The sequence below is a fragment of the Scyliorhinus torazame genome, chromosome 6, assembly GCF_047496885.1.
Source record: "Scyliorhinus torazame isolate Kashiwa2021f chromosome 6, sScyTor2.1, whole genome shotgun sequence".
Lineage (NCBI taxonomy): Eukaryota > Metazoa > Chordata > Chondrichthyes > Carcharhiniformes > Scyliorhinidae > Scyliorhinus > Scyliorhinus torazame.
The window spans coordinates 266657900-266729796 of record NC_092712.1 but is presented as its reverse complement, the minus strand read 5'-3'; the positions used below and the strand labels follow the sequence as shown (position 1 = coordinate 266729796).

The 71897-nt window shown below is 48.6% G+C and overlaps 1 protein-coding gene across 2 annotated transcripts; it reads right to left on the bottom strand.

Annotated features, from left to right (window-relative positions):
- Nucleotides 1-24378: 24378 nt before the first annotated feature.
- LOC140425416 (stathmin domain-containing protein 1-like) lies at nt 24379-62239 on the bottom strand. Of its 2 annotated transcripts, XM_072509671.1 has the most exons (6): nt 62066-62219; nt 57764-57867; nt 51072-51234; nt 42347-42504; nt 39525-39665; nt 24379-24884 (listed from the first exon to the last, which is right to left on the bottom strand). In XM_072509671.1, exons 2-6 carry the CDS (start codon nt 57782-57784, stop codon nt 24552-24554), a joined length of 816 nt encoding a protein of 271 aa, XP_072365772.1. In that variant the 5' UTR covers nt 57785-57867; nt 62066-62219; the 3' UTR covers nt 24379-24551. The 2 variants fall into 2 exon arrangements, with proteins under 2 accessions (XP_072365772.1, XP_072365771.1); XM_072509670.1 differs by lacking the exon at nt 57764-57867 and having other exon boundaries at nt 62066-62239.
- Between the last annotated feature and the right edge of the window lie 9658 nt (nt 62240-71897).

Sequence of the window (71897 nt, the reverse complement as noted above, 5' to 3'; positions counted from 1 at the left end):
TCACAGCTGTGCTGAAGGAGGGCACTACGGAGGACTCGAGCAGTGAGGCGATATCGGCAGAGCTCAGAAATAGGGAGGGTGCGGTAACAATGTTGGGGCTGTACTACAGACCTCCCAACAGCGAGCGTGAGATAGAGGTATAAATATGTAAACAGATTATGGAAAGATGTCGGAGCAACAGTGTGGTGGTGATAGGAGATTTTAATTTTCCCAACATTGACTGGGATACACTTAGTATTAGAGATCTAGATGGAGCAGAATTTGTAAGGAGCATCCAGGAGGGCTTTCTAGAGCAGGATGTAAATAGTTCAACCCGGGAAGGGGCCATACTGGACCTGGTGTTGGGGAATGAGCCCGGCCAGGTGGTTGAAGTTTCAGTCGGGGATTACTTTGGGAATAGTGATCACAATTCCGTAAGTTTTAGAATACTCATGGACAAAGACGAGAGTGGTCCTAAAGGAAGAGTGCTAAATTGGGGGAAGGCCAACTATACCAAAATTCGGCAGGAGCTGGGGAATGTGGATTGGGAGCAGCTGTTTGAAGGTAAATCCACATTTGATATGTGGGAGGCTTTTAAAGAGAGGTTGATTAGAGTGCAGGACAGACATGTCCCTGTGAAAATGAGGGATTGAAATGGCAAGATTAGGGAACCGTGGATGACAGGTGAAATTATGAGACAAGCTAAGAGGGAAAAGGAAGCATACATAAGGTCTAGGTGACTGAAGACAGACGAAGCTTTGGAGAATATCGGGAATGTAGGACCAATCTGAAACGAGGAATCTGAAACAATCTGAATAGCAAACAGGGTTAAGGAAAATCCCAAAGCCTTTTATTCATATATAAGGAGCAAGAGGGTAACCAGAGAAAGGGTTGGCCCACTCAAGGACAAAGGAGGAAAATTATGCGTGGAGTCAGAGAAAATGGGTGAGATTCTTAACGAGTACTTTGCATTGGTATTCACCGAGGAGAGGGACATGATGGATGTTGAGGTTAGGGATAAATGTTTGATTACTCTAGGTCAAGTTGGCATAAGGAGGGAGGATGTGTTGGGTATTCTAAAAGGCATTAAGGTGGACAAGTCCCCAGGTCCGGATGGGATCTATGCCAGGTTGCTGAGGGAAGCGAGGGTCGAAATAGCTGGGGCCTTAACAGATATCTTTGCAGCATCCTTGAACATGGGTGAGGTACCGGAGGAATGGAGAATTGCTAATGTTGTCCCCTTGTTTAAGAAGGGTAGCAGGGATAATCCAGGTAATTATAAACCGGTGAGCCTGACGCCAGTGGTAGGGAAGCTGCTGGAGAAGATACTGAGGGATAGGATCTATTCCCATTTGGAAGAAAATGGGCTTATCAGTGATAGGCAACATGGTTTTGTGCAGGGAAGGTCATGTCTTACCAACTTAATAGGATTCTTTGAGGAAGTGACAAAATTGATTGATGAGAGAAGGCTGTAGATGTCATATACACGGACTTCAGTAAGGCATTTGATAAGGTTCCCCATGGTAGGCTGATGGAGAAAGTGAAGTCTCATGGGGTCCAAGGTGTATTAGCTAGATGGATAAAGAACTGGCTGGGCAACAGGAGACAGAGAGTAGTAGTGGAAGGGAGTTTCTCAAAATGGAGAACAGTGACCAGTGGTGTTCCACAGGGATCTGTGCTGGGACCACTGTTGTTTGTGATATACATAAATGATCTGGAGGAAGGTATAGGTGGTCTGATTCGCAAGTTTGCAGATGACACTAAGATTGGTGGAGTAGCAGATAGTGAAGGGGTCTATCAGAGAATACAGCAGAAAAGAGATGGATTGGAGAGTTGGGCGGAGAAATGGCGGATGGAGTTCAATCCGGGCAAATGCGAGATGATGCATTTTGGAAGATCTAATTCAAGAGCGAACTATACGGTAAATGAAAAAGCCCTGGGGAAAATTGATGTACAGAGAGATCTGGATGTTCAGGTCCATTTCACCCTGAAGGTGGCTGTGCAGGTCATTAGAGTGGTCAAGAAGGCATATGGCATACTTTCCTTCATCGGAAGGGGTATTGAGCATCGGAAGGGGTATTGAGTACAAGAGTTGGCAGGTCATGTTACAGTTGTATAAGACTTTGGTTCGGCCTCATTTGGAAGACTGCATACAGTTCTGGTCGCCACATTACCAAAAGGATGTGGATGCTTTGGAGAAGGTGCAGAGGAGGTTCACCAGGATGTTGCCTGGTATGGAGGGCGCTAGCTATGAAGAAAGGTTGAGTCGATTAGGATTATTTTCATTAGAATGATGGAGGTTGAGGGGGGACCTCAATGAGGTCTACAAAATCATGAGAGGTATAGACAGGGTGGATAGCAAGAAGCTTTTTCCCAGAGTGGGGGTCTCAATTACTCGGGGTCACGAGTTCAAGGTGAGAGGGGAAAAGTTTAAGGGAGATATGCGTGTAAAGTTCTTTACGCAGAGGGTGGTGGGTGCCTGGAACGCATTGCCGGCGGAGTTGGTAGAGGCGGGCACGATAGCGTCATTTAAGATGTATCTAGACAGATACATGAATGGGCAGGGAGCAGAGGGATACAGATCCTTAGAAAATAGGTGACAGTTTTAGATAGAGGATCTGGATCGGCGCAGGCTTGTTGGGCCAAAGGGCCTGTTCCTGTGCTGTAATTTTTCTTTGTTCTTTGTTCTTTCTTAACCCTCCATTAACATAAAACATGACAGACCTAATCGCACCAATCTGTCCGCACCAATCACCAGTGCATATACTGGCATGTCGGTGGGCAATAGTGCGTCGGCTTAGACGGTAGTGCACATCACACTCACATGAGCAGATTGTGGAGGGACAGAGTGCTCAGGGCTCCAGCAGTCGGAGGACTGCTGGACAGCAGGACAATGCTGAGCCTGAGGCAGATGATGAGCCTCTGGATTAATCCATTAGGTGGCAGATGCTGTATTGCCCAGCGATGGTGCTCGAGGAGATCTGGCGGAGATCCCCGAGGGTCAGCCTGCTATGTGGAGCATGAGCGCTGTATTGACCCTGAGCACACAACCCCATCCATTGAAAGAGTGGTGACTCTTATGGAGAGGCAGCTCCAGGAGCAGAATCAAGGGTCTCTGGGATTACGCTCAGACCTGCAAGGCTTCACACAGGCAATAGCCTCAGGAGATCATTGCCAGTGTGGGAGATGGATGCAGCACCCCAGTCTCCCTGCTAGGGGTCCATCCATTAATGCTGAGCAGGGAGGTACAGGCATACGTCACACTGGTGGATGAACTGTCTGTCATCTCTGTGGCATCTCTCACAATGCCCTGGACAAGGATGGCCGCTCCTCTGCCTCTCTGCCAGTCACTGTGCCACAGAGTCCGTGATGACTGAGGAGTGCCCAGCCATGTCGCTGAGTGCATCATCTCAGATAGAGCCTGCTCAGGCCCAGCCAGCCAGAGAATGAGTGCCAAGGTTATCATGGCCAGCACGACAGCAGAGGGAGCAATATTGCCTTCTCGCAGGTGTCTTTTTTGTTCAATATCACGTGTAATTTTTTGACTTCCTAAATGTCAAAAAAATAAATGACTACTTTGCTCACAAAGACAAGTTGGATTTCTGCCTCAGTGCCTAGTGAAAGGCAGTTGGGGCAGCAATGTTTTTACAATGACAGTGAGGCAACATTGGGTTCATGGCACGATTTTGTGTGAAATGTTTCTGAAGAAGGCGGTGTCCTTGTTCTCGGACAGAAGGCCAGGCTTGGTAGCCGAGCTGAAAGAACGCTGAATCACGGATTCTCTGATATCTCAACCTGCCTGAAGGTTGGAGGCAACGAAAATGAGCAATATGCGCTCTGGCAGATATTGCAGGGCACACCCAGCAGAGATAGAAACATAGAAGCAGGAGGCCATTCAAACACCCGGAGTGGTCCAGGTATTGGAACCTCATTTTCAGCAGGCATTTTGTCCTCTCTGCCCTGCCCTTGTGGAGGCACGACAGAAATTGTATCTTCCCTCTACCTCTGTCCTTGGGTGCCTGAGTGGCATCATCAGCCAACTTTTCAAGGGATACCCTTGTCACCCAGGAAACAATCCTCGAGGAGAGGTGGAGCCACAAACAGCCTTGGCACTTGTGAGTACCTCAGTATGTAGGCTTTGTGGGAGCTGCCAGGGAACCTCGCACAAATTTGCAGAATCTGAGTCTTGTGTTTGCACACGATTTGAACATTCATGGAGTGATACCCTTTCCTATCGAAAAACGTGCCCGGCTGGTGCCTTGATGGCCACATGGGTGCAATCAAGGGTACCCTGGGTGTGGTGGAGCCCTGCAATAGCTGCAAAGTCTCTGGCCCGCTCAGCCTGGCTAGCTTGGTCCTTCTTGAAATGGATGTATGTGCTTACCCCCCTGAACAGAGCATCAGTCACCAGCTTGATGCAGCTATGCACAGCTAACTAGCAGAGTCTGCAAAGGTCACCCACTGACTCCTGGAAAGAATCTGAGGCATAAAGGGTTATGGTGACCTTGGGCTCCGTGGACATTGGGTGTCCACCCACACAGTTGGAGGCTATCACCGACCCAATCATCTGGCAAATGGGCGTGATGGTTTCCCTGGAACACTGAAGTCTCCTGTGGCACTGGACTTCACTCATGTTGAAGTAGTTGGATCGCTGCCTGTACACCTTTGAAGCTGGATAGTGATGTATTCTGAAGGCTGTTCTCCTCGCCCTCCCTGCTGGTCCTGAACACCCAGTGCCTGTGCCTCTCCTCTGAGATGATGCCTACAACCATCTTGGCTGTCTTCTCGTAAGTAGACCAAAACTGCACACAATATTCCAGGTGTGGTTTCTCCAAGGCCCTGTATAATTGCAGTAAGACACCCTTGCTACTGTGCTCATATCCTTTTGCTTTGAAGGCCAACATACTATTTGCCTTCTTTGCTACTTCTGCACCTGTTTACTTTCAGTGACTGGTGGACGAGGACACCCAGGTCTTGTTGCACATTCTCCTCTTTCAATCTATAGCCATTCAGATAATAATCTGCCTTACTGTTTTTGCTACCAAGGTGGATGACCTCACATTTATCCACATTATACTGCATCAGCCAAGCATTTGCACACTCGCTCAACTTATCCAAATCACTCGAGCATCTCTGACCCAGCTTTGTGTCATCTGCAAATTTGGAGATACATGTAGTTCTCTAATCTAAATCATTAACATATATTGTGAATGGATGGGGTTCTACCACTGATCTCTGGGGTACCCCACTAGTTACTGCCTGCCATTTAGAAAAAGATCCATTTATTCCTACTCTTTGTTTCCAGTCTGCCAACTAGTTTTCTATCCATCTCAATACGCTACCCCCAATTCCACCCACTTTAACTTTACACGCATGTCTTATGTCGAAAGTCTTCTGAAACTCCAAATAAACCACATCCACAGGCTCCCCCTTATCAACTCTACTCGTTTCATCCTCAAAAATTCCATTTGTCAAGCATAATTTCCTGTTTTTAAATTCATGCTGACTCTGGGCTGGATTCACCCCCCCATGATGGCGGCAATGCAGATCACGATTGGGCAGAGAATTGAGCGCCTGGCCGAAATCGAGGTTCGTGCCAATCACTGAATCGACTGCTTGCTCGGGCCACCCGCTGGCGATGGGATCGGGGTTCTCGCTCGCGCTCCAGCGGGAGTATGCTAATGGATGCAAATGGGGCCTGAAGACCCATTTTCATCCACTTAGCGGGCCTGGCACCAGAGTCTCTGGGCCCTTGCGATTCGGCGGCCCTCCGGACCGGGAATCATATGGGCGCGGATCACTACTGGTACGTACCAGCGTCCTGACATGGTGGACCTCGCTGTGGGTAACCCCTTAAGGGAGTTGCCCCCAAAGTACACCTGAGGGCCATCCTCCCTCCCAAAATGCATGACTTGCCGACCATATCCCCACAGTTCCCCCATCCTAGAGACCCCTCTAAAATGGGAGACACCCCCAGATACCCCCTAGATAGGGAGACCCCACAGAGACCCCCTAATTATAGAGACCATCCCCAGAGATGCCCTGGATAGGGGAACCCCTCCCCCCAGACCCCCTGAATAAAGCTCCCATCTCATACAGACCCCCTGGATAGGAGGACCTCCCTGAGACACCCTGAATAGGGGGGTGCTCCTGAGACCTCCTAACTAAAGGGACACCCCACCAGAGATCCTCGTGGGTTTCCTCTGGGTGCTCCGGTTGTCTCCCACAGTCCAAGATGCGCAGGTTAGGTGGATTGGCCATGCTAAATTGCTCTTTGTATCCAAAACGATTAGGTGTGATTACTGAGTTATGGGGATTGTGGGCTTAGGTAGGGTGCACTTTCCAAGGGCTCATGCAGATTTGATGGGCCGAATGGCCTTCTGCACTGTAAATTCTATGATTGAACTAAAAGACACCCCCCCCCCCCCCACAGAGACCACCTGAATATGGGGACAACCTACAAAGACACCCTGAATAAGGTGAACCACCGACAGAGATCCCCAAACTAAAGGGACACCCCACAGAGACCCCCTAACTAAAGGAACCCACCCCAGAGACCCCCTAACTAAAGGGACACCCCACAGAGACCCCCTAACTAAAGGGACCGCCCCCATGGAGACCCCCTAACTAAAGAGACCGCTCCCAAGGAGACCCCCTAACTAAAGGGACCCCCCGCAGAGACCCCCTAACTAAAGGGACCCCCCCACAGAGACCCCCTAACTAAAGGGACCGCCCCCATGGAGACCCCCTAACTAAAGAGACCGCTCCCAAGGAGACCCCCTAACTAAAGGGACCCCCCGCAGAGACCCCCTAACTAAAGGGACCCCCCCACAGAGACGCCCTAACTAAAGGGATCACCCCCATGGAGACCCCCTAACTAAAGGGATCGCCCCCATGGAGACCCCCTAACTAAAGGGACACCCCACAGAGACTCCCTAACTAAAGGGACACCCCACAGAGACCCCCTAACTAAAGGACACCCCTGCCACAGACCTCCCAGAAGAGAGCCCTGTCTGGAAGCTAGAGAGCAATCCAGGCAGAGCAGTAAAAAAAAACACTACTGCTTTTACACTCACCTGGGCAATACACCTGCTGGCTCAGGCCACCTGTCCATTCCTGGAAAGAGAAAAGCATGGATCTGTGTTTAAACTGTGCTTGGGGGCTGTGTTTAAACTCCTCAGATCACAGCCCACTAAGAGAAATAAATGAATGGCTTGCTGCTAAAGTCTCTCAAACAGAGAATCGCAGCCTCTGTCCGTTCTGACAGTTTCCCAAGTGCTCTGCTATTGAATCTTTTATCATGGACTCTAGCATTTTCCTCACTATGACATCAGGCTGACTGGTCTACAATGTTCTCTTTTCTCTCTACCTCCCTTTTTAAATAGTGGGGCTACATTAGCTACCCTCCAATCTGTACCACCTGTTCCAGGGTTTATGGAATCTTGGAAGATGACCGCCAATTTTGCTCACTTCCAGGTTGGGCACGTGCTCCCTCCTCACCCCGCCGAGCAATGTTCCGGCCATAGGAAAGTTACATAATACTATTTGTTTCTGTTGAAAGTTTGACCTATAGAATAAATGTCTCTCAGAATCCCTACAGTGCAGGAGGAGGCCATTATAACGATTCACTCCACCCTATACCCGTAATTTATCTCTACATCGCTGGGCACGTAGGGACAATTTAGAATGGCCAATCCACCTAACCTGCTCATCTTTGGACTGTGGGAGGAAACCAGAGCACCCGGAGGAAACCCACGTGGACACGGGAAGAACATGCAAACTCCACACGGACAATGACCAAGGCTGGAATTGAACCCGAGTCTCTGGTGCTGTGAGGCAGCAGTGCTAACCACTGTGCCACCGTGCCGCTCTATGTAAGAGCTTTGAAGGGATCCCCTCCTGATCTTGGTCCAAATGCTTCCTTTACTGAACTGCTTTAGGAAAGCTTGTAATACATTTGTCATGATTTGAAACCAAGCATGATTCATAAAACTTGGGGCCTGAACTAGGGCTGAACAAAGCCTAAGACTGAGGGAGAGTTTGCCAACAGTGGAAATTAGCCATTTGCCCAGTGCCCTGGGAAGGATACGGTGTCCAAACTCCATAATTGTTTCTTTAATTTTTTTTTTCACACAAACTTTATGGTATGAATGGGAAGGGATCTGCATGCCTGTTGTCATGTGATACTTCCTTCATCCCACCATTCCATCTGTACCTTCAGCTCTCTAAGGCCTAAACTCCTTTAAACCTCTCCACTTCCCTCTCCTTTATAAGACATTGTTTGAAATCTACTTATTCAACCAAGCATTTGATCTCTGTTTTAAAGTCGCCATCTTTGACTTGGTGTCCAATGTTGTTCACAAATGCTGTTGCGAAATGTCCTAGGACGTTTTACCAGTAAGGCAATAAATAAATGTAAGGTGTTGGTGTTTGGACATGGGACCACCTATCGAGCCTGAGCCATGGAGACACTGTGGGGATCCTGGAGTCTTGGCACGGATAAATGAGAAAAGGAGAGCTGAAATCTGGGAGCATTGATATTTGATCCTGGGATCACTTCAGAACCTTAGATTAGGGAGCAGGTGGCTGGGTTACTGCTGGGATCTGGAATCACTAAGATGGGTCAAGGCCTCTGAGCATTGGGGCGGGGGGGTGGTAGCTGGGTATGCTCAGAAGGAAGTTAGAGTCTGGGAACAGTCGGGGGAGGGGGGTTGAGTTTGGTGGCAGAGGAATGGGCCCTGGAAACATTCTATAGGATCATAGGACTTTGGTGCACGAGTAGACCATTCAGCCCTTTGAATTTGCACTGCCATTCAATGAGGTCATGCCTGATTTGGATATGGTCTCAACTCCATGCCGTCTGCCACACATCCCATCGTTATAGGAACATAGGTTTCAACAGTTTTGGGGGAAAGCTTGTGTATTGGTTCAAAGCAGGTGACGCAGAGGACCCACAATGGGTTGTAGGGATGTCAGAATGAACATCAAATCATTGGTAGCTGGAGTAGAATATCGTAAGGGGGAATTTAGAAGAAGGAAGATTCTAAAATGAATGAAATTTATCTTCCAGTGAGAAAAAAGGGGAAGCGGATAACTGGAAACAAATGAGAGGGCAGAAGGGATAGTTCATAACTTTGATCTGAAAGGTTGCTGCAAGCTGTAAGTCTTTAGGTCATACCTACTGTTTATAATGTCAGTGCAGAGAGTGCCAAAGCTTTGAAATAAAGCTCTTAATGTTTTATGAGGTGCCAAAGTCCATTTTTGGTTCACTTTACCCTGCACAAATAGATGTGGCCCCAGTTCTACTTTATCATCAATGTCATAAAAAGAACCACACAGGAGGAAAGAAATGAATCACTGTTCTGACGGAAGCCCAGAAACTCCACAAGAATCAAGAACTGCCAGTCATGCCCAAACTAATTGAGATCTGTAGAAGTATTGCGCCATCACTAATCAGTGGCTGGCATCTAGTGGGAGGTCAAAATAACTTCAATGTTTGTGTCACTGTTGATGTATTTGATTGAGCTAAAATGCTGCAATATTTATTTAGTGATGGAGTAACTGTAATTCTACTTAGTGGGATCTTACAATCCACTCATCACTGTGGTCAGCATTTAAAATCCCATCCCGGGAGTGGGCTGGCTGGTGTAAAGTTGGGTGGGATTTGGTGCAAGAGGCACCATGCCCATTATCTACCTGCCTCTGCTAATATTTTGCCAGCAGTGGAGTAGGTGGCCCGCTTGCTCTTGGGCCAATTGAGGCCCTTATGGTAAACCCTGAAAACCTGATTGCAGACTTGTGGTTGGGGATTTCTCCTGTTTTGGTACCCCGTGCCCAACCAAGGACACTCCAAAAGGGCTGCCCCGGTTCGAACCCCCTCCAACCTCCTGATCGCAGTCCCCCACCTCGCTGGGACCTGCCTGACTGACCCCAGCTCCACTTACCATCCAGTCCAGGCTCCTCCAGGGATCCACGTAGCAGATTCCCACGGTCCCAGCACTGGCCACCTCTCGCTGAGTCACTGCTGGGACTGGGGAGCTGCCGGCCCTCTAATTGGGATGTTGCACACATGGAGATAGGAATTATGGCATCAGACAATTGACTGCTTGGCAAACATAAAATCCAGGCGTGGCTACCCCAGCTAACAGAGGTGGGCTCACCCCTGACTCTTTAGCCAGTATGTGAGGCTAATCACTCCTTGTAAGAGCGGCACGGTAGCACAGTGGTTAGCACTGTTGCGTCACAGCGCCAGGGACCCGGGTTCGATTCCCGGCTTGGGCCACTGTCTGTGCGGAGTCTGCACATTCTCCCTGTGTCTGGGTGGGTTTCCTCCGGGTGCTCCGGTTTCCTCCCACTAGTCCCGAAAGACGTGCTGTTGGGTAATTTGAACAGGCGCCGGAATGTGGCGACCAGGGGCTTTTCACAGTAACTTCATTGCAGTGTTAATGTAAGCCTACTTGTGACAATAAAGATTATTACTAAAATCTAGCTCCTGTATTACAAAGTTATCCGTCCATTTTTTAAAGAAGTCTTGATTTCCTGTTCACTTTTGGTAGGTTAAGGGTACCAAGGGATTCAGAACTACTGTGGGTAAATGGAGTTAAGGTGTAGATCAGTCGTGATCTAAATGACTGGTGGAGTAAACGCAAGGGGCTAAATGACCCTCTCCTCTTCCTGTGTTTCTATTTCTTTTTTTTTAATAAACATTTTATTGAGGTATTTTTGGTATAGTAACAAGAACAAAATAAACAATATACATGAAACCATAAACATAGTGCAAAAGCCTCTCGTACAGATCCCACCCTTATTAACCCCCTACCCTAATCTAAACTACTCCCCCCCCCCATCTGCTGACGATTAATTTCCCACAAAGAAGTCGACGAACGGTTGCCACTGTTATTGAAAATATGGAAAGATGTGTCATTTGAAACATGGAAGTCTGGCAATATCTGGGGCGAAATTCTCCCCCAACGGCGCGATGTCTGCCGACTGGCGCCAAAGACGGCGCCAATCAGACGGGCATCGCGCCGGCCCAAAGGTGCGGAATGCTCCGCATCTTTGGCGGCCTAGCCCCAACATTGAGGGGCTAGGCCGACGCCGGAGGGATTTCCGCCCCGCCAGCTGGCGGGAATGGCGTTTGTTTCCCTGCCAGCTGGCGCGGAAATGCGGCGCATGCGCGGGAGCGTCAGCGGCCGCTGAGTTTCCCGGCGCATGCGCGGGAGCGTCAGCGGCCACCGTGGGGGCACCCCCTGGCGTCAGATCGCCCCGCGCCCCCCCCCTGGACCCCAGAGCCCGCCCACGCCGCCTGGTCCCGCCGGTAAATACCAGGTTTGATTTACGTCGGCGGGACAGGCAATTCCTGGGCGGGACTTCGGCCCACCCGGGCCGGAGAATCCAGCGGGGAGTCCCGCCAACCGGCGTGGCCCGATTCCCGCCCCCGCCCAATCTCCGGTACCGGAGACTTCGGCGGGGGCGGGAGCGGGATTCACGGCGGCCAACGGCCATTCTCCGATCCGGCGGGGGGTCGGAGAATGACACCCCTGGTCTGAGAGAAACATGAGATGATACAGGAAAAAAATCCCACAAAGGGTTAACAGCAGCTGCCAGGGAAGGATTGTAAAATGCAGAGATCCTTGGTCAAGCAGACTTAGCAAACAAGACAAACAGGATTTTGAATGAAGCCAAAAACAATGGCTCACACCTTCATTGAAAGTAACTATCTGAGTAAGCATCTGGAAAAGCATGGATGAGGTTCAGTTGAATTTGGTGATAATTCTAGGTGTGAAAATTTGCTAATACCAGGTTAATTTAAGAAAACTGGAGACTATCAGTCTACGAGAAACATAATTCAAAGCCAAAATCAAAGTCAAAATTATGAGCTGCGGACACAATTGGAAAATAAAACTATAGAAATGATAGGAATTAAAAGTAACACCTCTTGAAGTCAAAGCATTTTGAACATCACAAAGGAAACAATGCAATCAGATCTATGAGATGAAGTCATGTCAAAATGAATACTTAGTTGGATTAGAATGTTTAGATCAAAGATACTTTTTACAATCAAAGTGAAATAAGTTACTTTACAATAAAGTCATAAAAACTAGATAACTGTTAGAAAAATATATAAACCTAGAGACCAGAGAAGGAACTACGAGAACCAGAACTCAGAGGGAGAGAGAGAGAAGCAGAGAAGGAACAAGAGAAGCAAGCAGAGTCAGCTTACAGTCTGCTCGGCCATAGGAAAGAGACAGGGCAAAGCAGCCGAGCTAAAATAGCTAATATATCTAGAATTTAAAGAGGAGCCAGAGTCAGCTCAGAGATAGCCAGCAGAGTCAGCTCTCACAGCTCTGTACATGGGAAAGATAGGACACAGCAACCAAGCTCATCAGCGAATACATCTAAAGAAGACCAGATTTTTAAAAGATTGATTGTCAAGGTGGGCCTGAAGGTCCCTTCAACCAACCAGAAGGATCCAGAAGCAAGATCTTTTTCCTTTCTGTAGAGAAAGCAATTGCAGCTTTTAAAAGAAAAAATATGATAAAATAACTTAATTTAACCTGAAATAGTGGTTATTCCAAAGTCTACTTTACTTACTTAGCAATGCGGGACCCAGGATCGATGCTACTAAGTGGTAAATAGATGAAATCTTCGGTGAAGGTATGGGTTATACTGGGGGATAACTTGAAAACATAGTTTGACCTGAATAGCACCCACTGAAGCCTGTATCAGAGTCGGGGAGTGAGAATCCCTGATCACCATTGTTGCTAACTTTGCCTTAGTTCAATTGCTCTGTTTTATTACCTTTGCTCTTGAGTTGCCAGGTATCTTTATGATACTGCCACGTGGTTCAAGTCCGAGTAATGATCAATAATCCAATACACCGATTAGTAAGGTTTAAATCAAAGCACATTTATTATACACAGTAATCGCTACTCATGCATAAATTCTATGTCTAAGCTACTTCTATAACTAACAGGCCTATACTTAACTTGGAACTGGCCCACCACGTCAGGGAAACAAATGGCCTTTCGTTCGGGTTCTGAGTCTGCGGGATTCGAAGTTGGTACAGATTGGTAGCTAGGAGCGCCTATCTCGTAGCGAGCGTTGAATTAAACTTACGATTCGATCTTCACTGCTCCGGTCACAGTCAATGTTGGTTCGTTGTTGCTGGGTGACCCTGGCAGGACGAAGAGCTCGAAGAGGTGGAGAGGAAGAGAAGAGAGCGATTTGAACTTGGGGCTCAATTCTTATAGTCCCCAGGGGCTTCCCGCCTTTAGGGGCAGCCCCTGTACCTGGTCCCAAGTGATTGGACTTTGTCCCAATCACTTGGTTCGATTTTCTCCAATGCTGGAGCGGTTCCCTGATCGATGGGCGGTCTTGAGGTGCTCGTTCACTTCCTTTTGTGTAGGCTCCTGCTGGCGCCGAAGAGTCTGGTTTTGCTTTGTGTGTCTAAATGTTGCTTATTGTTCTCGGGGATTGCTCATTAGTATGCAGATGGCTGTTGTTTTGTCATGCTGATGGTTGCTGGTATTGATAGTGTCTGGCCTTTCCAGAGGTAAATACACAGCCAACCTGCAGCTGCTCATTTTTGTCTTGTTGGCTGACTTTCCCATCAGCCTTTGCCGTTCGCCATTTTGAATCGGGAGATGGCCATTTTAAGTGGCTACATTCCCTCCTTGTGATCCTACTGCGAAGCATGAAGGATCACATAACTATGTTGCTTTCCATTCCCTGACCTGGGTGGGGGGGGGGCACTTCCTTCATGGCCTCTGCACTGACCATAGCTATGCAAAACATTTTTAACTGACAATTCTAAGGGCGCTATGTCAAACAGGGACATGCATTACAAAACAATAAACTGGGAACCTCTAACTATTCTTAATACACGACACTCACTTAAACATTTAATTATTCTAACTCCCTCAACCGTACAACAAAATCATAGCAGTTTATACACAGTTTTCCTGGCTTGGCAGTCAAGCTCAGGATCATACAATTTGCTCATGAACAGTTCTTTACATTTCTTTATTTACGATAAAACGCAAGTGAATGCTCTTTATTATAGATCGCGAGGGTCGGGGGTCTGGTGGAATCCGAAAAAAGGGGATCTGATCCTATATACCGGGGTTCGAGCGCGGTAGGCTCTCCTTCTCCATTTTCTTAGACGCATAGTCTGCACGATGCAGCAGAGTATCGCTAATACCAGTAAGATTTCTATTACATAGGACAGGGAGTCCCAGGTTATAAACCTGGCACACCAAGATGATGTGGTGTCGCTGGTGACTGGGCTCTGGGTACTGTGGGGAAGTGAAACATTAACGGCTTGGGGGGCTTGAAGTCATTGGGTTCGCGTTCATTCGCAACCAAATGTCCATAAAGATGATGATCCATGTGAAGGAAGTCCTCATGGCTCTTCTCTTTCCTTTTCCTTTCTTCTCTTCTCCGGTCCTGGAGCTTCTGGAGTTCTGTGGAAACAAGCATAGTGTTTGTAACTATCTTTGTTTAACATCTCGTACGGTAGTCTGTCTGTCCTTTAGTGCCAGTTACTCCCTTTATAATTGGTCACTATGTGTCACTCATTTTTTTCCCCCAAAAACCGAATTTTAGGACAAGACACACTTCCCAATAATGAACCAGTGCGAGCCGTCTCGCAGACTGTGCAATTTACCATCCAAATGTTTCAGGATGTAAATAGCATGTGGTTGGCAACCTAAGGGTTACCTGAAACAAAACAAAACTTTCTGAACTAAAATTTCCAAAATGAGGTGCGTATGGGCCGCGACGGGTAAGAGTTGGATGGAGTCCCCGGGTAGGACGGCTACCAATGCCGTGTCTCTCCTATCCGAGCGTAGTTGACCAGAGAGGGGGTTCCCAGGCAGGGCGGGTCCCAAGCCGTTTCTCCACTGCCTGGGCAACCGACAAGAATGGGCAAGAAATGTAGTCATCGTGGTGGGGCTGCCGTAGTGGTTCTTTCCTTGAACCAGAAGAGCAGTTACGAACGGGCGTCTGGTACCTGAACAAGTCTCTGCAGACAAGCTAGTTCCGCTGAACCAGTGTCTGGCAATAATGAGTCTCTGTGGGCAAGTCCACAGAGGTTTCGGCCGAAAAGGCGTGGGGCCGTGAAAACATTTTGGTTTGACAAACAACATTTAACAAACTTACAAACAACATAAAACATTCGGCAGGTTCCATCAGAAGGGACGCCGTTTCTCCCAAGCGGTTCTTTTCAAAACATCATCTGGACACCTCAGTTCTCGGTTGCGAACAGGGTCGCAAAGGGGTTCTCGGTTTGGGAATCAGACCCAAGGTCGTCATCTTCACCCGGGTGCCAAACTCTTGAGTGTATCAGGGCTGAAAGGGCTGCATGGTGTGAGGTGGGGTCGCTCTCGTCGTTGCGAGTTATCTCGGTGCCAATAGTTGGTGTCTAGCTGTGTGGGAACAGAATCGGGGTCGTCAGTGTAGTTCGGTGGTCGGTGGTGGGGTTTATTTAGGAAAGTGATCATGAAGGGAACACTTGGATCGAAGTCGGAATCGCTGGGTGTGGGTCCTGTTGCATGAGGATAGTAGGGAGGCGTGCTGTGGCTATCGTCCGAGTCACAGTCGCTGTCTCTGCTGCTGCATCTGTGGGCGTTCCGGGGCGGAGTGTATATTTTGTGGGTGGAGTCGAGGTCGAGTCCGTGGCTGGGCTGGACGAGTTGGGGGATGGTAGGTCCGTGGCTGTGGGCGGGGCGTGGTGTGCTGCGTCGAGCATGACGTGGTGTGCGTGGTTAGACTGTGTTCCATATGCCTTCAGCTGGTTGATATGGAACCACGCAGTCTTACCATTGGGGTACTTTATTTTATATACGGAAGGGCTTACTTTGTCCGCAATGGAGTACGGACCCGAGTATTTTGGTGACAGGAATGTGCTGGGGTTGTATATGGAGAGCATAACTTGCTGTCCTATGCTGTACTCAGTCGCATGCACTGTCTTGTTGAAACAAGCCTTGCTCTGTTTCTTCCTTGTGCCCAATTTTACTGCGGCTGCTAGTTGAGCCGTTTTAACATTTTCCACTAATTGCTCCACTGCTTTCTCGTGTGTGAGGGCCGTCACTTCGGGGCTGGTCAAGTCTAAACCTAATAAATATTCTGTGCCTTTCATAGGGCGTCCGGTCATGAGGGCGTGTGGGGTGTAACCTGTGGAAGTAGAAATTGTATTACGCAAAAACATCAGCGCAAAAGGGAGGACTGTGTCCCAAGTGGTGTTGTCCTGCTGGACCATTTTTCTGAGGGTGGATTTTAGGGTCCGATTCATGTGCTCCACGATACCACTCGACTGTGGGTGGTATGCTATGTGGAATTTTTGGGTGATGCCAAATATTGTGAGGATGTTCTGCATGACACGTCCCGTAAAATGGGAACCTTGGTCGGATTCAATGCTGCGGGGGAGTCCACATCTTGTAAAGATGTGGTGGGTCAAAATCTTGGCTGTGGTTTTTGCAGTGTTTGTGCGGGCTGGGAATGCTTCCACCCATTTTGTAAATGTGTCAATTACCACAAGTACATATTTATAGCCATTCCTGCAAGGGGTCAATGGTCCTATAAAATCGATCTGGAGGTTAGTCCAGGGGCCATTAACGGGTCGGGTGTGGCTGAGATGAGTCTTTTTGGCATATCTGTCCGGATTATTCTGGGCACAGATAAGACAATTCTTGATGTAATGCTTTACATCTTCCTTTAAATTCGGCCACCAACAAAGCTGCTTGAGGTGGGCTGTAGTGGGATCGATTCCCTGATGTCCATGACCGTCATGGAATAAACAAATCAGTTGTTTCCTGTCCTGTTCAGGAACAACATAAAGGGTGTCTTTTAACACCACACCGTCATGTGTGGTCAGAGCATTTTTGAACCTCTCATAGGATGCTGGATATTTTCCGTTTACAATCTCCCTGAGATTGCTGTCCTGCTTCTGGGCCTCCATTAGATCCTCGATCTTTGTCTGCGAGACCTGAACTGCACTCACTGGTGCGCTTTCGGGGGGTGTCCAAAAATGTCCATGTCTGGAACCTGCTTTAGCCAGTGCGTTGGCTTTTACATTTCCAGGGGGGGAGGAACGATGGTGGCTGCGGACTTGGATTATCCCAAAAGTCCTGTTCTGGGCTCTTTCTAAAATATGACGGAGCAATGAGGCTGAGGGGAGGGGTTTTCCGTCTGCGGAAACAAATCCTCTTGCTTTCCACAGGGGCAGAAATTCCGTGAGGCTGTTGCAGACATTAAGGCTATCCGAGTATATGTCTGCGGGGCTGGGGAAGGAATCTGGGTGTTCCACTATCTACGTGATGGCTGCAAGTTCTGCTGCCTGCGTGCCTAAGTGGCCTGGAAGTTTTAACGATATTTCCTCAAGGGCACGTCCCTGCGCGTCCTCGACATAAATGCCGCAACCTGTTATGCGCTTCCCATCCAAGACTGTGGAAGATCCATCCACATAGATCTTTATGGGCTCACACGTGACCGTGTGCGGGGGGCTCTGGGTTGAACTACCTATCTGTCTGGGGGGTGTCTTAGCGATAAAGGGGCCTGTGTTGTGGTGTGGAGAGATAATCTCACATTCACGGGGGGTTCCGGGGTACTGTAAGTTGTCGGCTAAAAAGGTGTGCGCCTTTGTCCTTTTTCCAGCGATGTCCCGTCCCTGCAAGAGAAGGGTCCATCTCGCTGCTCTGATCTGGCTTACTGCACCGTCCTTGAGTCGTCCGTCCAGTAAAAGTTGGGTGGGGGTTTGTTCGGTGATAATTGTGATGGGGTTCAGTCCGGTAATATATGAAAAATACTGCACTGCCCAAAATACTGCGAGCAGGTGCCTCTCACAGGCTGAAAATCCCTGCTCCACAGCATCTAAAATTCTGGAGGCATAAGCTACGGGCCTTAACTAGTCGTGCCATTCCTGGAGGAGCACAGCTGAAAAGGTGTGGTCTGTGGTCGCTACCTCTGTGGCGTAAGGGGAAAGCGGGTCTGGAACTTGTAGTGCGGGGGCTGCTATGAGTGCTTGTTTCAAAGAGTCCACAGCATCCGTATGCTGCGGAAGCCATTCCCAGGGGTCTCCTTTCTTTAGGAGGTCTGAGAGGGGCGCTGCCTTGCTGGCGAAACCGTCAATGTGGTTTCGGCAGTAGCCAACCGGTCCTATAAACGACCGGAGGGCTGAAACGTTCTGGGGAAGGGGCAATTTAGCAATCGAGTCAATCCTTTTATGCTCGATCTCGCGTTTACCATGTGTGATAATTGTTCCCAAATATATCACCTTATCTTCCAAAATCTGGGCCTTTTTGGGGTTGACTTTACAACCGATTGAGTGTAAGAGTTCCAGGAGTTCGGACAGAAGCTCAATGTGCTCTTCCTTGGTGTCTGTCTGCAGTAGTAGGTCGTCTACGTACTGAACCAGACATTCGGGGCGAGAGAATTTGGCTAAACCATTTGCCAGCTGTCGGTGGAAAATGGAGGGGGAGTTGTGGAAGCCTTGTGGCAGGCATGTCCACGTGTACTGCTGTGCTTTAAACGTGAAGGCAAATTTGTACTGGCACGCCTTTGCCAATGGAATGGACCAGAATCCATTACTGATATCCAAAACCGTAAAGTATCGGGAATTGAGTCCCTGCTTGAGCATGGTCTCGGGACTTGTTGCTACTGTGGGGGCTGCTGCGGGGGTGATTTTGTTGAGTTCCCGGTAATCGATGGTCAGTCGCCATGATCCATCGGGCTTTCTCACTGGCCAAATCGGGGCATTATTAGTGGAGGCTACTGATCTAAGTACGCCCTGCTGTAATAAGCTTTCTATTACCCTGGTGATTTCTCCCTCTGCCTCTTGGGGAAATCCATACTGTTTTTGGGATCTAGGGGTTATTTTTATGGAGCCAGTCATCCGTCCACAGTCGTGCTTGTGGGTTGCGAATGCTGCCCTGTTCTTTTGCAGAACTGCCCTAACCTGCTTGTCCGTACTAAGCGTGGTCGGGTTGAACCAAAATTCGCCTACTGCGCTAATTTTGTTCGCGTCCTCTCCTATATTGAGCGTTGCGGGGGCTCTTGCGGATTTTGCCATCTTCCAGACACACTGGTTGACTGGATCGAATGAAAGATTATGGGAATTCATGAAATCGATTCCCAGAATGTGTTCTGCTGTGTGGGGCAGGTCAACTAAAACTACGGGGTGCTTGGTGGTGATGTTACCGATTTGAATTGGTACAGGGGCTGTGATGCGTCCCTGCTGTGAGTGACCTGTAAAGCCGCTGAGGGTGATAGTGGCTGTAGTGGGCCACGTGTCTTTTTGAAACAGGGTGGAGGGATTTATTGTGGTGCGGGACCCTCCTGTGTCCCAGAGAAATTCGATGGGCTGTCCCCGAATTTTCGCTGCAACTACCGGTCGTCCGGACCTATCCCAAAGGGTGTCGCAGACCCAACTGGGGGAGCCCGTACACCGTCAGTCTGTTCCGGTCAAGTCCGTCTGATCTGAACGGGCGCTAATGCTATGAATGGGCTCTGTCTTTTTCTTACTCAGAGTGCCCGTCTGCTGGGTTCTCTGGCTTTTTAGGCGCATTGCACTCTCTTGCGAAGTGTCCCAACTGTCCGCAGTTGTAACACTCCTGTGACTTGGATGGGGGACTGTTCTTTCCCTCATTCACCCATGCGGGGTTCTGGTGTGTTGTCTTTACTGCCTGCATATCTGTGGCGGCCTGCTTTTCCTCGCTATCCTTAACTGCGGGTTTACTTTGAACAGATTGCTCCCAAGCGCGGGACAATCTTTTCACTACCCACTTCACGTTATGGGCCTCCTTTGAGGGATCATAACTCGCGCAGGCTTTCTGTCTTGTTTCCGTGGCATGGGAGATAAGGGTGCGGGTCCATTTGGCCATGTTGTCTGGGGACAAATGGGCACGGTCTAAGTCTCCAAAGACTGCTGCAAAGTGGATCCACAGGCGTCCAGCAAACGCTGTGGGGTGCTCGGATTTCTTTTGCCTACATTTGTTGAGGCCATCTACGGGGTCACCCCGGTTATACCCGATCGCATCCAGGATCGCGGTATGCATTTCTGCAAGGGTGCCTCCTCCTACATTCTGTGGGTCGGGAAGGGCTGCTGCTACTGAAGGATCTAAACTTAAAACCGTGAGCTTTACATGCTCTCGCTCATCCAGGCCGTGCATGGTCGCCTGATGTTTGACTGTGGCAAAGAAATGGTGGGGGTCTGAGGTGGGGAGGAACGGTGTGATCTTGTCGCACGCGTCCCGTAATTGGGTCACTGTTAAGGGGGTGGAGTATAGAAATTCCACATCGTCCGATGTGGCTGTGCGGTGGGTGGTTACTGGGTTCATTGGAGCTTGAACTATCTGCTGTGTGGGGGTTTGGGGCGCTTTCCTCTTTTGTGGTTTTCCCTGCGCGCATGTTCCCTGAACATATCTCTGCGCTGCTTTGTTCAATTCTTCCCAATCAGGGCCGTCTTCCTTATCTAATTTTTCTCCAAAGGTTTCCTGGAAACCTTTCTGAACTGAAAGCAGCGATTGCAGCTCTGCAATCTGCTTCCGGCACTTTGCGTGATCTAATGTGCTTTGTCTTTGTTCTGTGGTGGCAGCATGGAGTGCTCTTAATGCTGCCTTGAGGTCACTACACTGTCTCTGTAATGCCTCTACCTGCTCTTCCGTTTCTTCACGTACCAGGACTGCACGTTGCGTGTCCTGATAGGCCTTTTCGTATTGAGACTGGAAGCTGCCTAAGTGTGCCAGACAAGACTAGTGAGCCCTTTTGGCATCATCCACTTCTCCATCTTTTGCCGCCAACTTCCTTCTCAATTCCAAATTCTCCTTTTCTATCTCGCTTACATCAACCTTACTCATTCGATGTATGCCCTCAACTTCTTTCCGGAGCATCCTAACGACCTCCTCTGTGCCTCGCAATTGTGCCAATCAGGACACGATTGCCATCGGCTTGCGAGCGTTCCCTAAGCTCTTTTTGTGGACCTTGCTCAGGTTCTCCCACCAAGTATGTCCTATACTCCCGGGACCTGATTCCTCGTTGTCACAGAATTCATCCCAAAGGGGCCATCCTTTCCCTTTGAGATATTTCCTGATCTCTTCCTCCCAAATGGGACATTGTCCCACTCTACTGCTGCTGGTCGCTGCGACCGCAAATTCCTCAGGGTTCATTAGGCGCTGCATTGCCTGCATTGCCATCTTTCCTATCCGAATGCTGCTCTTCAAATTTGGGACAGGGGTTTTAATCCGAATGCTGCTCTTTAAATTTGGAACAGGGGAGCTAAGGCGGTGCTGTAAATACGGGTACGGCTTTCGCCACGTTCCGATATACAAACTTCCGACAGTTTTGACGCAACAAAAATCTCTCAGTTTTACCTTATAGTCCTGTTAGTTACGCATCCATACACACACTTCCGAATTATGACTATTGATCAGAACTGCTTGAACACTTGTGGTTTTCTGTTTCCAATTGGATCTCTAATTCAAATTCTTGGGTTCTCCCGGAGTGGTTTTCCACTTCTAGATCGGGTCCCGTCAGGATGTCGCCAAATATTGTTGCTAACTTTTGCCTTAGTTTAATTGCTCTGTTCTATCACCTTTGCTCTTGAGTCGCCAGGTATCTTTCTGATACCGCCATGTATCTACTTCCTACAACTAACAGGCCTATACTTAACTTGGAACTGGCCCACCAGGTCAGGGAAACAAATGGCCTTTCGTTCGGGTTCTGAGTCTGTGGGATTCGAAGTTGGTACAGCTTGGTTGCTAGGAGCGCCTATCTCGTAGCGAGCGTTGAATTAAACTTACGATTCGATCTTCACTGCTCCGGTCACGGTCAATGTTAGTTCGTTGTTGCTGGGTGACCCGGGCAGGACGAAGAGCTCAAAGAGGTGGAGAGGAAGAGAAGAGTGCGATTTGAATTTGGGGCTCAATTCTTATAGTCTGCAGGGGCTTCCCGCCTTTCGGGGCGGCCCCTGTACCTGGTCCCAAGTGATTGGACTCTGTCCCAATCACTTGGTTCGATTTTCTCCAATGCTGGAGCGGTTCCCTGATCGATGGGCGGTCTTGAGGTGCTCGTTCACCTCCTTTTGTGTAGGCTCCTGCTGGCGCCGAAGAGTCTGGGTTGGCTTTGTGTCTAAAATGTTGCACATTGTTCCCGGGGATTGCTTATTAGTATGCAGGTGGCTGGTGTTTTGTTGTGCTGATGGTTACTGGTATCGATCTTGTCTGGCCTTCCCAGAGGTGAATACACAGTTTACCTGTGAGCTGCTTGTTTTAGTCCTGTTGGCTGATTTTCCCATCAGCCTTTGCCGTTCGCCATTTTGAATCGGGAGTTGGCCATTTTAAGTGGCTACACCATTTCTCGGCCCTTTTTGTTATAGAGGGACTTCTAAGAATAGTGGTGAGTTTTCAAAAACACCAACTCCGGGTGAACCCTAACAGTGACCCTCTCAAGGCGAACTTGATTTTCTCCAAACAGAGAAAGCTAGCCATGCCCGATAGCCAGGTCTCCGACTTCGGGGGCTTTGAGTCCATCCATGCTAATAGTATCCGTCTCCGGGCTACCAGGGAAGCAAAGGCCAGAATGTCTGCCTGTTTCTCCTCCTGGATTCCTGGGTCTTCTGACACCCTGGACAATCGCCACCTCTGGACTCAGCGCCACCCTTGTATTTAACACCGTGGACATGACATCCGCAAATCCCTGCCAAAATCCCCTAAGCTTTGGACATGTCCAAAACATGCGTACATGGTTCACCGGTCCTCCCGCACATTTTGCGCACCTGTCCTCCACCCCAAAGACCCTACTCAACGCGTCTGCCCATAGACTATCCTCTATCTCACCTCCCAGCTCCTCCTCCCACTTGCGCTTCAGCTCCTCGGTCTGCGTCTCCTCCGACCCCATAAACTCCCTATAAATGTCCGAGATGCTCCCTTCTCCTACCCACCCTCTGGAAACTACCCTGTCCTGAATCCCCCTTCGCGGTAAGAGCGGGAAGGTTGACACCTGTTTACGAAGGAAGTCCCACACCTGCAGATACCTGAATTGGTTTCCCCTCGCCAACCCAAACTTTTCCTCCAACGCCCTCATACTCGGAAAGCTTCCCTCTATGAACATATCCCCCCATCATCTCAATCCCCGCTCTCCGCCATAACCGGAACCCCCCGTCCATACTCCCTGGGGCAAACCGGTGATTATCACAGACTGGGGCCCAGACCGATGCTCCCATTGCTCCCACATGCCGCCTCCACTGGCCCCAAACTCTCAGGGCCGCCACCACCACTGGACTGGTGGAGTACCGTGCCGGCAGGAACGGCAGAGGCGAAGTTACCAATGCCCCCAAACTGGTGCCCTTACATGAAGCCGCCTCCATACACACCCATGCCGACACCTCCCCCACCACCCACTTCCTGATCATGGCTATATTAGCCACCCAGCAATAGTTGCTAAAATCTGGCAGCGCCAGTCCGCCCTCTCCCCGACTCCGCTCAAACATTAACTTCCTTACTCGCGCGGTCTTGCCCGCCCAGACGAAGCCATGATCACTCTGTTGACCCGCTTAAAAAAGGACTGTGGAATAAAGATGGGGAGACACTGAAATACAAATAGTAATCGCGGGAGGTCCGTCATCTTCACCGTTTGCACCCTCCCAGCCAGAGACAACGGAAGCACGTCCCATCTCCGAAAAACGTCCTTCATTTGGTCCACCAGCCGGGCTAGATTCAATTTATGCAGCCGATCCCATTCATGTGCTACTTGGATGCCTAGGTACCTAAATCTTCCCTTTACTAACCTAAACGGCAGCTCTCCCAGTCACCTCTCCTGGACCACAAACATCTCACTCTTTCCCATATTAAGCTTATACCCTGAAAACCGGCCAAATTCCCCCAGAGTCCTCATGATTTCTACTATCCCCTCTATTGGGCCTGAAACGTACAGAAGCAGGTCATCCGCATAGAGCGAAACCCTGTGCTCCACCGCCCCCCCGCCCGCCCCCCCCCCCCCCCCCCCCAGTCAACTGAAAGGTAATTTTTGTCTTCCAATTAATTTTCTTGAGCCCTCACACACTGCACCATTCCTGGATTATAGGATTGGAAATTAATCTGCTTTCAGGTATTACCCTGATACGAGATCTCAAGAGGTACATGAAAACAGTGTATTTACTGTCCCTTTGAAATCTCCTCAACTATCCTTTTTCATTTTTGGTTAACTTCTCTATCCTCTGTAAGGCACTTCTGAGATCTTTGAAATTAGGATGTGGCAAATCATGGCTGCAAACTCACACTCCACTGCTCTATGCAGCAAAGTGTTGGACCATTTCCACTGCCCATCTGATTATTCTCTGCCTTAGCTAACATTTTACAAGTGAAACTCCTCTTTTTTGAAAAAGATTTTCTGAAAGAAGCAACATCATTATGGACAACCTTTATTGACACAGAATAATTCTCTTCACAATGGCGTGGTAGACTTTGGCAATTCTTAGTTTAAGACAATGCAACATAGGTGTTAAGAGGAAATTTTTCACTAAGACATTACAAGCAAGTCGTTAGGCAATTAATTGATGTACGATGTGCAGTATTGATTCAAATTTTGTTCACAATTACTTCATCAGCTACTTTTGTTGCCAAATAATGTCCATCATTTAATTCTACAACTTCACAACAGTCCTCTGCATTAACCTTTCTCTCCGGTTGGTTTATTCCAGTCTTGTCAACCAGGTCGTCACTTTCATCATTCTCCTTGGCTATCTCCTGTTGCTCCTGCTGGATTTCTTTGTGTTTGGCATTTATTTTCTCAACAACCTCCTCCAAGTTTGCATGGTCAGGTTCTAGAGGCACCTCCGTAGGTTCATCTTGCATCATTACCGGTGAAGAATTAAACTTATTTAGTCTTTCCTTTAACTTGACTTCCTTCATCTAAGAATAAACATCACTTTTTTACTGAACATATAATTCCCAATTGTACTTGGACTCCTTCAACTGACACTGCCAAAACTACATTAAAAATAACTGACAGGATTTCCGGTGGCGGCCATGGAGAGGGTGGTCGCACATTTGGTGGCTCCCGCTCAAGGTAGATTTTTCGTTCTTTTACCCGCCTAAAGGGCAAAGTATTTGAGGGCAAAACGTACAGGAGTGCTTGGGGAAGTAATACTCCTCTGGTGTGGCTGGTAGATGGATTCACGGACAAGGAGTGGTGCAAGGAAGAAAGCAGCGGGAGCCGGAGAGTCTTCTTGGTGCTCCGCAAGAAAAGATGGTGGAGGACAAGGAGGCTGCGCTGCCTGCCCAGTGATTGAACAGTTAGTAGAGTTTCTGAATAATAAGTTCTGGCAACAGAGGAAAGAGGCGCTGGAAGACCTAGGCAAGGTGGTGGAACCGCTGAGATCTGGATCGAGTGAGTGGAGCAGAGGCTGGAGTCCCAGGGCCTGGCAATCCAGAAAGTGGAGGCGGTCGGGGAGCATGAGGAGCAGTTGGTCTCGTTGGTGGCTGAGGTGGGAGTAATGCGGGAGAGACAGGAAAGGTTGAGGGAGAAGGTGAAGGATTTGGAGAATCACTCCAGAAGGCAAACTTAAGGATTGTTGGGATGCCTGAAGGCATTGAAGGTGCGGAGGTAGACGGCTGGAGAAATTGGAGGAGGAGGGGGGGGGGGGCCTTAGAATGACCTCTGGAGGTGGACCGAGCACACAGGGCACTGAGGATGAGGCCGCAAGGCGGCGAGCCACTGAGGACGATGGTGGAGTGGTTGCACTGCTTTCTGGGCAAGGACAAGATTCTTTGATGGGTGAGGCAGACCAGGAAATGTACCTGGGAAAGGGACGAGCTGCGAGTGGTCCAGAACGGGTGTGGAACGGGCGAAGAGGGGGGCCAGGTTTAACTGGATTAAGGCTACCCTCTTTGGAAAGGGGGCGAATTTTGGGGTTTTGTACCCGGCCTACCTGTGAGTGTCTTTCCAGAACTGAGAGCTTTATTTCAACACGTCAGAGGAGGCGAGGGAACTTATGAGGCACAATGGATTGGGAGGAGTGTGAGGACATTGAACTTTGGAGGAATTCAGTGTGCTTTTTAAAGTGTTTGGTGGTGGGTTTTCTGGGGCAGGATTTCACAGGGGAGCAACGATGGTGACTGTGCCATTTCTTACTCTTTAGGGATTGGAGGCCTTGGTTGGGGGCCACCATGCTAGCTGGGTGGCCTAGTTAACAAGAATGAAGTGGAGTGTTTCCAAGAGGAAGGGGTGTGGTTGGTGCGGCGCAGCTGGGAAGAGATCGATGATGGTGGACATCCGAGGGAGGGCCTGGAGGGTTGCGTGACGTGGGCCAGGGGTTGGCTCAAAAAATGGCATGGCTGATTGGCAGGGGAAGGGTGCCGGAAGCCCCCCCATGACAAGGCTGGTCAGGTGGAATGTGGGGGTGTTGAATGGGCCAGTTGAACGGTCGTGTGTGTTCACGGTTCTGAGGAGTTTGAAGGCGGACGTGGCTTTTCTGCAGGAGATGTGCCTGAAGCTGGGGGACCAATGGGATATTGGCCCATCATTTTGGAAAGCAAGAGGTTGCAAGGGAGATCGGCAGAGGTAGGGATGATAAGGGCAAGGTGGTGATGGACTGGGGGGAGGGGGCGAATGGGGTGTTTGAGGCATTTTATAGGAGGCTCTACGAGTCGGAGCGGCCAGCTAGGGGTGAGAGGATGCAGCAGTTCCTGAAGGGGTTAGAGTTTCCCAAGGTAGAGGAGGGGCTAGTTCAGGGACTGTGGGCCCCAATTGGGCTAAGGGAGGTGATGGATAGTATGGGGACGATGAAGGCGGGGAAAGCCCCGGGGCTTGATGGGTTCCCAGTAGAGTTTTATTAAAAGTTATTAAAAGTTAGGGGCGGACCTGGGGCCACTACTTGTGAGGGAATATAGTGAAACAAGGGAGATGGGGGAACTCCCCCCGACATTATCACGGGCTTCCATCTCTCCTGATTTTAAAGAAGGAGAAGGATCCGGAGCACTGTGGGTCATACTGCCCGATATCACTATTGAATGTGGACGGCAAGTTATTGGCGAAGGTGTTGGTGTCGCGAATTGAGTACTGTGTCCCAGGGGTGATAGGCAAAGATCAAACTTCCCTTCTGTGAAGGGGAGGCAGCTGTCGACGAATGTGAGAAGGCTACTCAATGTAATTATGATGCCTTCAGTGGGGCAGGAGGTGGAGGTAGTGGTGGTGATGGATGCGGAGAAGGCGTCTGATCGGGTGTAGTGGGCATATTTGTTGGAGGTGCTGTGGTGGTTCGGGTTTGGGCAGGGGTTTGTAGATTCGGTCCGGCTGTTATATAAGGAGTCAGTCATGATTGTGCGGACAAACTGAGTGAATTGGGCTGCATCGTGGGACGAGACAGGGGTGCCCGCTCTCCCCGTTGCTTTTTACCGTGGCGATAGAGCCGCTGGCAAAGCGTTTAGGGCGTCGAGGGACTGGAGGGGGATTGAGCAGCGGGACGTTGAGTAAAGGGTCTCATTGTATCTGTTACTTATATTTTGGACCCGGTGGACAGCATCGGAAGCACCATGGGGATTCTGGGGGAGTTTTCAGGATACAGATTGAATATGGGGAAAAAGCGAGGCGTTCCTGATTGAGACTAGAGGGCAGGAAAGGAGACTAGAGGAGCTGCCGTTTATATGTGGTGGGGGGGGCCTTTTACGTATTTGGGTACCCAGGTGGAGTGGAGTTGGGCGCAGTTGCATAAAATGAACATGGCTCGGCTGGTGGAGCAGATGAAGGGGGACTTTAAGAGGTGTGATGCGCTGCCGCTGTCGCTGGCGGGGCGGGTGCAGACAGTAAAAATGACAGTGCTGCCAAAGTTTCTGTTTGTATTTCAGAATCATCCAATCTTTGTCCCCAAGTTGTTTTTTTAAGAAGGTCAATGGGCAGATCTCTGGGTTTGTGGGCGGGGAAGACCACGTGGGATATGTAGGCTTTCTTGGAGCAGGGGCGAGGGGGGGTTGGACCATTGCCGAATATGATTAACTATCAGTGGGCAGTGAATATTGCTATGGTTAGGAGAGATGGGCCCTAGGGGAGGGGTCGGTGTGGGGACGGATAGAGGCGGCATCGTGTAGGGGAATGTGTTTAAGGGCCTTGTTGTTGCCGCCTTTACCTTTCTCGCCAGCCAGGTACTCTGTGAGCTCAGTGGTGGTGTCGGGCCTAAGAGTGTGGGGGCAGTGGCGGCAGCTTCTGGGGCTGGCGGGTGCCTCGGTGTGGGCGTCGATCTGTAATAACCACAGGTTTGCACTGGCGGGGCTGGATGCGAGGTTTCGGGGTTGGTGGCAGGCAGGGAATGAGTGCTTTGGCGACTTGTTTAAAGGAGGCAAATTTGCAGAGTTGGAAGACCTGGAGGAAGTGTATGGCTTTAGGTCCCTGCAGATTCAGGACTTTGTAAAGAGAGAGGTGCCGTCCTTTCCTGGACTGCCGCCCCTGGGGTTACAGGATAAGGCAAGTTGGAGGACGAAATAGGGGAGAGGAAAGTCCACATGTTCTGGGTGTGTCCAAGACTGAGTGGGTCTGGCAGGGGTTCTTGGGAGTGATGTCCGAGGTGCTGGGTGTGGAGGTGATTCTGAGTCCAGAGGTGGCGATATTTAGCTTGTCGGAAGATCCGGGAGTCCAGGGGGTGAAAAAGGCCGATGTTTTGGGCTTTGATAGCCTGGAGCCAGATTTTGCTTGGGTGACGGGACTTGGGGCCGCCGAAAGCGGGGGAGGTGGGGTGAGCGACCTGGCGGAATTCCTGAGGCTGGAGAAGGTTAAGTTCGCCTTGAGGGGGTAGGCAGATTGGTCACCCGGAGGTGATTTCTTTGAGGTTTGAGAGGTCAGCAAGTGGGGTAAGGGGGTTAAAATGGGGAAGGCGGAATTTGAGGAGGGGTTGGTGTCAGGGGAGCAGGGGGAGGTGTTGTTGGTTGTTTATTGAATTATTTGATTGTTCTGATTTTTTTTTTTTAATGTGGAAATGCCTTCAATAAAAATATATATTTTTTAAAAAGTACTTGACAGGTTGTGAAGTTCCTTTGGCAATACTGAACACATTTAAGGTACAAGATTAATTGCAAGTTCTCCAGAAAAAAAAAAAGAAACCCTTTATCTCCCTCTAACGTACTTATTTTCAGTAGTTTTTTTATTTCCTCATCCAAACAATCGTTTTGATGTAAACCTCAAATCTCATCTGACATCCGTTGATGAATAAGGGATACTTTTACCAACTGATTCTCCTGAGGCTGATGCTGGCCTATTGGGAACGTATATTACAAGTTCATGAAATGGTAATTATTTAAAAAAGGAAACATTTGCTGGGTTTACCCATGACTTGATGGGCTGAACTGCTGCTTCTACACTTTACACTTCAATGATTTATGGTGAGGAGGGTGTTTCTTTGCCGGGTGAACCATAGAAACCCTATGGGTAAAAAGGATGACTTATTAAATGTCTACAAGGCATGGTCATATTTTGACAAATTTAGAAAGTTAGAGGATAGTTCCATAGAAGATTATATAATGGGAATTCAGGAGATTATATGCAAAATTGGGAAATTTCTAGATGGAATTCTTGCTGGTATTTAAATTATTAAACTGTGCTAAAGTATCAAATATGGATAGACTTCAATGTTTTATGGAATTTTACGGAAAGACACACTGTTGGAACAGATGTCAGAAGCTCTTAAACAATTCCTTGGAAAACATTCCTTTCCAGCAGCATTCCTGGCGTAAATGTTGACCATCTAGATACAGAACGCAAGCGTCAGTTTGAAAGGAGATTTGTAACCAGAAAGATTTACAGGTTAGATGGATTGGCCATGCTTAATTGTCCTTATTGTCCACAGGTTAGGTGGGGTTACAGGGATAAGGCAGGGGCATGGGCTTAGGTAGGATGCTGTTTCAGAGGATCGAATGGTCTTCTTTTTGCACTAGGGATTCTGTGGATGATTGTATTGTATGGAATGGAAAAAAAGGATCACTTTTATTTCTTTGTCCCACTTGAGGATTATTTTCATTTTCAAGAAAGAGGGGACTCTGTTAGGATATGAAATAGTCAATAGTCAACAAGTGATGAAGGACTGGATTCTCCGCTGCCCGACTCCAGCAGCAAGAATCGTGATCGGCTGGAGCAAAAATTGGAATTTAATTTCGACGAGATGCTTTGGTCACCCCCCACAGCGGTGGCAGTGAGGTTCGTGGCCCATGCTCCGGTCCCATGCAAATCATCATTTACATGGATTTGAATGTGATTAGCATGTTGAACATTGGAGAATCGCTGAGGGGTGAAGCATGCAATGGGTACGAGTATTTACAAGCAGGACCTGTGCACCATGTCTGTTGAGGGGGAGCGAGAAGGTAAGAATACTTGTCAGGCTTGCAGGGGGTGGCTGCCTGGACCCCAGAGAGTAGCGGGGAGTAGCCAAGTCCGTGCTCTTGGGTTCCCCAGGGATCAGGGTGGCCTGGCTTAGACCGCCATTGCTGCAGTAGGTTATTTAAACGCATCCCTTGGTGCTACTTACAGGCCCCTGGCTGCTCACACTGCTGACTGCTCACTGTGTCCTGTAAATGCTCAGAGCCTCTGGTCATGTGGGAATCCACCCAGGCTGCCCCTCTGGAAACCCTCAGACCTCAGCAGTATCATCAATGGGATGGGTGTGGCAATATTTAGTTGCTGGCCCACCAGGCGTTGGCACTCCTCAGAAGCACAGCCCCACAGCAGATAAAGCAGATGATTTGCAGAGCTCACCCCAAACAATGGACTCATTCACCGTGGCCTTTGGTATCCTCCCTAGCACTCAGCCTCTCTGAGTAGAACTACACCAGTGACACTATCAGGTAGCCCATGCTTACCTTAGGACCAGCAGCTGTCTGCAGGTCCTGCCTGGCCACTGTCCCCCTGCTTCCATCCATCTTACACTTGGCAGGAAACCTGACCAGCTCTCTGTCACAACCTGTATGTTACACCCAGGCTCCACATCACACTGCAGCGAAGATCCGAGCAAACACACATTTCCCTTGCCCACCCCCATCTGTAGGACCTGCCCGCACACAAGCCTCTTAGCATGGAGGCGACAGGGAGCACACATTGACCGTCTCCATCACACAAGTTTCCACCCTGCTGGTGGTATAACACACAGCCCACCAGTGAGGAGATCGACAGTAGACCCCACTGGGGTAAACAGGAGAGGGGCCACAAAGCTATTGCTGAAACAGGTTGCAGCTGCCATTGATACCCCTGTTGAACAGAAATGGGTGGTGAGGATAGAGGATCCCATATCATAGACCAGGTGCCACTTACTGATGAGGACAGGGGTGCAGTGCAGAGGGCAACATATTGAGGGGTGGAGTGGGGGGCATGTTGAGGGTGGCACAGCAGTATAATTCCGGATGACCATTTAACCTGGTGGTTTTGGATGGTTAAGAGAATCGTCACCTTGCTAACATTCTCTGTCCCTTCTGCCTCCCCTTTACCCCCGCAGAGACATATGGATTTCGAAGGACAGCCAGCTATGCTCGCTATCTACCTGGCCACTGCTGCCTTTGCAGACGTGCGGAGGCGACACACCCAGGGCCAGCCCAAGGAGGACCCTGTACAAGATGAGCCTGCCCCAGAAGAGCAGGGGCCAGCCAGTGAGGTTCAAGTGCTGGCCATTCAACAGGCCAAGGAGAAGGTGTTAAGGAGGCACCACATCAAGGCACGTATATACCATCGACGCATATGCTTTGAGGAGCTGCTAGATCGGCTGCGTCAATGCCAACTCCGGCTCACCAGCATGACCATGCGCCACCTGTGCCAGATGGTGGTTCACTTGGCGCTGCAGGGGGTTTAAGAGGAGGACACCCGTCCCCGGCGGCCATCAAGATGACAGTCGCCCTGAAGCTTTATACCTCCGACTCATTCCAGGGCTGGAGCGGGTACCTGTGTGGGATCTCGCAAACGTCCGCACACAGGTGCATCAGAGCTGTGCAGGATGCCCTCTGCACCTGGGCATCAGACCACATCACCTTCAATCTGGACCAGGCCCACCTCAATGCACAGCTGTGTGTGCCGGTTCTCCTGGTGATGCAGGCAGCACTAACAGCCTCTGCCACCTACTCCTGGGTGGGCTGTTCAGGAGGGCGGGCTTAAGGCTCCGCCCCACCCTTGGGATAAAGGTGTCCCTCCTCTCCTCAATGGCATTAAGCAGTTGGTCCACTTCAGACTTCTGAAATAGGGGGCAGATCATCTCAGAGCGATTTTCTTGGCTGGAATGAGTGTGGTGAGTGGACTGCTTATAAGCAGCTCCAGCTTGTCAGGACCTTTAACAAAAAATTCCAGCCCCAGCAAATATGATGCCAGTGGCGCTGGGAATTGCTTACAATTCAGATGGTCAGAGTGCTGGCCTATTTGCATCTCCCGAAATTTGTTCACACAGCGCCTCCAGCAGGAACACGAATTGCATACCATTCAGTTCCAGTGGGAGTGCGATTTAACGGACTCGCCATGCCCGACTTGGTGTTGGGACGAGACCTCTTGTGAGACGCTTGCAACATCGCAAATTAGATTGTGCCCTCACTGGGCCATCAGGCTCATTAAATATGCGTCCATGGGATTCTCCCGATGCCCAGGACCTAATGGCCACCTTTGGGAGACCTCGCCAGGGTGCCATTTAGTACTGGTTTCCACAAATGTGGCCCAGTCGTAATGGCACCAGGGGGCCGGGTTGAGGGGGGGGGGGGGGGGGGTTCTCCCAGGCCATTGTAGAGACTCCCGGTTGGTCAGGGACAGGGCAGGGTGGCACCCTGGCACTCCAACTGGCCCCTGGGCACCCTGGAAGTGCCACACAGGCAGCGTCACCCTGACATGCAGGGTGCCCAGGTTGGCACTACCAGGGATCAGGCCCACGTGGGAAGGGGGGACCTTAACAGGTGGAGGGGGGTAGTGAGGGGGTGTTCCCGGGGACCTCGCGAGGTTAGTGGGTGGGGGGGGGGGGGGGGGGGGGGGCGAGGGCTGAAAGGGGGATGGGGAGATCAGGGCTGCCAGACAAAATGGCGCACTGATCTGCGAGGAGCTTTTCCTGGTGGGCTGGCCAGCAGGAAATGACTCTTGAGTGAGGCCTCGGCGGAGAGCAATTCCCCGAGGCCAAAAGAAAGGGCAAATTGTCATTGAATAGCCGTGTGCCTCTCTACCGAGAAATACCCCGCTAAACGCGCCCAAAACTGGACATAAGATTTTTTTTTCTGGTTAAATCGTGCCCTTAGTTTCCCAAACAGAGAATTCAGCCCTAAGTTAGAAATTGGAGGTTAATAGGTTAACCACATCACTGGGTGTATATAAATGAGAAACACCCATAGTTTGCAGTGGTTCATGGACTCCCAGGCCCTGCTTGTGTTTTCTGCAGGTTCGGAGTCCATGGACAACGTTAACAAAGGTTGTGATAGGTTTCAGGGTCTTTTTAGATATCTCGGGGGACTTTTACTTCATTTAATGGTTGCACTTCAGCTCCACTCTCCTCCTGATCTTTGGGCACCCAATGGTGCAGGTCTAAGGACCGCCTCGTGGACCTGGGCCTGGTCATATTGGCCATAAACAGGCCGCTGTGGGGCGGTTGCACCAGACTGCCTGCCTCTCTACCAAGGTTACATTTGTGCCTGGGTGCCTTTGGAGATGGAGCATGTGGTGTCTGTCAGCACACTGGAGGCCTTGCATGAACGTTGGGCACTGCAGGGGCTGGAGTGCATTCTCATCCCCCACAATGAAATTTTAATTTGAATCTCGAGTTGGAATTTGTTTTTTGTTTCAGTGTCCTTTTCGTGGGCTTCCCACACACAATCCTGCTTTATTGGTCAATTTTGTTGAATTGTCTAGTTGTTGCTTTAAAAGCGTATAAAGAGAAGCCCCTTTACTTGTTAATATGATACATGCAAAAAAAGACTCTAATGGGGAAACGGGTGATGATCTAGAGAGAGTTTTGAGAGTTGGAATAAAGCTGTCTGGAAGCAGTAACGGATTGACTTCTTTCTTATTAACTAGCCATTGGAGCTTTACAGCCCATGGAGGAGAATGTTGTGGGGAAATAAGGTGCCATGCTGGAGCAGTGGAAGGTGATGTTTCTAAAGTTCTGAGGCACATTACTGGGAAAGAGTTCAAGGAGATTTGTCCCATATCTGACATGCTATATGTCATGATATTCAGATGAACATCACAGCACATACATACACACATAATGATGGACAGATCAACAGACCAATCAACACACAAAACACGACAGCCAATCACGGACAAGAGCATTCACAGTACAAAGCAGGGAACACAACACTTCCTGGGCACTCGAGCAGGAGAGAGCTCAGGACACAGACCTCACTGCCAGCCACTCAGAGGTTCACCATGTGCTGAATACCAGAGTTTACTATGTTTATAGTTCAATGAAATAAAACTGCGTTGTACCAGTTGCAACCGTGTTGGTTCGTCTGTGTCAGAGTACCCAACACTTCATGATACCAGGAGTGATTTGACACCTACCCACAAATCTGCCATCCTGCGCCATGGACACCGTCAACACACCGCAGCCGCTGCAAGTCGCTGGGAACCTCGGTGTTAATCGGAAGTTGTTCAAGCAGCGCTTCCAGCTCTTTCTGGAAGCCAACGAAAGAGGGAGCGCCTCGGACACCAGAAAGATCGCCATCCTCCTCACCACCGCAGGGCAGTACGCCATCCATATCTACAACTCCCTGGTGTTCGCGGAAGGCCAGGACAAATCCAAATACGAGACGGTCCTTCTCAAGCTCGACCAACACTTCAACGTCGAGGTCAACGAGAGCTTCAAGAGATATGTCTTCCAGCAGCGCCTGCAAGGTAAGGATGAGCTCTTTCAGTCATTCCTTACCCATCTCCGCATCCTCGCGCAGTCCTGCGGTTACGACACCACCTCGGACTCCATGATTCGGGACCAGATCGTTTTTGGGGTCGCCTCGGGCACCCTACGCCAGCAGCTTTTAAAAATAAAAGGTCTCACCTTAGCCTCCGCAATCGAAGCCTGTGTCCTGCACGAAAACGCGACTAGCCGCTATGCATAATTTCAGGCGACCGAATCGGCGCGGCGGGGGTCCTACGCGGCCGGATCGGTGAGCCAGGTGCCCCACGAGGCCGAATGGGTCCAGGCGATCGAGTTCCTCCCGGCCCGCGGCCCGGACGACGTCGGCCATTTCGCGCGCTTTTCGAGGCCTCCCGCGCTTGTGCGCGCCAAAACCTACGGCAACACTGAGGGATGTGATGCGCAGGCGCGCCCGACGCAAGACCGAACTGCGCATGCGCAGTGGCGCAACGAATGTCATGACGTCACGACGTGCGGCAACTGTGAAGCTGCACATTTAAAGCGGCAATGTCCCGCAAGAACCCGACAATGCCTACGCTGTGGCAAGGTGGGCCACTACGCTGCTTGCTGTCGAGCAGCTCAACCTGTCAATCTTCCACAACTCCGACAACCTCGCAGGGACGTGCGGACCATTCAGCCTCCCCATTACGAATCATGCCCAGACGACATCCAGACCGGTGACACAGATGACCGAGACGCCTTCCGTGTTGCGGTCATTGATGGGAACCGAGTTAACACGATCAATCCGGGTGATGAATGGTGTGCCACCCTGACGGTCAACCGATCACTGATAACTTTCCGCCTGGACACTGGCGCCTCCGCCAACCTCATAGCATGGTCAGCCTTCTACGCCATGAAGGTCAGACCACCAATTCGGCCGTCCCGGTGCAGGATGGTCGACTACAACGGGAACGTTATTCCGGCTATGGGATCTTGCCAGCTCCAGGTGACACACAACACACACACGCCCACAATCTCATTCGAGATAGTCGGCTCATCGAAGGATTCCCTGCTCGGCGCACAGGCATGCAAGGCTCTCCACCTCGTGCAACGAGTCCACTCGCTCTCTCCAGACGGAACGTTTGACTTCCCGGATGTAGAGTTTAACGCACAGCTCCAATCGCTCCTCGCCCACAACCAGAAGGCATTCGAGGGCATGGGAACACTGCCATACACCTATAGAATTCAGCTCAAACCAGACGCCACCCCGGTCATTCACGCACCTCGCAGGGTCCCTGCGCCACTCAAAGACCGCCTCAAGCAGCAGCTGCAGGATCTCCAGAACCAAGGGGTCCTATCCAGGGTCACTGAGCCCACGCCGTGGGTCAGCTCCATGGTGTGTGTCAAGAAGCCCTCCGGCGAGCTCCGGATCTGTATTGACCCAAAAGACCTCAATACCAATATTACGAGGGAACATTACCCCATACCCAAACGGGAAGAGATCACAAGTGAAATGGCCCAGGCGAAAATATTTACCAAACTGGATGCCTCTAAAGGCTTTTGGCAGATCCAACGAGATCCGTCCAGCCGAAAGCTGTGCACTTTCAACACCCCTTTCGGCAGGTTCTGCTACAACCGAATGCCATTTGGCATCATCTCAGCATCCGAGGTCTTTCATAGGATCATGGAGCAGATGATGGAAGGCATCGAAGGGGTGCGCGTCTACATGGACGACGTCATCATCTGGTCCACCACACCACAGGAGCACATCTATCGTCTCCAACGCGTCTTTGCACACATACTTGAAAACAGCCTGCGCCTCAACCGAGCCAAGTGTTCTTGCGGCAAACCGAGCTGAGGTTCCTGGGGGACCACATTTCCCGGTCAGGGGTCCGTCCGGATGCAGACAAGGTGAGCGCCATCACAGCATGCCGCAGTCGGCAGACAAGAAAGCAGTACTACGCTTCCTAGGCATGGTCAACTTCCTGGGGAAGTTCATTCCCAACCTTGCCTCCCACATGACAGCTCTGCGCCACCTCGTCAAAAGTCCACGGAGTTCCAGTGGCAGCACACACACCGGCAGGAATGGGAGGAGCTCAAACTCAAGCTCACCACTGCACCGGTACTGGCGTTTTTCGACACGTCTCGTGCCACTAAAATCTCGACTGATGCCAGCCAGTCCAGCATTGGGGCAGTGCTCCTGCAGCGGGATGACACTGCGTCCTGGGCCCTGGTCGCCTATGCCTCGCGAGCCATGACCCCCACAGAGCAGCGCTACGCGCAGAACGAAAAGGAGTGCCTGGGCTTGCTAACCGGTTTGGACAAGTTTCATGATTATGTGTATGGTCGTCCCTGGTTCACTGTTGAAACTGACCACCGCCCCCTGGTCAGCATCATAAACAAGGACCTGAACGAGATGACCCCTCGCCTCCAGCGCATCCTACTTCAACTCAGGAGGTATGACTTCCAACTGGTCTACACCCAGGGAAGGACCTTATCATTGCGGATGCCCTATCGAGAGCAGTGAGCACGCCGCCAGATTCGGAGGGGTTCGTATGTCAGGTCGAGGCGCAGGTGGCCTTCACATCGGCAAATCTGCCAGCTGACGACTCCAGTCTGGCCCGTATTCGCCGAGAGACTGCGGCCGACCCCCTTCTACAACGTGTGATGCGCCACATGACGGGAGGGTGGCTCAAAGGGCAGTGCCCGCAGTTCTACAATGTCTGAGACGACTTGGCCGTCATTGATGGTGTCCTTCTGAAGCTGGACCGGATTGTGATTCCGCACAGCATGCACAAGCTGGTTCTCGACCAACTACACGAAGGCCACCTGGGGGTCGGGAAGTGCAGAAGGAGGGCTGAGAGGCGGTATACTGGCCGGGCATCAGTGATGACATTGCCAATATGGTGCTCAACTGCCCAACCTGCTAAAGGTTTCAAACGGCGCAACCTCCTGAAACGTTTCTGCCCCATGAGCTGATGACGTCCCCATGGGCGAAGGTGGGTGTGGTCCTGTTTCACGCACTCGGCAGGGACTATGTCATCGTCGTTGACTACTTCTCCAACTACCCAGAGGTCATACGCCTACACGATTTGACGTCGTCCGCTGTCATAAGGGCCTGCAAAGACACCTTCGCTCGCCACGGCATTCCGATGACGGTCCTGTCGGACAATGGGCCCTGTTTCGCCAGCCAGGAATGGTCATCGTTTGCTGCCTCGTATGGCTTCACACACGTGACGTCTAGCCCTCTGCACCCCCAGTCCAAGGAAAGGCAGAGAAGGGCGTTCACATTGTCAAGCGGCTCCTCTGTAAGGCTGCTGCTGCCGGATCGGATTTCTGCCTCGCCCTGCTGGCCTATCGCTCGGCCCCACTAGCCACTGGTCTCTCACCAGCCCAGCTGTTGATGGGTCGTGCCCTCAGGACTACTGTGCCTTCCATTCTGGCGCCCACAATCGACCATGCTCCGGTACTGCACAGGATGCAACTGCAGTGCGGTCACCAGAAGAGGTCATATGACACACGGGCAACTGATCTTCCCGCCCTGGCCCCTGGAGACGAAGTTCGCATCCACCTACCAGAAGGTGGCTGGTCGGCACCTGCCGAAGTTCTCCGACGCGTGGCTCCCCGCTCGTTCCTGGTTCGCATGCCTGATGGATCAGTTCGTAGGCGCAATCACCGGGCTCTTCGCCTGCTTCCACGCTCGCTACGAGACCTTACACCGACACCGTGCCCTCCTGTTGTTCCTGATTTCGACTTCGTGGAGCTGCCTGCTACCATGCCCCTTCCGACGTCGCTCGTGCCAGGCCCGTTCCTCAGCCGGTGGTTCCAGACCTACCCTTGAGGCGGTAAACCCGAATTCGTCGCCCACCTACTAGACTAACTTATGAGACTGTTTATACATTGAACTCATGCAACCACTTTGTTAATATGTTTATGTTCTTATCGTTACAGGAATTCATTTTATCGTTCAACATTTCCCCGTTCTTTGTTTATGGTACAACCTCGTTGTTATGTCACACCCGACATCGCCCCTTGTATATAGTTAAGCCCCATGTACATGCTGTAAATATTGCACACACACATTTAGCTACACTCAGTACTCATCTCTATTTATAAACATGTAGGCACATAATCCTGTAAAAAAGGGGGATGTCATGATATTCAGATGAACATCACAGCACATACATACACACATAATGATGGACAGATCAACGGACCAATCAACACACAAAACACGACAGCCAATCACGGACAAGAGCATACACAGTACAAAGCAGGGAACACAACACTTCCTGGGCACTCGAGCAGGAGAGAGCTCAGGGCACAGACCTCATTGCCAGCCACTCAGAGGTTCACCATGTGCTGAATACCAGAGTTTACTATGTTTATAGTTCAATGAAATAAAACTGCGTTATACCATTTGCAACCATGTTGCTTCGTCTGTGTGTCAGAGTACCCAACACTTCACTATAGAAGGCCGGAGAGGTGGATAAATATTTCACATGGCAGCGAAAGGTTTCTACGAGTAGAAATTAGCGTGCGTCATGCCCACATACCAGCAGAAAACAGGCACAAAGCACCCCAAATAAGCTGCAGACTGACCTGCAACCAATCTGTGTAACTTTATAAAACTGTAAATGGTCAGTTTATTGAAAATACAATTTGGCGTGCAAAAACTAATTAGATACATCTCTAGGGTGGTACCATTCAGTAGGGTGGTTGAGTACTGCAAGTGGGTATTATACTATCGGGTTGTTCTATACAATACCTTCCTCCTTTCCTCTGCTGCTATCATTTTATTTTCAATCTCTTCTATTGTCACATTCTTTTGTTTAGCTGTTTCATTCCTTAGCTTATCGAGTCTTGTTGGGGGCTTCTTTAAAATTCCCTCCGTTGACTTCATGTCAAACTAACATGGTAATAAACAAAAAGAGGCATCAAAAATTAATTTCAAAGGGTTGTTAAAGCATTCACAACAAATCAACATGCTTGAAAAAATTCATGAAGTAAATTGTTCGAAAAAACAATATTAAAATTATGGAAGAGCTTCCTTGCAAATTATGCTGGGATTTTCACAGCAAGATCAATATGAAAATCCCAGCATCGAACAACACTTCCTTATGGCAGATCTGCTTTCAGTGAGGAGCAATGTCTTGCCGGTGACAAAGTAACACCCTACAAACCAGTGTGTTTCAGCTCACAACTCTAGGAATAGATATTTGGTGAAAGGTAAATCCATAGTAAGATGTGTATGTGTTGTTATGACCCTCGGTCAGATCTCCCAAGTTGTTGACAAGATTCAGTTTGGGATCAATAATGTTTTGTTTAAAGTAGACAAAGTTTGAGATTCAACATCCGCTAAAAAGATAAAGCCACAGGATTCCTCAGGTTTTGAACAACAAAAATAAAATCAGAAAGTAAAACATTTTGCAATCTATCTTATACTCAGGGCCTATCTTAACATTCAGGGTTAATATGAAGTACATGTGAATTAAAAAGCAAACTTTGGTCGAACGCACCATTCTACACAATAAATGGAAGATGCGACCAAGACAGAGTCCATGGATTTCTCAATAACCCACCCAGATGTCAGTAACATTGAGTCAAAGAATCTCACTGAAACTCTGTCTCTCACACAAAGGATTCCAGTCTTCACCTGCAAAGATCTAACCTCTCAAGATGCTTCAACTCAAACGGCAAATAACCTATCCGGAGAGTTTCAATCTCGTTTCCTGAGATTCTGTTCCCCTGGATTCCCAAGTATGCCTGAGGTTTCCTGTGTATGCACTCAAGTATTGGTGATTCTGTGCTGCAGGAGTCACCAATCTCGGGCTGGCTTCTTGGGATCTTCAGGGCATCTCCTGAGCCCCTTTCACTCGCCAGACTCGGATGGCATCAACAACGGCCCAACTCGCAGGGTTTCAGAGATTTTGTTCCCCTGGATTCCCAAGTGTGCGCTCCAGCAACAACTCACATGCACAGCTTCAGCTCTTTGGCCGTGCCAAGAAGAACACAACTGCTCTAAAGGTGTGCCTTTGGCCCAGTGGCCTGCAGCACGGAGTCACCATTCTTCAGCTGCCTTTTTAATGTGAACTTAAAATGTGAACCCCACAGCCCTTCTCCTGTTTCTCCACTCCACACTTCCTCATTGAACTGGGACCTTTCTTTGTCTCCACCCCCTCTCTGGGTCTTTCCTTTAGGGACCTCTCCTTGGCGCTCCGCTACTGGTCACCTGACCTAGGTTTCCGTGCCATTGTTTCTTCTTGCAGAGGCATGCTAGGCCCAACAAAATGTAAAAATGCACGACTGCGCGTGTGCAGCTCACTCTTGGTCTGCGTTAGTGCAAAAGCTCCGAGATCTGTCAGGAGTTGAAGTTCCAGACCTCCTCTCATAACATTAAGGTAAGAATGGTTTTCATAACAATGTGAACGCTTGAAGCAATTAGAAATGAGATGACAGAACTGGTGACTGTTGTGATGGCAGTGCAGTATAAATGTAATTGAAATATCAGTAGCATAGCTAAATCCAGAGGTTGGGAATTAATATAACATTCAGTGCCCCTGCAAGATAGAATGGATGTGTTATGGTCACATGTGGATTGACCCTGTGGGAGATGGAAAGCTACAACATGAATTGTTTAGGTTAGACTTCTTTAATATAAAAAGACTCCCCCCTCCCAAAGGCAACATAACAGAATACAACAGACACCAGGACAGTCTAAAGAAGGCCAATTTAATCAATGAAGAGGTAGGAAGTTTATGTGAGGACATCTTTGATAAACAAATGTAATCTGGAAAACCCCAAGGGTGGTGGGTGGTGCGGTGGAGTGCGGGGTTGGCAGGGTTCAGGGTGTGGTGGGGTGGGGGCACCCATACGGTCAGAGTCCGTATGGAGACAGAGCATCGCAGAGGCCCTGGAGAATACCGGGTCAGGTGCACTATTGATATGCCAGCGTTTACTGTACGTGCGATGTGGAACGCATTGACGCCGCTGTCGAGGCACCGGAGCATGGCATTCTGTTGGGCGCCAGCGCCGGGCATTATTTTTGCCACACGCACGATTCTCCGCCTAAATCGCTTTTCCCGATTCCGCCGTCGGCTGACGGAGAGTCACACTCCATATTTGTCTTGACCTGGTAATTCATTCAATACCTGACAATGTGTAGGAAATGGAAGTTGAAACATCCCTGAAGAACAGCTGTCACAGAATTATCAAGTTTAATCAAGGAGTCAGAAATATAAAAAAACAGGAGTTGGGTGCATACGGTTATCAGACTAAATTCAAAGAAATGAGTGAACGACTGAAGTAAATTGACTGGGGTCATTTATAGTCTAATAGAATACTTGCCACTCCTTGAAGGAACAATGCAGGTGGAGCCCGTGAGGGCATTGACAAAGATTTGTAGTCACAAGATTAAATAAGTCATGGCCATAAGTTTTGAACACCTGAATATGTGCAAGATTGCTCATTTCCAGCTGGTGCTCATGGTATGTTAAAACAAATCGCTACTCATTTTTGATTAATACTGATGCAAAAACCATGTTTGATTTTCATGTTCCCAATGTGCAGAAGATGGAAGTTAGCACATACCAGAGGACTGTGAACCTCTTGCCATTCTTCACTGTGGGCCTGGTTTAAGATCCCCTGAACTAAAAGTTCTTGCAGAATGTCAACAGACCTTGGTCTCTCCCTGATTTCGTGTACTGGTCCATTCTTTTTCAGTAAGCTACTTGCAGTAAGTGCTAAATCTGCAGGTGGAAAAAAAATACTAGAATTAAGAACAATTTGAAGACAGGGTATTCAAAAACAGTGAGTAACAGTGTCTCAATGCTCAGACTTCATTCCGTCTCTTTGCACATATCACATGCTTTTGGATTGGAACCAAGGTTGAATCACAGCTAGCCAAATTCACTAAAGCCTCAAGTTGTGCATGATTGCCAGGGAGGGTCTCTGCGACTGACTAGCTGACCACATTTCTCATAACCAGGGACTAGAAACATGCGGTGTATCTGAGTTCACTGGAAGCAGTCTGTGACCGTCAGACCATGCAGGCTTTGGATGTTGTGTCAATTCCAATATTGCAAATTGTTATGTAATAAGTCATTCGCAAATATTCACTTTTAGCTCGGGCAGGTCACCAGGTATTGATTTGTGGCACCACTTTTCTTTGGGAAGTGGGGTGGTAGAGGGAAGCTACTTCCCAATAGGAAAAAACAGGTCGGACCAGAATTCCTATTTCCCAGTTTTTACTGTTTTATTTTCTTTCTAGTTGAAATTGCTTTGGGGGAAATGCAATAAAATGTTACTGTTTTGTACTTGGAACCTGGATTAAAATGCAGTCTGGAATGAAGGAATCCACCTTTAGCCGTTCTTTTAGCCATTAAGGTCTTTGGGGGAAAGGCTCTTGGACAATCTCCATCCAGCCCAAGCCCATTTTACAAAACTGGCTACAATTTGGCACTGAGGAGTCCATTCAGAAAGCTGATTGTATATGGTACTAATAACAATAATCTTTTATTGTCACAAGTATGAAGTTACTGTGAAAGGCCCCTAGTCGCCACATTCCGGCGCCTGTTCGGGGAGGCCGGTACGGGAATTAACCCGCGCTGCCGGCCTTGTTCTGCATTACAAACCAGCTGTCTAGCCCACTGAGCTAAATCAGCCCCTGGAAATGTTACAAGCACATGGCACAGTCGGTAGTATTTGTTCTCCAGTTAAGGGATGATGGTAAGGTGGTTGTTGGTGGATGAGGTTGATAGGGATGTTTATTCTACATTCAGAAAGTGTTTATGAAGATATTAGGTACAATATGTTTCCATTCCTCATAATTCACACCTATTACCCTGAGGGAACAAAATATATTTTTTAAAGTAGTAGTTGGTCATGGAATAAATAGAATATATATTAAACTACAAATCAAGGGCTAGTAAAAGGCCATTCAGTCCATTAAAACTTCCACAGACAATCTGTTCTGTCATGGACTCTACCTCATCTAATTAGTCTCTTATGGGATGATTTCCATGAAGGCCCTGGAAGAAGTCAAACAACATTTCTCAATACAACAATCCTTCCATCAGCTGTAGCGGCTAAAGAATCACAGGGGTAGATTTTCAACTTGCTCCCTGGCATTGTGGATGATCTGTGATTTGTCAATGTATTGTAAGTGGGCGCACGAGCAGTTGGGAGAGACATCACCTGAGTGAGACACAGCCAGAATGAGTATATTTGGAAATTTAGGGCAAAGTGGGAATTCGGTACAGAGAGGAAAGAAGTGCTCTTTTGCTTTCTAACGTTTTCATGTTCAGAAAATGGTCTTGCCCTGCTGCAGGAGTAGAGGCTACAAGGGAGAGAGCTGGTAGGTAAGTAGTGGGTAAGTTGTGAATAATAATAATCTTTATTAGTGCCACAAGTAGGCATACATTAATACCGCAATGAAGTTACTGTGAAAATCCCCTAGTCGCCACACTCCAGCGGCTGTTCGGGTACACTGAGGGAGAATTCAGAGTGTCAAAATTACCTAACAGCACGTCCTTCGGGACTCGTGGGAGGAAACCGGAGCACCCGGAGGAAACCCACGCAGACACGGGGAGAACGTGCAGGCTCCGCACAGCCGGTGACCCAAGCCGGAATTGAACCTGGGACCCTGGCGCTGTCTAGCAACAGTGCTAACCACTGTGCTACTGTGCCACCTTTCTTGAGGTCTTCCACTGCTTTGAACCTCCATATATACCATAAGCCTCCCTTTTTTGTCCCCTTACCAATCCTGTATATCCCTTGATATCCAGGGTTCTCTGGACTTTTTGGTCCCACTCTCGACCTTTACGGAAACATGTTGGCTTTGCACTCTCTCGCTATTTACTGTTCGGGTGTGGATTTTCCTACAAGTGGTTGCTCCCAGTCCACTTTGGTCAGATCCCGTCTTATCCTATTAAAATCGGCCTTCCACCAATTCAGAACCTTTATTCCCGGCTCATTATTGTCCTTTTCCATAACTACCTTATATCTTACCGAGTTATGGTCACGATCACCAAAACGCTCCCCCACTGACGCCTCTACCACCTGCTTGTCACCTCAGGAAAGATAGTTTGGTCTTGGTTTAAAGCCGTGATGGGAAATCCAGGCTAGTGAGTGGGATGCATGAGTGACCCTCCTTCATTTCCATAGGCTGCAAGATTGAAATAGGGCACGTGTACTAACCCTGACCCGATGACATACATTTAATACATGTCGAGTATTTTAGTCAGTTCTGGAAAATACTTATACACAGATATATTAATAGAACTGTCATCAATTTCAAATGGTGAAAATAAAAATATTTACCTTACTTACATCTTACTCAGCGTACCTTCTGGTAGGATCTATATCATGCCACTTCCACACAAAGTGAGCCATTGTATAATTAGGGGCAAATTAAAGTACTGGCAAAAGTAACAAAGTGCGACTCCCACATCCACTAGAGTTGTAACTGAGACAATTTCCTGGGTTAGGGCAATTTTGCTAACTGCGCTTGCAGAGTGTGCCAATTGAACCATGGTAGTGTTTTTATTGTGCGCAGTGAAGTGCACGGTTCTCCCTGTCAGTCTGTAATCAGCACAAACCTTACTCCACTTGTCCTTGATTTATGTGTGTATCACTTTAGTAATACCGGTAGGAAAAATACAACATGGACGGAAACCAGCGGAGTCTGGCAACCCCGTGTATGGGCAACAGTCAACAAAATGGACATCCGGGGGCCGCCATGGTGTGAGTGGTCGCACATTTGGTGGCTCCCGCTCGTGGCGTTTTTTTTGGACCTTTACCCCGGTTAATGGGTGGATGTGAGGAGGCAAAAAGGTGCAGGAGAGTGAGTGGAAGAGATTGACCCACTGGTGTATGGAGCTGAGGGCCAGAAGCGGTTGCAAAAGAGGGAATCAGTCTGTAAGAGTTGGGGTGCGGCGCCTGCACATGGAGATGGCGGAGGGGCAGGGAACGGCTCTGCCGGCTCAGTGGTCAACGGACCAGCTGGTGACCTTCATGAATGAGAAGTTCACCCAGCAATGCAAGGAGAGTCTGGAGGACCTTGTCTGGGGGGTGGATTCGATCAAGGCGGTGGTCGACTGCGTGGAGACGAAGCTGGCGGCCCAAGATCAAGCGATCCAGAAGATGAAGAAGGTGGTGGGGGAACAAGAGGAGCAGCTCGCCTCGATGGCAGTGGAGATGGGGCGGATGTGAGATCAGCAGAGGCGGCTCCAGGTGAAAGTTGAAAACCTGGAAAACTGGTCGCGCAGGTAGAATATCAGGATTGTGAGCCTGCCGGAGGGAAGTGAAGGAGCCGACGCTGGCGTGTATGTGGGGATAATGCTGGAGAAGCTGCTAGGAGAGGGTGCATTCACACGGCCTTTGGAGGTGGATCGAGCGCACAGGGCGCTAATGAGGAAGCCCCAAGGGAACGAGCCGCCGAGGATGATGGTGGTGCGGTTGCACCGTTTCCTGGACAAGGAGCAAATTATGAGGTGGGCCAGGCAGACGAGGCACTACACCTGGGAGAGCAGTGAAATCCGAGTGTACTAAGACCTGGGTGCAAAGCCGGCCAAGAGGAGAGCGAGTTTTAATAAGGTCAAGGCAGCTCTCGACAAGAAGGGTGTGAAGTTTGGGTTGCTGTACCCGGCGCATCCATGGGTGACCTATGAAGGCCGGGAGCTATACTTTGGGTCGGCAGAGGAGGCGATAGAATTTATCAGAGACAATGGACTGGCAGGACAAGGTGGACTTTGAACTTTGGTGGAGATGCTTTGGTGCTGCTGTTAATTTGGGTTTGGGGCCATTTCTTCTTTCGGCTTCAGGTTTGCTTTTTGTTCTCTGTTGGAAGATGGGGGTTGATCTCTTCATCTGGGCTTGAGGAGGGGTTGATTTTGTTTGTTTGCACTAGCGGGAGGTTTGAACGGGGGGGGGGGGGGAAAGAGGGGAATCAGTGGGGGATAGGATGCTAGGCGACATGTGCGGGTGCTGCCAGGCATGCTGGGCGGGCTAGTTCACGGAAGCGCAGTGGGGGGTGAGCAAAAGGTTAGTGGGGGGATGGGGGCAGGGGTTGTTGCTAGGGGAACTGGTGGGGGGGGGGTATTGCTGACAGGCGAAGTACCTGACAAGGTGTATTGCCGAATAGATTTCTTTGTGTTTGACAAGACGTTGTTAGCAGGGGTGGTTGATATTGAGTATTCGGCAATAGTGGTGGTGGATCATGCCCCACTGGGTGGATCTAGGAGTGAACCAGCGCCCGCAATGGAGGCTGGATGTGCATCTGTTTGCGGAGGAGGTGTGTGAGCGGGTGAGGAAAGCTATCCGGGGCTACGTAGAGATTAATGTGACAGGGGAGGTTTCAGCAGGTACGGTTTGGGAGGAACTGTAGGCAGTGGTCAGGGCGGAGTTTATTTCGATTCGGGCACTTAGGGAAAAGGCGGTGCGGGCAGAGATAGAAAGGTTAGTGGAGGAAATTGTGCAGGTGGGCAGGAGATATGCAGAAGACCTGGAGGAAGGGCTGCTAAAGGAACGGCAGAGGTCGCAGATGGAATTTGGGCTATTATCTACGGGTAAGGCGGAAGGGCAGTTGCGAAGGGTGAGAGGGGCGGTATATGAGTTTGGGGAGAAGGTGAGCAGGATGTTAGCGCACCAGTTGAGGAAGCAAGAGGTGGCGAGAGAGATTGGGAAAGTGAAGGACACAGGTGGGAATACGGTCCTGGATCCAGCGGGGGTGAACAGGGTGTTTAGGGAATTCTATAGTAAATTGTGCGAGTCAGAACCCCTAGCCGGGGAAGAGGGGATGAGGCTGTTTCTGGAAAGGTTGGAGTTCCCGAAGGTTGATGAGGAGCTGGTGGAGGGCCCCAATTGGGCTGGCAGAAGTAGCTGGAGGCGATGCAATCGGGTAAGGCCCCGGGTCCAGACGGGTACCCGGTGGAATTTTACAAGAAGTTCTCAGGGGTGTTGGGACCGCTGCTGCTAAGGGCCTTCAATGAAGCTAAGGAGTTGGGAGTACTTCCCCCAACATTGCCACAGGCGTCGATCTCCCTCATTTTAAAGCGAGATAAGGATCCGAAAAATGTGGGTCAGAAGACCGATCTCCCTGTTAAATGTAGATGCCAAACTGTGTCTCAGGTGTAATAGGGAAGACCAGACGGAGTTCGCTTAAGGGAGGCATCTGGCAACCAACATGAGGATGTTACTCAATGTGATGAGGGGCACGAGGTAGAGGTGGTGATGGCCATGGATGCAGAGGAGGCCTTTGATCGGGTGGAGTGGGTATACTTATGGGAGGTCCTGGGACGGTTTGGGTTTGGTCAGGGTTTTGTGAACTGGGTCCGGTTGTTATATCAGGCACCAGTTGCCAGGTGGGAATAGATTCCGGTATCTACAAGTAAGAGATTTTTTGCGGAGGCAGGTTTCGACTTTCCCGCACCTGCCGCACCAGGGTCTACAAGATAAGGCGGTGTTGAGAACAGGAGTAGGACAGGGGGAGGTTTCAGAGATCTATAAGGAACTGATGGAATGGGAGGGAGCCCCGATAGGGATGGTGAAGAGAAAATGGGAAGAAGAGCTGGGTGGGGAGTTGGAGGCTGGATTATGGGAGAAGGCCCTGAGGCGAATCAATGCATCCTCGTCGTGTGCCAGGCTCAGCCTGATACAATTTAAGGCGATCCACAGGGCACGCATGACTGTGACCCAGATGAGCAGGTACTTTGAGGGGGTGGAGGATAGGTGTGGGCGCTGTGCGGGGGGTCCTGCGAACCATGTCCATATGTTTTGGGCATGTCCGTGGTTGAGGGGTTTCTGGCAGATGTTTGCTGACGTCATCATGGGCAGCATGGTAGCACAAGTGGATAGCATTGTGGCTTCACAGCGCCAGGGTCCCAGGTTCGATTCCCCGCTAGGCCACTGTCTGTGCTGAGTTTGCATGTTCTCCCCGTGTCTGCGTGGGTTTCCTCTGGGTGCTCCGGTTTCCTCCCACAATCCAAAGACGTGCAGGTTAGGTGGATTGGCCATGATAAATTGCCCTTAGTGACCAAAAAGGTTAGGAGGGATTATTGGGTTATGGGGATAGGGTGGAAGTGAGGGCTTAAGTGGGTCGGTGCAGACTTGATGTGCTGAATGGCTTCTGTATGTTCTACGTCAGAGGTCTTAAAACTGAGGGTGGTGTGGAGTCCAGAGGTGACGATCTTTGGTGTGTTGGAAGACCCGGGAGGCCAGGGGGTGAGAGAGGCCAATGTCCCGGCCTTTGCCTCCCTGGTGGCCTGGAGACGGATCCTACTAGGATGGACTTGGAGCCTGCAAAGTCGTGGGTATGTGTTAGCGACATGGTAGGATTTCTCAGACTCAAGAAAATTAAATTGCCTTGAGGGGTTTGCTCGGAGGTGGCAGCTGTTCATCGACTTCTTTGGGAAACATTAAGCTGTCAGCAGGGGGGGGGGGCACGGGGAGGATAAGTACGGGTAGGAGAACCAACGGAAGGGAGGCTAGGGAAGGTGCACTGTCTGTGTAAGCCATGTTGGCTGGGGTTTATTACTGGGGGGGGGGGGGTTGGTTGGTTATGTACCATTTTGTTCTTGTTGAAATTAGATGTTTAAAATTGTTAAAATTATAAATGCCTCAATAAAATATTTTCTAAAAACAGAAGTCAACAAAATGTTTCTGAGCCACACTCAAAACCCTATTGGGTCGTATGCGGCCTGTGGGCCAAACATTACCCACCATTATTCTAAAGGATCCAAACCTCATTGTTGTTACTATTTTTCTCTTGTTACATTATGGTCCTTTAATAAACGAGGCCTATCAATCCACAACAACAGCAAAATATGTGGGTCCCTTTTCAACAGTCTGTCTGGCCAAAAGCAGAACTTTTCAATTAATGGTGTCACTTTGTAGAAATCTCCATTTCCAATAGTAATCATGTGCCCATTCTGTTTCCCTTTGATTGAAACGACTCAGTAACAAAGTTTGGTTGGGATTCTGTTTATTTACTCATGAAAGATTACTTCCTTCCACACGCTGCTTTGTTAATTTTTTCCACAGCTGGTGCATTGTGTGCAGTTCTGGTCACCATATTATAGGAAGGATATGATTGCACTGGAGCGGGTACAGAGGAGATTCTCCAGGATGTTGCCTGGGATGGAACATTTAAATTATGGAGAGAAGTTGGATAGGCTTGGCTTGTTTTTGCTGGAGCAGAGAAGGCGACCTGATCGAGGTGTACAAGATTATGAGGGACATGGATAGGGTGGATAGGGATTAGCTATTCCCCTCAGTTGAAGGGTCAGTCATGAGGGGACACAAGTTCAAGGTGAGGGCAGGAGGTTTAGGGGGATATGAGGAAAAACGTTTTTACCCAGAGAATGGTGACGGTCTGGAATGCACTGCCTCGGAGGCTGGTAGAGGTGGAGGCCTCACATCCTTTAAAACGTACCTGAGTGAGCACTTGGTGCGTCATAACATTCAAGGCTATGGGCCAAGTGCTGGTAAATGGTATTAGGTAAATAGATCATGTCTTTTTCAATAGTTGGTGCAGATTCGATGGGCCGAAGGGCTTGTTCTGCACTGTGTGATTCTATGATTCTGTTTTCAACTTCCTTCACAGCCTCACTCCTCCATATCTCTGCAACCCTGTTCACTCCTCTAACACTCTGTGTTCCACCAATTATGGCCTCTTATGCATCCCTGATTTTTATTTCTCAAACATTAGTGGATGTGCCACCGATTTAGTTGCCTGGATCTTAAGCTCTCGTATCACCTCTCTTACTCCCTTCTCCTCTATGATGCTTCTGCAAACCTATTTCTTTGACCAAGCTTTTTTGATCATCAACCCTAATATCTCCTTGTGTGGCTGGGTGTCAGATATATTTGGATAATGTTTCTGTGGAGAGCCTTGGGATGTTTTACTCCATAAAAGATGTTTTTTAAATGTAAGTTGTTGTTCTTGTGAGGTTGTGATTTACAATAGTTTCAGGCTGCTTCCCCTTGATGGGGAACAGCACCTCTCTTGTCTGCAACTACCTGCTTAGGCGATACTGCTGAATTTAAAACAGATGATTGCTTTATGCTAGGGCCTGCACACTAAATTCATGTGGGAGCCAGCCAAACCTAGAATCCCCATATACGAGGAGCATTATTTAATTGAGGGGTACAATTGGCTACCCCACAACGCAACTCGCATTACATTCGCACATTTGAACTCGACAGCAAGGCCAGAAGAACCTGGGTATTTTATATATCTCAATTAGGTATGAACAAGCAGATTGTACTGCTCCATGTACAACACTTTCTGTTCACTGTTAATGAGCTTGCTCCATACCATCATTAAATCCATTTTGTAGTAATGTCCCATTTGCTTTCCTTAATGGTGGCAAGGACTGTTGCACTGCTCCCGGCAATGTTATCAAATCCTCCTCTGACACTTTGGATCCGGGTGAATCGTCAATGATGTTTAATCTGCTGCTTTTCCTATTGTTCTTAATCTAAAAGGGGGGGGATATAAAAGAATTTGTTTGCATTAACCAACTTGTTGTTGAAATGGTTTACGGTGAGCTCTGGTGCGACTCGCTCTGTTCCGCTCTGTTAACCTCTGGATGTACTTACTTTTGCTTTGTAATTGGTGGCATATATAGCAAAATGTTTCAATATGAACAGTTGAAAAAAATGAAAATAACCCATTACGCACATTCGTGCTCACTGGGAAGAAGAGGATTTTAATCGTGAAGACATTTAAAGCGAGGAGTGGGATGAATAACGCCCTTTTCCTCTTTTCTGACAGTTTGAAGCTCCCGATTATAATTCCCTCTCCACCAGCCAGCTGGCCACCCTAAACATGGGAAAGAAGCAGGTGGCAGCACGAAGAATGGGTGGCCTGGCGGCACTCGGGTGAGCTGTGGGGAGAGTCCTCCGGCCGTTGCGATTCACTTTTCCCACTGGCTGCATACCCCTGCCCGTAGGTTTCCTGGCGGCGTGGGGTGGCTTCAATGGGAAATCCCATTGCCAAGCGGCGGGAGTATAGAATCCCACCACCAGTAAGCGGCGTGCCGCCAAGAAACACGCGACTGGGGGACAGGAGAACCCAACCCCAGGTTCGCTGGAGCAGGATAGCCGCAGCAGAATTTAAATACCACTGGGGGTACTAAAGACGTCATAGGATCCTATTCGTGTCATTGCTGCCTGTGGGGGGTGGGAAGTCCCAAGTGAAGGTGACGGCTGAAGGAATGGGCCATAAGTGTTTGGAGGCAATCCTAACAGCACAGGTGCACTGTTTCCTCAGGCTGAACTTGGTTAAGACCTCCTCCCGAAGCTGTCTATTAGATGGTATAATATTGTGTACTACTCTCCTCAATCACTATCAATGCTGAATCCCTCAGAGGAAAAGAGCAGGGAAATCAAATGAGGTAAACCTCAGGAAAGGCACTGGAAACTACTCCCCAATTGCAGGATATCAAGATGGCCCAAGCCACCCTTAATGTTCTCCCTGTCACTGGACTCAATAGCCACCCATTCCACCACACCTTGTGCCACACTTTTAACCCAGAAACAGTAAGGAAAATTTGTCATTACTCTGTACTTCAAAAAGTTTGAGGAACCTGTGATTTTTTTCCCCCAAACATTTCAAAAACATGCGATATGATCTATTAAAAGTCCTTTTTTAATTTTTCATTTTTGGATATTAAGAAATATAAGTATTTGTGACCCAGTTACCCTTGACCAGGAAGCAGTACCAAAAAGAAGGAAGTTAAAATATAGACGCTGTGTGGCAGGCAGACACAAAGAGGAAGGGGGAGAGCTGGAAAGAAAAGGTGGTTCTGGTCAATACACCCTACCATGTCTCATGGGAGATGGGACTTGTGAAGGTTCTGGAAAAAAGTGCACCATACAGAAAACGATGCATGGGCAGAACCCTGTTTATGCAGAAGTTTCTGCGTGTAGAGAATCTGCTAAGTCCTTCAAGGAAAGGGACTGGAATTCTGCTTGGAAGAACTGTGTGGCTGAAAGTGAAAACACACGAGTGGAGAGGACTGCATGCCAACTACATGAGATAGTCTCTGTTGTATCTGCTTTCCGCATGTAATTTATAGTTCATACAAATTTAATTTGCCAGTTAATTTATGTTGACTCTGACTCGTTAAAAGCAAAAGTAACAAAAAGTTAAATCTTGTCAAATAATTTCTTCATTTGGGGGTTGTTCAATAAATTTAGTTATTTTGGTTTATGTATTCCCATGGGCATCCTAACACGATGTGGCTACAGTATATGAGGACCTAGGAAATCCACCAACTCAAAAGGTACTAGAGTGGTTGCACCTTCCCCTTTGGCATTTGCCACTGAGAAGGATAAGACAAGCAGAATGCAATCACCCCCACATTCTGATTCAACTAACATAACATTCTGACGTTTAGCACATATCACTGGTCTTTATCGTTATTAGCCTGAAACTCCCTACCCAGTACCATTGTGGATCCACCCACATGTAATTCAAGGAGAAAAGGTTCACCACAGCCACCTTCTCAAGTTTAACCATGGATAAGGTAACCGTACAAACATGTCCCACATCCCAAGAACAAATACCAGCCCTTCCTATACCCTACCCTCATATTTTCCATTTCCTTAGGGGAAATAAATAACTTATTTTTTGAAGTGCAAGTACATTTTTGGTCAGGAAAGTGAAAGCAAGGTCTCACACACAGCAATTGAAATAGTCAAAACGTTTTTGATTGAGGGAGAGGAATATTGGCCAGGTTACTAGGAGAACGTTAAATGATGCCTTCAGATTTTTAGCTTGAAATCATAGGGCAGAATTTCGGTTTAGGTGACAACCCGATGTTGTGGTCAAACATGTACTATATCGAAAACAGTCACCCCGCAGTAATTGGCCCATAAATAGCAAAGGACAGGCTCACTGTCCAATTAAGGGTGGAGGGCGGGCTCTTGAAACTGAAGGACCAATAGGAGGCTCCCCAGCTCCAAACAAGCAACTTCCTGCAGTTCAGGTACCGAGAGAGAGAGAGAGAGAGAGAGAGAGTGCCTTTATCTTGAGGCACCCTCTCTACAACACAAAGTTAAAAAAAAACAGAATCAGCAGGTGGGCCTCTAATTTTTGCAGTCACCTGCCTCCATAACCCCCCCCCACCACCAGATTCTGGGTGCAGAAATCTTGCCCATAAAATCCTATAATGATACTGCTCATAAGGATGTTCAGACCATCGTGCCTTCACTAGATCTTTGATAGAACTATCCAATTAGTCCCACTGCACTATATTCCCTTATGTCGGAAACTACTGAATCAGGCAGGCAGCACAAAGGACTATCTCCATTCATCAGTCCGTTCCCAAGGCTTCTTTTTTTATTATTACTTTATCAGAGTTACAAAGCCAGAGCTCAGAGTGTGGACAGGGGCAAACCCGTAATTCAGCTCCTTGCCTGCTCCAAAAACCAATTCAAATTGAATCCAATTCATGGTCCTCACAAGAGAGACATGCCAGATCCAAGCATGACACTTGACCTCACGCTCAAATTAGCCAAAACCTCTTACCCCGGGGATGTCAAAGCAAAAATAATGCCAGCAATAAGTAAGGTTGGTTTTCTATTGGAGGAATCAATCCCAGACTGGTTAACTAAGGTTATGGCGTAAAAGGAATACAATTAAAGTTAAATTTCCTTAGTGTCTGTCCAATTAAACTGCCAGCAGCATCAGCTGATTTGGCATATCGGAGCCACTGAATAATTCAGATTGCTCAAATAGTGAGACATAATTTTGCAGCTTTGTTCCTCTTGAAACCTACTTTCCGAATTCAGGTCACTTCTATAAATGAAACCAAACCAACTAATGCGCTGAAGGGAAATCACCAAAATTAGTACATTGCCACAAGACTTTGAAGTGGGGCAGAGGTAAAAGTAGATGTATGCATACACATGTGTGTGGATATAGGAACAAAGGACTTGGGAGTAGGAGTGGGCTATTTGACCCTTGGAGCTGTGACCAGGTGGCCAATGGCTTGAAAAGCAAGGCCAGGTACAGAATTGGACAATCTAAATTAAACAGCTTGAACTGAAGGGAATTCGGCCAAGTAAACACAGGCACTGGTCTGAGGTGAGCAAGAGCAAGTCTGTACTTGTCCTGGAAGCTGGCTGGGACTGGAGCTGCTCGACCGTGCCCAAATAAAAACATAATTTTGTATATTTCCCAGCATCGCCCAGATTCACCGGCACCTCAGTTCCAGTATTGGCCAGACTCAACGGCACCTCAGTAACCAGGCAATATTTAATGGGGAATAAAAGTCCCATTTGGCGGGGTGTTTCATGCTGCCTGCAGTGCTGAGAACGACCCCGCTATTGAACAGGTCTATTTTTTAGGGCCCCAGCGAGGAAAGCCCCGCCGAAGCTGCACTTACATTCATTTCCTTCACTGACGAGCACAGGAAGAGATTGGGTGCCATTTTTAAATGCCACCCCAATCTCTCAACCCCCTCACACCATGGCCTCCAGATTCCCCAATGCCCAAAATTACTGATTAGGGAGTCTTCGAGTCCCACACACCCCACCTCATAAGGACAGGGCGCCCCTGGGCCCGATCCCTGGCACGGACAACCTACTATCCAGGCACCTTGGCACTGCCAGTGCCCCTAACGGCCTGGAAGTGCCACCTGGACACCCTGCCAGGGTGACCCTACCAAGGTGCTCAAGTAGCAGTGCCAAGGTGCCTGTGTGGCATTGGGAGGGCCAGGGTACCACCCTGCCCAGAGTCCAGCCACCTGGGGGCCTCCGATCTCCTGAAAGACCGCCCCCGGTGCCATTACACCAGGTCCACGTTTGTATGAACCAGTGTTGAACAGCACCATGGCGAGGGTTCCAAGGTATGGCCATTCGATCCTGGGGCTAGGGAGACTCCGGTGCGAACATATTTAAGTGAGCTTAACTTGACACTTAAATATGCAAATCTGGCTCCCACCCATTAAGGATCAGATCCAGATCCCAACAGCTCGCGATATATTGTTGGATGTCACGACGCATCCCGAGTGTTATAAGCCTTGAAGAGGCTTCTAGCGAGATTTACCAGCTTTGTCGCGTCAAAGAGTCGGGCACGATAAGGCCATATGATCGTGACCACCATATATGGAAAGGGCTACGCGTGCTCTGTGCACCTGACGATGGACCCCTAGGGGGCCCCTGACATCTTATATGGAATCGGCAATCCCACTTGATGCTGTGAAACCACCCCCACCCTGGTAACCTAATTGAGAGAACTTTCCAGAAGGACATGAAAGAGAGAAGGGAGGCGTTATAAGAAGTGTCACCTGAAGGCCTCCTCCAGCAAAGACTCCATCCCAGTGAAGAATCGACCGCCTAGAGAAGACACAGCGATTACAGAAGAGGGTGTCCGCGATCAACCTTCGCAATGAAGACCCTGAGCTCAGAGGCAAGATCATCAGAATCGGCAGAGCTCAGCGAAGATAAAGAGTCGTAGCCAGCGGAGCAGTCTCAGATAGACAGTACAGTGTTGATAAGTTTGGTTAAGGATTAAGAGCTGTTTGTTTAATGGAGTTTGATAATACAATTCTGTAATAAAATCGTTTTGAACCACTCTTGTTTTTTGTTCGTTTCACGAGTAAGGGTATCTGGGTAAATGAGTTTTAGTATAAACTGGTCGAAGTTACAGACAACAGAGCCATTCAATAAATCATGTCTGTTCTGGTTGTGGGCTCAATTCCACTTTCCCGTCTTCTCCATATAACCCTTAACTCCCTTGTCTGTCTAAAATCTGTCTAATTCTTCCTTGAATAAATTCAATCACCCAGCCCCCACAGATTTCTGGGGGAGGGAATTCCACAGGCTAATGACCCTCTGAGAGAAAAAGATTCTCTCATCTCAGCCTTAAAAGGGAGGCTTCTGATTCTTAAATTGTGTCCCCTAGTTCTAGTCTCTCCTGGTATCCACCCTATCAAATCCCCTCAGGACTGACTATGTTTCAATAAGACCACCTCTCCTTCTTCTAAACTCCAACGGGTGTAGGCCCAACCTGTTCAACCTTTCTTCATAGGATAAGTCCTTCATCCCAGGAATCAGCAGAGTGAACCTTCTCTGAACTGCTTCTAACCCAATTATATCCTTTTTGAAATAAGGAGACCAAAACTGTACACAGTATTGCAGATATGGTCTCACCTCTGCCCTGCACAGCTGCAGTAAAACATTATATTCCATTCCCCTTGCAATAAACACCAAGGGTGTGATTTAACCAAAACATTTCTAAGTGTCATTTTGGGCGGGTTTGGCAGGGTGTTTCCTGCTAGCATTTTGGGTGAGATCCAGACCGATATTCACCCACACTTCATCAGTTTTTTGGGCCTTGGGGAGTTTCTTCCCAGTCCAGCCCACAGTTAGAATTTCTTTCAGCAATGGGGCTGAATTTTGAACCGCCATCTTAAAAGGGTGCCCCGATCTCCACGTGAGCTTGAGGGTTCCCCACACCTCCAACCCATGGAAAATGTCACCCCCGCACATATGGCCATTCCCCCCCCCCCCCCCCCCCACAAGTGAGCCCCATCTTTAGGAGCCACACTCATCAACCTGCCAACTTTTATGAGGCCCTTTCATACACTCCCTTCACCTCCCCCCCCCCCCCATCCCCCCCCCCACCAACCATTCAGACCCCCCATACCCCGCGGTCCCAGGTTCGGACCCGGCTCTGGGTCACTGTCCATGTGGAATTTGCACATTCTCCCAGTGTTTGAGTGGATTTTGCCCCCACAACCCAAAGATGTGCAGGCTAGGTGGATTGGTCACGCTAAATTGCCCCTTAATTGGAAAAAATGAATTGGATACACTAAATTTTAAAGAAAAAAAAATCCAGATCATGACTTCTCGCGAGGTTCAGTTGAATCTTGCGAGACATCTCGAGCGTCGCAAACCTTGCGCGATTCAATGGCCTCGTCGCGACACTAAGTCGGTCATGACGAGGCCGTTAAATTGCGTCCCAACATCCCATTGCCTCCCTAATCACTTACTTACCTGCAAATTAATTTTTTTCATGATTCATGTACCAGGATGCTGAATTTCCTCGTACCATCGAGTTCTGCTCTCCATTTAAATAGTATGCTGCTTTTCTATTCTTCCTGCCAAAGGGGACATGTTCACATTTTCGCACATTATACTCCATCTGCCAATTGTTTCCCCACTCCGTTAACATACCTATATCCTTTTGCAGACTCTCAAACTCCTCTTGACAACTTACTTTCCTACCCATTATGGTATCATTGGCAAGTTTAACTACCATATATTCAGTTCCTTCATCCAAATCATTGATGTAGATTATAAAATAGGTGTGACCTCAGCACATATCGCTGTGCCACTTCACTAGTTACAACTAGTCAACCTGAAAAAGACCCATTTATCCCTACTCTCTGCCTGTTAGCTAACCAATCCTTGTTCTATGCTAATATGTTACCCCCTACACTGTATTCTCTTACCTTGTAGCAACCTTTGATGTGGCACCTTATCAAATGTAATTTGGAAATCCAAGCACACAATATCCGCTGGTTCCCCTTCATCCATATTGCCTGTTACTTCTTTAAAGAACTCTAATAAATTAGTTAAACACTATTTCCCTTTCACATAGCCATGTTAACTCTGCTTCATCACATTATGATTTTCTTAGTATCTGCTATAACCTCCTTAATAATGGATTCTAACAATTTCCTTGTGATAGATGCCAAGCTAACTGGCCTGTAGCTTCCTGCTTTCTGCCTCCCTCCTTTCTTAAATAACGGTGTTACATTAGCTATTTTTCAGTACACTGGGAGTCTTCCAGAATCTAAGGAATTTTGGAAGATTGTAACCAATGCACCTACAATCTCTGTCGCCACTTCTTTTAAGATCCTAGCATGCAGCCCATCTGGTCCTGGTACTTTGTCAGCCTTGAGATCTAATTGTTTTCCCAACACATTTCCCCATTAATGATGCTTGCCTTAAGTTCCTCCCTTCTGTTCACCTTTTGATTTATAAGTATATTTGGGAAGTTTTCTAAGTCTTCCATGGTGAAGACAGACACAAAATATCTGTGCGGACTCTGCACATCCTCCCAGTGTGTGCGTGGGTTTCCTCCGGGTGCTCCGGTTTCCTCCCACAGTCCAAAGATGTGCAGCTTAGGTGGATTGGCCATGATAAATTGCCCTTAGTGTTGGGTGGGGTTACTGGGTTATGGGGATAAGTGGAGGTGTTGACCTTGGGTAGAGTGCTCCTTCCAAGAGCTGGTGCAGACTCGATGGGCCGAATGGCCTCCTTCTGCACTGTAACTTCTATGATAATCTATGATAATCTGTTCAACGCCTCTGCCATTTCCTTGTTTTCCATAATCAATTCCCCAGACTCACGCTCTAGAGAATCAGCACTAGCTTTATTTACTCTTTTTCTATTTAAATACTTGTAGAAACGAGCGAGCGTTTTCCTCATATTCAACTTTCTCTTTTTTTAAGTTATTCTTTGCTGGTCCTTAAAATCTGACCAATCTTCTGGTCCAACACTAATCTTTGCAGATTTGTAAAATGTATATTTCAATTAGATAAAATCCTTGACTTCTTATTTTTTTAAAATAATCTTTATTGTCACAAGTAGGTTTACATTAACAAGTTACTATGAAAAACCCCTAGTCGCCACATTCCGGCACCTGTTCAGGTACACAGGGGGAGAATTCAGAATGTCCAAATTATCTAACAGCACGTCTTTCGGGACTTGTGGGAGGAAACTGGAGAACTCGGAGTAAACCCATGCAGACACGGGGAGAACGTGTAGATTCCACACAGACAGTGACCCAAACCGGGAATCGAACCTGGGACCCTGGAGCTGTGATGATGCATCCATCTTAAAGAGTCTTTCTTTCTTACTGGGAGAAATCTTTGCTGAGAATTATTTAATATCTCCTTAAGAATCTGCCACTGCATCTCTACTGTCCTACCTTTCAACCTAGTTTCCCAGTTCACTTTAGCTGGCTCTGCTTTTGTACCTTATAATCATCTTTATTCTTTAAAACAATATTCTCAGGCCCACAATTCCCCCCTTCAAACGGAACATGAAATTCTATCATATTATAATCGTTGTCACCTAAAGGCTCCTTTGATGTTATTGATTAATTATGTCTCATTGGTCATTACCAGTTCCAGAATAGTCTTCTCCTTGGTTGGCTTTACTATGTATTGCTCTAAGCAATTGACTTGCATATTCCCTGAACTCTTGTGTTGTGGTAAAAACAACCACTCCAAATCAGTGAGCTTTTGAGTAAATAAGGGGCAGGATTTTCCATGTCTCCGCAGTGTTTCACGGATTGGCTGGATTTCCCATTTTATGCCACAGTGGCCATTCACCGTCAACAGAACCGAAAGATCCCACCGGCAGGAACGGCCAGAAAAATCCAGGCAAGGTCTTTATTTTACGGCCAAATGCATTATCCATTCTAAAGCTATTAATGCATGTTTTAATGTCAATCCTAAGAACATAATTTAATTTATCCCACTTCATTTGACAATCTGATTAATTAAAGTTATCCATGTTTATTGTTGTACCTTTCTTACACACCCCATTTATTACTTCCTGTGTACTCTTGACAGTGTTACAACTTCAGAGATCTGTAAACTACTCCCTCAAGTGACCTTTTACCTTTCTTATTTCTTATCTCTAACCAAACTGATTCTACGTTTTGCTCTTTTAAGCTGTCATCTCTCATTACTGTACGAATCACATCCTTAATTATCAGAGTTATCCCACCACCTTTTCCTAGTTTCCTATCTTTTCGAAGTGCCAAATTTCCATCAATATTCAGGTCCCAGCCCTGGACCTTACAACCATGTCTCCACGATAGTTATCAGGTCATACATAATTATTTCTATCTGTGCAACAATTAATCAATTTTTTGCGTATTTTTATGATATACCAGTCCAGTGGGCGACACGGTAGCACAATGGGTAGCGCTGTTGCTTCACAGCGGCAGGGTCCCAGGTTCAATTCCTGGCTTGGGTCACTGTCTGTGCGGAGTCTGCATGTTCTATTCTCCCAGTGTCTCCATGGGTTTCCTCCTGGTGCTCCGGTTTCCTCCCACAGTCCAAAGATGTGCAGTTTAGTTGGATTGGCCATTTAAAATTGCCCTTAATGTCCAAAATGGTTGGGTGCGGTTGCTGAGTTACGGGGATTGGGTGGAAGTATGGGCTTAAGTAGGGTGCTATTTCCAAGGGCCGTAGCAGACTCAATGGGCCGAATGGCTTCATTCTGCACTGTAAATTCTATGATTTATATATCATACAAATATGCACACATACAGAGAGAGAAGAATTGCTATAGACAAATTTGTAAATTCTTATGAAGATGATATAATATCAAGGGCACTTAGTGGAACTAGTTGTAGTGATTTTACATTGGTGGCAACGAAAACACAATACACAGGCAACATCCTGGGCGTTACCATTGACCAGAAACTGAACTAGCCATATAAATAGTGTGACTAGCAGAACATGTCAGAGGCTAGGAATTCTGCGATTGGTAACTCGCTTCCTGGCTCCCCAAAGCCTGTCCGCCATCCACAAGACACACATCAGGAGTGTAATGGAATACTCTCCACTTGCCTAGGTGAGTGCAATTCCAACAACACCAAGACGTTCGACATTATCCAGGACAAAGCAGTCCAGTTTGATCGCCACTTCATTCACAAAATTCACTTCCTCCACCACCTACAAGATGTACTTGCAGGAACTCACCATGGGTCCTTAGGCAGCACCTTCCAAACCCATGACGGCTACCATCTAGGTGGACAAGGGCAACAGATACGTGGGGACACCACCACCTGGAAGTCCCCCTCCAAGTCACTCCTCATCCTGAGTTGGAATTACATCACTGTTCCTTCACTGTCACTGGGTCAAAATCCTAGAACTCCCTCCCTAACAGCATAGTGGGTGTACCTATACCTCAGGGACTGCAGCGTTTCGAGAAGGTGGGTTCACAACCACCTTCTCGAAGGAAATTAGGGTTGGGCAATACATGCTGGCCTAGCCAACCACCCCCCACATCCTGTAAATGATCATTTTTAAAATTCCCCATGACCTTATCCTCTCGAGTGGGGGCGGTATAAGAGAGAGATGAAGATAGATACTGTATCTTTGCATATTCCCAGTAATGCTCTCTGCAATGCTTCAACCTAATAGTGTTATCAGTTTGGGGAGTCTATGGGATGCCCAGTGTCTTTCCCACCCTCTGAGGGACCTGTCTTGGTGGCTCCAGGCTCAATGTAGACCACCTGTCCTCTCTTTCTCTCTATCCGTGGCCGGTTACCTTGCGTTTTCTTTCTAGACTGTCCTCGGTTCCGGCCTCCGGTTGTGTGGAAACCGCTCTAGATGTGCCGCATCCCATTCCGACCGGTACCCTGCTGCTCAACTCCCTCTCCACTTTCGTTACATTCCCATGCGCTCTCACCCCGCCCATTCATTGTCGTTGCCACGGACTCCGCGTTACCATGGTGCGTTACTACAATACCAAACGTCACTGCCCCCTCAGGAGCTGCGCGCGCACAGTTCCTGGAACTGCAGCGTGTTGCCCTCTGCTGGAATTTGAATGGCATTTCTATCTAGCTGCCCAGTGACTCATGATCAGACAGGTTCTAAACACACATGCCTCTGCATCGAGATCTAGTAGGGCCCTGCCTCCAGTAACATACTCATCTAGCCAATGATGTTACAGATAGGAAGAAAGAATTTTCATTTTCATGATCTCTTTTCCATTCACCCATCTTACATTGGCTTCGGATCCACCTCAATTAACTATCAAATTGAAAATTCTTATTCCCGTTATCAAAACCTTTCCTGGCCTATCTCACCAACCTCTTTGGGCTAAACAACTCTCTTGAGTTCAATCCGTTTTTCCAACTCCAGCCTCTTGTGCACCCTACTCCATTTGCTAGACAACTAACAGTTGTCTAGAAGCCCTGAGCCCTGGAATTGTCTCCCCAAATCTCCTCATCTCTCTCTCTCCCCCTTTAAGAAACTGCCTAAAACCTACCTCCTTACCTATTCCAAAGCTCCAACTCTGACTCATGTTACCTTGGTCTTGGCTATATGAATTCACATTGTCACTTGTTGTCAGTCTGGACTGTGGTTGCAAGTCTTAGAGTGGGCTAGAACCCAGGATCTTCTGAGAATTTGGTTCAATCTATACATTTCCCAACCATACACACACATCCAGCCTCCTCCAACTCCACAATCCAAAGGTCTCCTCTTCTTTGTCCACCCCCCCCACCCCCCACTCCACACCAATGCTTTCAAGACCTAGTCTCACTGAATGTTCCTTAGCTCCAAACTAATAATAATAGCAATCTTTATTGTCACAAATAGGCTTACGTTAACACTGCAATGAAATTACTGTGAAAAGCCCCTAGTCACCACATTCCGGCGCCTGTTCGGGTACACGGAGGCAGATTTCAGGATGTCCAAATTACCTAACAGCACATCTTTCTACAGGCAAACAGTAAGAGGAAGAGTGAGATGAAGACAAGTAGGCATCATCATACAAAATTTCCGTAAACCATTCCAAGAGGTGAGAAAAGAATGTGGAAGGTGAGAAAAGGGTGGAAGACAAAAAGAAAGGCACAGAGATTGACATAGAAATTAGGAGAAAGATGGGAACAATGAGAGGAAGAGAGACAATTTTGTTTTTAATTTTCTTAAGGGCTAATGCACAGAAATCAGTTATGCTCTAAGTCACATGCATGCCATATGGCATAACATTTTTGTATGATATGTATGTGAGCACAGAGCTTGTTAATGAATTTGCTAAATGGAGTGGCTTACTAAACAGAATGATGACAGAAATTTGGCGAGTGAGAATTCAGTGCAGAGAGGGCAAAAGGTATTAAATATACAGAGTAATTAATTAGATCTAAAGGGATAAAATTAAAACTAATTGTGGGTATTAAAATTAATAGGATCTAAATTACTTTAATTGAAAATTTGGCATGCAGAAATAGTTAATTAACAATAAAAATAAAAGGTTACTAAACTTAAAAACATAAAATAGCGAAAGTTTGAAGCAAACTGATGAGACGGCCGGTACCCATTGCCTGGAATTGCTATGCCAGATGGGAACTCCAGGCCACTGCTAGGCATGTGGGTCAGTGCAGACTCAATGGGCCGAATGGCTCCTTCTGTACTGTAGGAACCCTATGCTTCTTTGTGCTACATAGCCTCTAATTGGCTGAAAGTAAGCTCTGGGTTTCTGAGCATGGAAGGCTGAACATTTCCTATTGTGCACATTCCAGGAAGTGGTCAGCCCACAAGAGCACTGTAGGGCAAGTAGCTCCATATTGAGGCTCAGCAAAATGTAGAAATGCTGTGAACATAGTGGATTTGACAGGTGGGTGTTTCTGCAGCTGCCAATGAGTCTCATATGGTCTGTTGGCAACCTGGCGTCTGAATAAAGAACATTTTGTGCAGGTGGGTGGGGAGGAAGGGGACAGCCGGTCTATGTTGGAACTGACAACGAGGGTAGGAAATAGGCTGGGGCCCTACAGACAGAAATTCAGAAGCTAGAGAGGAATACATGGTAGGATCTCAAAGCTAGTAATCTCTGGATTACTCCCAGTAGCACATGCTAGTGAGCATTGAAGCAGTAAGGCAGATAAATCTGTGACTGCAAAAATAGTGCAGGAGAGAGGACCTCCAATTTCTGGGAAGCTGGGATATGTAAAAAATAGCTGGGTTGCAGCTCAACAGGAGTGGGACCAATTTCCTCACGGAGAGGCTAATTAGTGCAGTGTGAACCAATTTAGCAGAGGAAGGGGCATGAAGATATAACATTAGAGAGTAGATATAACATGCACAGAGCACTGGGAGAAATAAACAGTTTCAGAGCAAATAAATAGTTTAGAAATTAGAGGGATCAGAAAAGGCAGACTGTATGTAAATGTCTAAAGTGTGGTAAATAAAGTTACTAAGCAACATATTGTTGCTTGTTGAGCATGCGGATTGTGATGTAATGGCGATAATAGAGACCTGGCTCAAACCATGGGAGGATTAGAAACTTATTGTTCCTGGTTACAATGTATTCAAAAACATAGGGAGGGAATTATATTGTGGCTGTGGCAATATTTATAAAATATACTGTTATAGAACTAGAAAGTGATGATGTATTTGAGTATTCAAGGACAAAAACTATTCAATTATAATTAAAGAACAATGAGAGGAGCCATTACACTGCTGTGTGCCTGTCATAGGCCATCAAATAGTAGAAAGAAATAGAGAAGCAAATTTGCAGCAAATTGCAAAAGATGAAGGAACTTTACAGTAATAAAAAGAGGGAACTTCAAATATCTCAATATAGGTTGGGAAAGTAAGAGTGCAATGCTGCTCCAGTTTTCCCAAGACAGCATCCCTGTAGTGAGAAAGGGATTCATTAGTGAGCTTTTCTCCTGACAGCAAGGATGTGCAGGTGAAGAAAATAACTCAAGTTAATATTTATTCAGTCATCAGAAAGATTGTTATTCACGGATGGCAGGAAAGGACTGTTCAGAGCTGGCTGGTTTAGCACAGTGGACTAAACAGCTGGCTTGTAATGCAGAACTAGGCCAGCAACGCGGGTTTAATTCCCGTACCAGCTTCCCCGAACAGGCGCCAGAATGTGGTGACTAGGGGCTTTTCACAGTAACTTCATTGAAGCCTACTTGTGACAATAAGCGATTATTATTAAAGAAGCCTTGTCCACTCCCAATGTGGAAAAATAAGGCCATGGTAATAAATTACCATGGCATAGATGGTGATAAGGAGTCACCTTCAGCTTTGAGGTCCCGTTGATGGCTGATTGTAACCATCCTCTCTTAAGGTAGCTCTATGGTGGGGTCGGTAATCTTCTCGGTATATTGTTCAAGAGTATGTCAGTGTTTGCAAGGTCCAAACTTGAAACACCATGTTCAAGTCTTATGCTGTCCTCAACCAAAGTTCAGGTTCGAAAACGCAGCGCACAAGCTTCTGTAAGACCTCAATAAATAGGAACAGGAGTAGGCCGTTCAGCCCTTTGAGCATGCTCAGCCATTTAATAAGATCATGGCTCCATACCTACCTGTTCATTGCGTGACCAGGATAAGGAAATATGTCTGATTTCTATCCGTCCAAAGGCCACTTCTACCTGAAATTTCTGAAAATGAGTTACCTCATTTGCCTCCGGATTCTGAATTTCAGATGATACAGTTGGGGAAGATGGTGCAATAGTGGTAATGTCATAGAATCCCTACAGTGCAGAAGAAGGCCATTCTGCCCACCAAGTTTGCAGCCACCCTCCGAAAGAGCATCCTACTTAAGCCCAATCTCCTGTATCCCCGTATCTCTACCTAACCTTTTGGACATTAAGGGGCAATTTACCACGGCCAATCAACCTAACCTGCACATCTTTGGACTGTGAGAGGAAACCAGAGCACCCGGAGGAAAACCACGTAGACACGGGGAAAACCACGTAGACACGGGAAAACATGCAAACACCACACAGTCACCTGAGGTCGGAATCAAACCCGGCTCCCTGGTGCTGTGATGCAGCAGTGCTAACCACTGTGCCACCGTGCTGCCCACTGCATTGGTAATCCAAAGGCCAAGGCAAATGCTCTGAGGACATGGGTTCAAATGGAATTTGAATTCAATTATAAACTCCGGCATTAAAAGCCAGTCTCAGTAATGGAGCCCATGAAGTCATCATCGATTGTGTTAAAAACCCGTCCAGTTCATTAACTTCCCTTTGGGAAGGAAATTTGCCATCCTTACCTGATCTGGCCTACACGTGACTCCTGGCCCACTGTATGGTGGGTAACTCTCAAATGCACTCTGAAGCAAGTCATTCAGCAATTAGGGATGGGCGATATACTCCAGCACTTGCCAACAACATCCACATCCCACAGAATAAAAAAGGTACATAAATAGGCAGTGGCCAAAGTTCCTAGCCAAAGCAATGTTGGACATACAAAGAAGGTTCATCATATTGTGTCTATAACCCTGCACCACAAATTAAAGAGAAGGTAAAGTACTTACTCATTTAGGACAATCATGCCATCAAAGCGCATGACAGAATGAGTACTTGGACAAATTTAAGCTAGTCAGAGTCATTAAGGAATTATAAGGGTAAGTCTGAGCTGACTAATCGAGGGGAACCTTTTTGATGTCACGGAGGGGGGGGGGGGTGCTTTCCTTTAACGAGGTTCCCCACATGAGTTTAAAATAAAATTTGGGGTAAACTTTGGACATGCTTCTGTAACTGGTGTGTGATTGTCCAGCGTTTATTCTCCATCCCTAATTTCCCTTAAGAAAGTGGTGGTAAGCTGTTTTCTTGAAATGCTGCAAGTCCATATGGTGTGCGTACACTCACAGTGCCATTCGGGAGGGAGTTCCAGGATTTTGACCCTGTGACAATGAAGGTGATGGAGTTCTAAGTCAGGGTGAAGCGTGACTTGGAGGGGAATTTGAAGGTGGTGGTGTTCCCATGTGTTAGCTGGCCTAGTTTTTCTAGTAAGAAGTCTTACAACACCAGGTTAAAGTCCAACAGGTTTGTTTCAATCACTAGCTTTCGGAGCACTGCTCCTTCCTCAGGCGAAGAAGGAGCAGTGCTCCGAAAGCTAGTGATTGAAACAAACCTGTTGGACTTTAACCTGGTGTTGTAAGACTTCTTACTGTGCTCACTTTAGTCAAACGCCGGCTAATTTTTCTAGATGGCTGAGGTTGCGAGTTTGGAAGGCGCTGTTGAACGAAGCTTGGTGAGCCGCTACGGAGCATCTTGTAGATGATATACACACACACACACAGTTAGTGTGCCATTGGCGGAGGGAGTGAATGTTGAAGGTGGTCAATGGGATGCCAATCAATCAGGCAGCAAAGTTTTACCAGAATGATCAGCAGGCCTGGCAGTGTCTGTGGAGAGAAACAGAGTTAACATTTCAAATTGATGACCTCAACTCAGAGCGGAGGAAAGATAAAAATGTAATGGGTTTTGAGCAAATGAAAATAGGCTTCTTTGCCCTGGATGGTGTTGAGCTTCTTGAGTGTTGGAGCTGCACTCATCCAGGCAAGGGGAGAGTATTCCATCACACTCCTGACTGGCACGTTGAAAATAATACAAAGATTCTGGGGAGTCAGAGGTGAGTTTCCATTGACCAAAGACTTAACCAGACCAGCCATATAAATATGTGGCTACAACAGCACGTCAGAGGCATCTGTGGTGAGTAACTGACCTCCTGACGCTCTCGAAGCTTGTCTACCACCTACAAGGCACAAGTCAGGAGTGTGATGGAAAGAGGTGGCCAAAGTAGTGGATATGGGATATCTATGGATGCTATTCAAATGTACTTCCGCAACTCATTTGATAAGGTCCCTCATAAGAGATTGTTAATGAAAGTTGGAGCTCGTGGAATTGAAGGGAAATTATTCACCCAGTTCGGAAATTAGCCGAGGGTCAGAAGACAGAGGAAGGATAATTGACCGGTACTTTAATTATCAGGATGCAATTTGTAAGGATCTGTGTTGGGGCCTTAACTATTCAACCGCAGCCACGAATGGTTTAGATGATGAAATAGGAAGCAACATAGAAACAATGGAGGTGCAAAGACTGTTGGGGTCCAGGTACAGAAATCATTACAATGTCATGGACAGATACAGAAAATAATGAAAAAGGCTAATGGAAATCTGGCGCAATACAAGGGGTCGAAGTTATCCTTGGGCTTTACAAAGCCCGGGCGCGATTCTCCGGCCTCGCTGAGCTCTCGCTCGAGAGAAACGAGGCCGGTGAATAGCGGGGGAGGCCGGAAACGAGAACCGTGGCAGGTGCCAAACAGTTTGCGATGCAACCGGTGACGAATGTGATATAAAATAGTTACTTTAGAGATATTAGTTAATGTAATGTAGAAATAAGCCACTTTGATTCTGGCAGATAGAGACAAAGGGATTTGAGACCGCATGGAAAAAGCAGGAAGAGGTGTGTCTACGAGAGTGATGCTGCATTGATAGGGGCCAGAGAAAGGGATCGGAAGTGAGCCAATCAGAATAGATCAAACAAGTCAGGAGGGACATAGGATGACCTATGGGTGTCAAGTATGTGAAACTTGATACCATTTGAATTGATTTGCAGAGATCCCTTTGTCTCTTTGTTCATTCACTTTCTGGAATGTAGGAGACTGGATGTCTGGGGGGGAGGGGGGGGGGGCAAGCGAGGGACAACCGCTCCCAGAACCGCCTTGCCAACCCCTGGATCATGTGTACCCGTTCCGAGGGCAACCCTTGTCCCTGCCTGTCTGCCCCAACGACAACCCATAACCACCACGCCTGCCAAGGCCTCTGGACGTGCACCGGAGGCTATTGCTAATAGGGAATTGGCAATCGTGTTTAAGTGAGCACGTCACACAATCCAAATGGATTCCCGTAGGTGGGCAGGCCATGTAACATGTGGGGGTTATTGCCTAGCATCCCAATCAGATCGTGATGCCTGGACACTGTGCCTGAACACTGCGGGAGGCAATACCACACATGCAGCAGCCAACATCCGAACACCCAGGGAATGGGACACAGCTCCGGGGACATGCCCACGGCCAGAGGGTGAGTGCCACGGGGAGGGGACCAGCGCCCGGTCCAGGTGATGTTATGAGGTGTCCAGGGTACAAGGTCTGGAGTCCGGTGAGGGAGGCCCACTGCGGCTTGGTGTGCATGGGCAGGGTATTCCGGGTGTGGGGGAAATCAATGGGGGAATGGAGGGTCCCGGGGTGGGAGACACCGCTGTTTGTCAGTCTAACATCCTCTCCCAATGTTTTACAGATATTGAACACTATGGCAGGGACTTTGGACCCAGAACTTGCCCTAGTGGTGCTACTGCTCGACCAGGCGGCCTACGCTGGCAACAGTGGCAACAGCAGTGTCTACAGATGGTTGAGACGGTGGACCATGTGCCGGAGCTCGCCCCACACCCTGAGGACCTGGCCACCCACCAGGCCAGGGAGGGACCTAGAGGAGGAGTCCTGTACAGGGTGTACAGGCATCGCTGGTCGTTTGAATAGATGATGGACAGCACGTGCCGCAGGAGGCTCCGCCTCAACAAGGAGATGGTGCGGCATCTGTGCCGTGTCCCCGTGGACTTGGCACCACCTGGAGGAGGAGGACACTCATTCCCAGTGCCCGTCAAGTTCACCACAGCCCTGAACTTTTATGCCTCAGGATCTTTACAGTGCTCGAGCGGGGACCGGTGTGACATCTCGCAGGCCACAGCCCACAGGTGCATCTGATAGGTCACCGGTCACCGATGCCCTCTAAGCCCAGGTGGAAAACTACATCAACTTTGACATGGACCAAGCCCAGCAAGATGCAGGTTTCTCCACCATCTCCGGGATGCCCCAGGTCCAGAGGGTAATAGATGCCACATATGTTGCCCTGCACTCCCCGGGCCATCTGGGAGTGCCCTACGCTAACAGAAAGGGGTTCCACTCCCTCAACATACAGCTCGTGTGTGACCATCACATGGAGATCATGTACTTTTGTGCATGTTTCCCGGGGAGTGTGCACAACAGCTACATCCTGGGGCAGTCAGACATCCCCGGCCTCTTCGAGGACCACCCCAGGATGGGCGGCTGGTTCTTGGGGGATAAGGGGTACCCGCTAAGGTCCTGGCTAATGACAGCAGAGTGGAGGGCGGAGACCAAAGTGGGGACCCGATACAACGAGGCCCATGTGGCCACCCAGGCTGTGATTGAGCGGTGCACCGGACTCCTCCAGATGCGGTTCCGATGCTTCGACTGCTCTGGTGGTGCCCTGCAGTACACCACCCTGAGGATCGCCCGCTTTGTGGTGGTCTGCTGTGCTGTCCACAACCTGGCACAGCAGCGGGCTGATGAGCTCGAGGTTGGTGAATAGGAATGTGACCACCTCCGAGGAGGAGGAGAACGAGGATAATGAGGAGGCGAACGAGGATAACAAGGAGGCGCTATACCAGCATGGGCTGGAGGACGAGGCCAGGGAGCAATTGGAGGACCAGCCGGAGGCTGCAGGACAGACAGCAGAGGTGAGGGTCCAGCTAGCCCGGAGGGCTAGGGAGGCCCTCATACTTGCCCGCTCCACTGATGTAGTCTGGTCTGTCACCTCCCACACACCCCCCCCCCCCCTCCATTCTCATATCCCACCCTCCCAGGGTCTGTGTCACATCACTCCAGGGTGCTGGGACTGTGTCAACACCATCATCGGGTCACTGTCGAGGGCGGTGGCTGGGGGATGGTAGGTTGCAGTGAGCAGAGCACCAGTGCTCCTCAATCTATTCCATAGTCTGACCCCTGCCTTCGCTCACATTCATCATCTGCATGTGGTGTGAGGTTGGGGGGGGGGATGCGCAGAAGGAAGTGACAGAGGCATCACACTGTTTGTGCACAAGGGTGTTTATTGTGTTATTGTGTGTAACAATTCCCCACTCTCCTAATGGCGCCTCCACCCATACCCCCTACCTACCCCCCACCCCGCCCCCCCCTCCCCCAGTGCCCAGAGTGATCCTTGATATGCTTTGCCCTCCTAGCTCTACCACTACATCTAGGTGTGTCCCCAGGGTGCACATCAGAGGTGGAGGCAGCCAGCTGCTTACCTCGTTCCGTGGCCTCCGATGCCCTGGCGGGCGTCGTCTGGGGGCTCTGGGGCCGGAGGGCCCCCGTTCACTTGTCGGCGGGCACATGCAGTTATGCCGCCCTGTTCTGTGTGCTGGCTGTGAGACGCGGTCTCATCAGAGGGGTGGAATTCGGGGGAGCTGGTGCCCATCATTGCCACTCCATGGGACGGAACCTGGGTGGCACTCAGCACCCCTTCCTCCCGTTTGATGCCCATAGGGCCGTGGAGTTCATCTTGGGATGGGGGGGTGGTGGGGGGGACAGCTGGCTCAAGCCCCGGCTTCATCTGGCTGTCAGCCCTGGCAGTTCCCCATGGTCTGCACCATTGTGTCGACGCCCTTGGCGACTCTCCTCAGACTGGGACATGCTCTGCAGCACCTCGGCAATGCCCACCTCCGAATGGAACAAGCTCCCCCGCACCTCGACCATACCCATCGGAGTCCCACAGCGCCTCATCAAGGTCAGCCTAGTACTGGGTGACATCCTCCAGCGAAGCGGACATTCCGCCTCGAC

What these genes read in the sequence shown, in the direction of transcription:
- LOC140425416 (XM_072509670.1), bottom strand. Translation starts at nt 62,215, where the DNA reads ATGGGCGGGGTGAGAGCGCATGGGAATGTAACGAAAGTGGAGAGGGAG. An exon ending in ACAAAATGGATTTAATGATG is followed by an intron (nt 42,505 to 51,071) that starts GTATGGAGCAAG and finishes TTCCACCTGCAG; the next exon opens with ATTTAGCACTTACTGCAAGT. An exon ending in AAGAGGTTCACAGTCCTCTG is followed by an intron (nt 39,666 to 42,346) that starts GTATGTGCTAAC and finishes TTACCATGTTAG; the next exon opens with TTTGACATGAAGTCAACGGA.